The following is a 72089-nucleotide window of genomic DNA, read 5'->3' on the forward strand; positions in this document are numbered from 1 at the left end:
CTCAGATCTGGAATGGTGATCCGTGGTGACCGGGAATAATGTCTCGATTTCGGAGTTATTTAGAGCCTTGAGTTTGAGACGACCAGTGATATATCATGTATCTACGGTTCTAGTGGGAGCCCTTTGAGTATTGACAGCAAGAGGGATTATCTAGAAGATGGATCTCCGCAGAGGTAAGTAATTTTGTTATAGTGGTTGCCGCCAGAGTCTGTGATGCATATGTGGGACAAGTGTGTGTAGCTATCTATGATAGTCTATGGGCATGAGTGAGTGGACATAGTGTGGCGTTAAGATGAGTTGAGAGTATGGGGTGAAGCTACGGGGATCCGTAGTATTCACTAGTCAGAGGATGTTGTGATGTTACGGGGAGCCGTAGTATTCACAAGTCAGAGAGAGGGAGTCGTGGTACTACGGGGAACCGTAGTACCCATTTGACAGTTGGTGTTGTGGTGCTACGGGGAGTCGTAGTACTCACTAGTCAGACGCCGTCGTGTTATTGCGGAGAGCCGTAATACTCACTAGACGGCAAGAGAGTGTGATGTTGGGGTGTTCCCCTATCAGTGTTGATGCAGAAGAGTTTTAGGCCTGAGCAGCCTTAGTATAGAGTTTTGGAGCCTGGTGGTTGAACCAAGGGCGGAACTAGGGGTCAGAGTTGAGTCGATCGTCGGTTGGATTGTATTTTTCGTATGAGGAAAAGAGAATTTCGTGACTTGTGAGTCACTGGGCCGGGATTGTGGTCACGGGGAAGAAGCTAGTGAGATATTTTGGATCACGTTATAGGTGATCTTTGGGGGTTTAGCTGTGGAGTCAAAAGTTGAACTGGTGCTCAGTATCGAAGTGGGATATGAGAAATGAGCTAGAGTTTGTCATGGTGATATCTGAGGACACTTCAGAGCGAGCGGACGATTCAGACGCTCGAGGACATGCTTCGGGCATGTGTATTAAATTCGGAGGGAGTTGGGACACATATTTACTCTTGGCTGAGTTTTCTATACAACATCCATCATTCGAGCATTGGTATGCCCCCTTTTGAGCTGTTGTATAGGAGGAGGTGTCGGACCCCCCCCCCCATTTGCCGTGGAGAGGTAGCGCATGGACACGAGAGTCCTTGCGAGCAGATCCAGAACATGTGCGATACATGGAGTAGTGGCAAGGTTGACAAGTGGATTTCCTTGGGTAAGGAAAGAGAAAGGTATGTAACCCCGAGAGGGAGTGTTGGTTCACGGAAGTGAAAGCAGTAGTGAGAATGGATGATTTGGAGTATGGTGGTTGAACACTGTGTCTGTGCCAGTGGTATGGAAGCACATCCGGGTTGGGTGTCTGTTGAGGTTGCGGAAGAATCTCCAGTGGTTTAAAACCAGAGGAGTTCGGAAGGAGATACAAGGATAGAGCCTTGGATCTAAGTATGGTTGTGATCTGGAGGTTATGTTTATAGTGGTAATTCATCTTGGGGATGTCTGATGATATCGTCAGTGTGTCGGGTTTTTCCAAACCGAGGATGTAGAGCAGGCTCAGCATGTGTATGCGATTTCGATGGAGAGCTCATGGGAGTTGCTCAAGGGCTGCAGGGTGTGTCATCCTGTCAGCACGGAAGGAAAAGAGTTAGATTCCGAAAGGAAGCGGGATAAGTCCCAGCAGTCGGCATCGGGTCAGGATCCGGTGGTTCAGGGTGATATCTAGCTTGGTAAGGGCTTAATGATTGTTGTGATTTGGAGTGATGAAAGTATCATCGGGTGATCATTTGGCTAATAAGGGTTGTAATCAGAGAAAGAAGCCGATGGTCGGCTTGATTCGATTGCCGCGACTCTGTGAGAAGGAGACAGACCTTATAGGGGTTTGGTAACAATGTTTGAAGGAACCTGGTCTGGTTAATGCTAGGAGGTGCACTGCGAGAGTAGTTCTGGAGTTGTGTGCCGCAGGCTTCGAGGACGAAGCCTAATTTAAGTGGGGGAGAATTGTAACATCCCGAGTTCAGGAGTGCAAGTTCAGGGTTCAAAGTGTAAATATGAAAGAGCAACTCGGCGAGTCCATGGGAGGACTCGGCGAGTAGGGTCGCGATTCTGGTCGCGTGTTAAGTGGCCTACTCGGCGAGTCAGCGGCTGGACTCGACGAGTTGGTGCTGTGTGGAGAAAACCCTAATTTCGGAGGATGAGCCCTATATAAAGGACATTATACCCTCTCCCCAGCCTCTTTACCCTCTCTTGAAGTCCAGAAAACCCTAGGGAGCGTTTTTGAGTGGTTTGAGAGCATTTGAACCTTGGAGAAGAGATTTTGGAAGAGATCTTGGAGAGTTAAGAGGCTTGGAGCAAGGGGCTTTGCTAGGATTCGTATTTCTCTTCTGTTGGAGTTTCCTTTTGAGGTATTATTTCGTTGCTTGGTCTTTTATTCTTCATTTTGAAGTTTTTGGAAAAGATAGCATGTGGTGTTTTGAGTTGGAGGTTAGATTTGAGGTTGCTACCTCAGATCTGGAATGGTGATCCGTGGTGACCGGGAATAATGTCTCGATTTCGGAGTTATTTAGAGCCTTGAGTTTGAGACGACCAGTGATATATCATGTATCTACGGTTCTAGTGGGAGCCCTTTGAGTATTGACAGCAAGAGGGATTATCTAGAAGATGGATCTCCGCAGAGGTAAGTAATTTTGTTATAGTGGTTGCCGCCAGAGTCTGTGATGCATATGTGGGACAAGTGTGTGTAGCTATCTATGATAGTCTATGGGCATGAGTGAGTGGACATAGTGTGGCGTTAAGATGAGTTGAGAGTATGGGGTGAAGCTACGGGGAGCCGTAGTATTCACTAGTAAGAGGATGTTGTGATGTTACGGGGAGCCGTTGTATTCACAAGTCAGAAAGAGGGAGTCGTGGTACTACGGGGAACCGTAGTACCCACATGACAGTTGGTGTTGTGGTGCTACGGGGAGTCGTAGTACTCACTAGTCAGAGGCCGTCGTGCTATTGCGGGGAGCCGTAATACTCACTAGACGGCAAGAGAGTGTGATGTTGGGGTGTTCCCCTATCAGTGTTGATGCAGAAGAGTTTTAGGCCTGAGCAGCCTTAGTTTAGAGTTTTGGAGCCTGGTGGTTGAACCAAGGGCGGAACTAGGGGTCAGAGTTGAGTCGATCGTCGGTTGGATTGTATTTTTCGTATGAGGAAAAGAGAATTTCGTGACTTGTGAGTCACTGGGCTGGGATTGTGGTCATGGGGAGGAAGCTAGTGAGATATTTTGGATCACGTTATAGGTGATCTTTGGGGGTTTAGTTGTGGAGTCAAAAGCGGAACTGGTGCTCAGTATCGAAGTGGGATATAAGAAATGAGCTAGAGTTTGTCATGGTGATATCTGAGGACACTTCAGAGCGAGCGGACGATTCAGACGCTCGAGGACATGCTTCGGGCATGTGTATTAAATTCGGAGGGAGTTGGGACACATATTTATTCTTGGCTGAGTTTTCTATACAACATCCATCATTCGAGCATTGGTATGCCCCCTTTTGAGTTGTTGTATAGGAGGAGGTGTCGGACCCCCTCCCCCCCATTTGCCGGGGAGAGGTAGCGCATGGACCCGAGAGTCCTTGCGAGCAGATCCAGAACATGTGCGATACATGGAGTAGTGGCAAGGTTGACAAGTGGATTTCCTTGGGTAAGGAAAGAGAAAGGTATGTAACCCCGAGAGGGAGTGTTGGTTCACGGAAGTGAAAGCAGTAGTGAGAATGGATGATTTGGAGTATGGTGGTTGAACACTGTGTCTGTGCCAGTGGTATGGAAGCACATCCGGGTTGGGTGTCTGTTGAGGTTGCGGAAGAATCTCCAGTGGTTTAAAACCAGAGGAGTTCGGAAGGAGATACAAGGATAGAGCCTTGGATGTAAGTATGGTTGTGATCTGGAGGTTGTGTTTATAGTGGTAATTCATCTTGGGGATGTCTGATGATATCGTCAGTGTGTCGGGTTTTTCCAAACCGAGGATGTAGAGCAGGCTCAGCATGTGTATGCGATTTCGATGGAGAGCTCATGGGAGTTGCTCAAGGGCTGCAGGGTGTGTCATCCTGTCAGCACGGAAGGAAAAGAGTTAGATTCCGAAAGGAAGCGGGATAAGTCCCAGCAGTCGGCATCGGGTCAGGATCCGGTGGTTCAGGGTGATATCTAGCTTGGTAAGGGCTTAATGATTGTTGTGATTTGGAGTGATGAAAGTATCATCGGGTGATCATTTGGCTAATAAGGGTTGTAATCAGAGAAAGAAGCCGATGGTCGGCTTGATTCGATTGCCGCGACTCTGTGAGAAGGAGACAGACCTTATAGGGGTTTGGTAACAATGTTTGAAGGAACCTGGTCTGGTTAATGCTAGGAGGTGCACTGCGAGAGTAGTTCTGGAGTTGTGTGCCGCAGGCTTCGAGGACGAAGCCTAATTTAAGTGGGGGAGAATTGTAACATCCCGAGTTCAGGAGTGCAAGTTTAGGGTTCAAAGTGTAAATGTGAAAGAGCAACTCAGCGAGTCCATGGGAGGACTCGGCGAGTAGGGTCGTGATTCTGGTCGCGTGTTAAGTGGCCTACTCGGCGAGTCAGCGGCTGGACTCGACGAGTTGGTGCTGTGTGGAGAAAACCCTAATTTCGGAGGATGAGCCCTATATAAAGGACATTATACCCTCTCCCCAGCCTCTTTACCCTCTCTTGAAGTCCAGAAAACCCTAGGGAGTGTTTTTGAGTGGTTTGAGAGCATTTGAACCTTGGAGAAGAGATTTTGGAAGAGATCTTGGAGAGTTAAGAGGCTTGGAGCAAGGGGCTTTGCTAGGATTCGTATTTCTCTTCTGTTGGAGTTTCCTTTTGAGGTATTATTTCGTTGCTTGGGCTTTTATTCTTCATTTTGAAGTTTTTGGAAAAGATAGCATGTGGTGTTTTGAGTTGGAGGTTAGATTTGAGGTTGCTACCTCAGATCTGGAATGGAGAAGGTCTAGAGTGCATTAAAGTCCCTGTTCTTGTGTGATTGGTGAAGCCATCTTGTCCCAAACCCTAACCCTAAAGTGTTATATGCTTATATCTCTTTGGATTCGCATAAAGTTTGCCACTTTACGTGATGGATGGGTTGTAGAAGGGAAGATCTATGGTTTGGATCATTTGCATGGCCTGGAAAGCTTCTGTATGGATTAAGATCTAAAGGTACTCGGCGAGTCACAAAGGTGTACTCGGCGAGTTGCTTGAAGATGGGCAGGAACCCGACGAGTTGGAAGAACAACTCGGCGAGTTGGTTGAAGATAGCCTTGGACTCGGCAAGTCTGGTCGTGAGGTCCTAACCTTCTTCTGGTTGAGCCGTGAATCGGTGAGTCAAGGGAGGACTCGGTGAGTTGAGTGCGAGGGGACTCAGAGTTGTGGGACTCGGCGAGTCTTGGGGTGACTCGGCGAGTTGAGTCGCAGATTGGGGAAGTTCTGAGCATGGGGACTCGACGAGTCGACGGGTTGACTCGGCGAGTAGGGTCAACCAGGAGGGTTGACTTTGACTAAGGACTTTGACTTTGACCAAGAGTTGACCAGTTGACTTCCAGGAGTATTTTGGTTGTTATTAGTAATTATTGGTTTCGGTGATTCAGTGGTGGAGTTCGTGACGCTGGTCGGAGCAGCGTGGACTGTTCTTCAGTCAGCAGTAGCAGATGAGTCTTCTCACTATACGTTACCTTGAGTGGTAGTTATGTGTGACCAGAGGGTCTTATGTGCTTACATTGAGTATTATGTTATATGTGATATGCTATGCATTATGTCTTTGTGATTTATGTTATGCGAAGTTTATAGACCGGACCGGAGGGTCCAACGATATAGACGGGCCGGAGGGTCCAACGATACAGACCGGACCGTAGGGTCCAACGATACGGAACTGGAGGGTTCCGCTGAGACACACCGACCGGAGGATCGTATTGTAGCCTTGAGTGGCGTATGTGTTGTATGTGGTATTTTGGGGAACTCACTAAGCTTCGTGCTTAAAGTGTTTTGTGTTATGTGTTTCAGGTTTCCTCAGGATCACGGGACGGCATCGGCTCGATTGTACACACCAGAGGAAGCGGTTGTTTTGAAGATCATGGTTTATTAATTGATTGAACAAAAGAGTCATGTATTGTAATTTAAACAAAATTGGATTTTTATGAAAAGTGTTAAGGAGAAAAGTAATTTTAAATGAAAATTTTGTTTTGAAAAATTTCGGCATTACATGTGGATCTGGACATTTCATCTCCTTCACAGCCTCCCGAAGGTATAAAGTTATGAACTTGAAGAACACTTCACTATATCTTATTAGTTCTAAGGTTCTTGTGCATTTTAGTCCCATAATCTTTGTCTAGTTGAGTATGAGCTACTCCAGACCTTATGAGTAGCCTTTTCAGATGCTTTAAAGTGCATGGAGTCATAAAAATGTGATCTTGCTCCTTTCCATTCATCCATGCATGAGTATTAGGGCTTAGAATCTTGTGATTCGTTAGCGGTTTTAGATTTGGACATTTTCTAGTCATCAAAGTCATAGAGTTGGAAACTTTATGATTATGGAGGTTATTTGGGGTTAGATATGATATTTGGATGTAAGGACTTAAGGGAATAAGCACTTAATAAGGATATTGGGATCTGACTGAGTATGTAGGGCGTGCCATAAGAGTACGCACCGCGTACTGGATTGAAGCCCCGTAATTTGGGCAGGAACTCTCTATGCCATGCGTAGAGATGGAGTACGTAGGGCGCACTCAACCTGACTTGGAACTTTGACTTTTGACTTTTGACCATTGACTGTTGACTTTTACCAATTTTGACTTTAGGTCATTCTAGATAAACTGAATAGTAGAATGAGATTGGGTCTCGGTTTATTGTATAGGTGACAAGTAGAGTCAGTATTCAGAGCAACAATCAGTTTAGTTATCTTTTAGACTGTGAGGTGAGTTTCATGGGTCGAAGGCATGATGACCGAATCATTCGTTATGTTATGTACTTTGATGTAGAATCATTCTTTGATTATTTGTTATTTGCACATGTCGACATATTTGGATGGTTGGGTTGAGGTAGGAAGCCAACAAACCCGCATGGTTGGGTTAAGCTACTACTTTGTGCGGGGGACCAATAAACTTAGATGGTTGGGTTGAGACTCTATGTCAATAAACCTAGATGGTTGGGTTGACACTCTATGTCAACAAACCCGGATGGTTGGGTTGAGGCTATGGCCAACAATCCCTATATGCATGCACTGTATTTCCAATGTGTTGGGTATTTTGGGAAACTCACTAAGCTTGGGCTTACAGTTGTGGATTTCTTGTTTCGTGTACTTAAGATGATCGGGGAAAGGCGAAGCCTTGATCGTACACATCCTCTGCAGTTTTATTTCCGTCTGTTTTGGATACTCTGATTTTTTGGGGTATTGGCATTTGACACTTATGTTTGTGACTTGGGTTTTATGAAAACAATGATTTTATTTAAATGAAATTTGAAAAATTTTATCGTGGTTTTTGGGATGTTACATCAAGGACTTGAGTTGTAATTGTTCAATAGTTGAACAATAGAAGGATTACAGATCCTGCCTAGGGGGAATGAAATTTAAGAGCCTCCTAAGGTTCTAGAATGTCCCATGTGGATAATAAAGAAACTAGATAAAGCTAGATTTGAAATAATATTATTTTATTTCAAATTAGGGTTTCTAGGGTTTTCCTATCAGCTATAAATAAGACCTCTTGGGTTCCTCATTTTCATCTAATCATACACTCATACAAGAATAGCCAAAAAAAATTCTCATATCTCCTTTCTCTTCTCAACTCATCCATTGCTAGGGTTTGGGTACAAACCATTAGAGACATCTTGGTGTTGGCTTTCCAAGCAAATTAAAGAAAGGAATTCTTGATTATTTACAATTATAATCAAAGAGGTATGTAAACCCTAATCCTTGTAATGTCGATTATATTAGGCTTGCCTTAGGGTTTATGATGTTCAATTGTTTATTGCTTTCAATAGAGAAAACTTAGATCCAAAGTAGGTTGCAAGTGAACTTAAGGGTTAAGTTGTTTTAGCCACATGTATGAATTATAACCTATAAAACCTATCACTATCATGGCCACATTCACAATGGTATGCATGACTCTCTTTTTGATGTTTATCAAATGTCGAATCTGCAAAGGAACTATAGGATTCACTGGAATTCAATGGCTAAAGATGTTTCTTGTAAGAGGTTTTTAGTCAATAACTCCACGAGTTACAAGATGGTTGATTCCAGACTTGTATTGGAACAATTCCATGAAATGTTAAGGATTCTGGGACAGTTTGTTCAACACAATCTAAAAATGGATGAAGCAATTTTTATGGTTGTTATCATTGACAAACTGCCTCCTTCCTGGAAAGAGTTTAAACATACTCTGAAACATAACAAGGAAGAGTTAACTTTGGTTCAAATTGGAAGTCACTTAAGGATTGAAAAGTCTTTGAGGATTCAAAAACTTGACGACAATCCTAAGGGTAAGAACCAAGTTGGCTCTTCTTCTGTGAATTTGGTGGAAGGTGATGGATCAAAGAATTCCAACAAGTCTGGAGGCAAAAGAAAGTACAAAGGAAATGATGATAAATTTTCCAACTAAAAGGCAAAATTGGTGTTTTGGAACTATAACAAACCTGTTCATTTCAAGAAGGATTTTCGTCTTCGTAAAGTGAAGAAAGATGTTGGTCGAAGTAGGTCTAAGGATCTAGAAAAGCAACAAGGTCACAATTCTGATTTAGTGCAAAATTCTAATTATGTTCAGAATTCTGTTTTTGTAATTTCTGATGCATTTTGTATGAAAGATGATGATGTTGCTTGGTGGGTTAATTTTGGTGCAACAAGTTATGTTTGCAAGGATCTTTGTTGTTTTTAAAAAATGTCAACTAATTGAAGATGGATATGTTATGAAGATGGGAAACATTGCAACTAAACCAATCAAAAGATTAGGATGTGTTCTACTTAATTTTACTTCTAGAAAAATTGTATGTTTAGACATTGTGTTTTATGTACCACATATTCGAAAGAATCTCTTATCTGAAATTGTTTTAAATAAGTGTGGCTACAAACAAGCTTTGCAAGCCTAACCATACCATTACATATATAACCAAATCCAAAAAAGTACCATGAAATGTTAAGTATATCTTGTCAAGACATGGTTATTTTTTGGATTTGGTTATATATGTAATGGTATGGTTAGTCTTAATTTATATTATCCTTCTTATGATAATTCAGTTTGCATGACATCAACTAGTATTAGCAATAACTTAAATAAATCAGTTTTATGGCATGCTAGACTAGGACATGTCCATTTTAAAAGATTAAAAGATATGTCTAAAATTAGTTTAATACTTGATTTTAACATGAATAATGAAAGGTGTAAAACTTGCATGTTAACAAAAATCACTAGACAACCTTTTAAGGATGTTAATAGAGAAAGCAAGGTGTTGGAACTCATACATAGTGATTTATGTGACTTTCATCCAACACCTTCCGTAGGAAACGAAAAAGTATGTCATTATTTTATTGACGATGCATCTAGATATTGTTATGACTAATTGTTATATTCAAAAGTTGAAGCTCTTGATAAATTCAAAATTTATAAACAAGTAGAGTTACATAAAAATGAATTAATAAATGTATTGCAAAATGAAAGAGGAGGTGAGTATTATGATCTAATTTGTTTCGATTCTACTGGAATAATACATCAACCCACGGCTCCTTATACACCATAGAAAAATGGTGTGGGTGAAAGGCAGAATATGACTTTAAAGGAAACAGTTAATTCCATGTTGTCCTATTTTGGTTTGAGCGAAGGATTTTGGGGTGAGGCTATGTTAACTGCCTACTATATACTGAATAGAACTCCAAATAAAAGGAGTAAGAATACTCATTATAAGCTTTGGTATAAAAAGGTGCCAAATTTGAGTTATCTCAAAGTTTGGGGTTCTAGGGTTGTTGTAAGGCTCACTGAACCCAAAAGAAAAAACTTGGGTGAGAAAGGTATCAGTTGTATTTTCATTGGGTATGTTGAGTGTTCCAAATCACATAGACTCTATGTTATACAATCTAACAGCAATGTGTTTGTGAACACTGTTATAGAGTCAAAATATGTTATCTTTGATGAAGAGAGATTTACATCTATACCTAGACCAAGGGACATGATTCAAAAATCTTCCAACAAGAACTCAACTCAAGCTAAATATGTATCTGGTGGTACAGATACTGTACCTTGACCATCTGAACCAAGGAAAAGTACTAGAGCTAGAAAAGTTAAGTCTTTTGGGTCTGATTTTCAACTTTATTTGGTTGAAGGAACAAGAGATGAAATTGTGTCTCAACATAAATATTGTTATATTGTTGAGGAGGATCCAGAGACTTTTGGTGAAGTTATCGCTTCTACGGATGTTCATTCTGGAAAGAAGCAATTCATGATGAGATTGATTCTATCATGCATAACAATACTTGGGTATTGGCTTATTCGCCTCCTATATGCAAAGCATTAGGATGTAAATGGATCCTCAAAATAAAGATGAAGTGGATGACACCATAGATAAGTACAAAGCAATATTGGTTATCCAATGCTTTAGGCAAAAAGAAGGTATTGACTTATTTCATACTTATGCTCCTATTACTGGGATTTCCATTATGAGATTATTGTTAGATCTTGAAGCTACAAATAATCTTGTGATTCACCAAATGGATATGAGAACTGCATTTTTGAATGGTAAATTAGATGAGGAGATTTACACGAAACAACCTGTAGGGTTTGTGATGCCTGGAAATGAAAACAATGTGTGCAAGTTGAAGAAACCATTGTATGGTCTAAAACAAGCACCAAAACAATGGCATCAAAAGCATGATCATGTGGTCTTATTTAATGGATTTGCATTAAACCAAGCTGGAAAGTGTGTATATAGCAAATTTGATACTTCTGGTAAAGGAGTTAAAATTTTCCTATATGCAGATGATAGGTTGATTTTTGGTATTGATCAAGATGAAGTTAATAAAACCAAGAAATTTCTATAATCTAATTTTGATATGAAAGACCTGGGAGGCTGAGGTGATTCTTGGTATAAGGATCAAACAAGGAAACATTGGAGTTTTACTTTCTCAATCTCATTACATTAAGAGGATATTGAAAAAGTTTAACTTTGAAAATTATTCTCATGCTAGTACTCCTATAGATCCTAATCTTAAGCTTCTGCCTAATAAGGGATCTCTCAGTGTCTCAACTTGAATACATAAGATCTATTGGATGTCTTATGTACGCTATGATTAGCACTAGACCAGATATATCATATGTTGTAGGAAAGCTTAGTAGGTATACTAGCAATCCAAGTTCACATCATTGGCAAGCTTTAAATCGAGTATTCAAGTACTTGAAAGGAACCATGGATTATGGTTTGACATACAATGGGTTTCCTTCTGTTTTAGAAGGTTATTCAGATGACAGTTGGATTACCAATTTAGAGGACCACTCATCTACAAGTGGTTGGGTATTCCTTTTTGAAAGAGATGCCATTTCTTGGGCATCCAAGAAACAAAGTTGTAATACAAACTCAACCATGAAGTCTGAATTTTTAGCATTGGTTGTTGTTGGTAAGGAAGTTGAGCGGCTAAGGGATTTGATTTATGAAATTTAATTATGGCCCAAACCGATATCTACCATTTCTATCAGGTGTGATAGTGTTGCAACCTTGGCTAAGGCTTATAGTCAAGTATATAATGGGAAATCTAGACATTTAGGTGTTAGACATAGCATGATTCATTAACTCATCATGAATGGTGTGATATTTTTTGAGCTTGTAAGACCTCGGTTGAATTTAGTCGATCATCTAACTAAAAGGTTATCTAGAGATCTTGTGTACAAGGCGGCTATGGGGATGATTTTAAAGTCCACCTGGAATCTTTCATATTAAGATACCCAATTCCCATATAATGTAGTATTAGATGTTGCATTCAATGTAGAAAGCTTGATATTGGAAGATTTGAACACATTATTAACATCATCCGAAGGTATATGTTCAGTACTACAAGTAAAGGAGATTCAAAATATATTTCTTAATAGTTCTTTTGAAAAATTGCATTTGCAGGTGGAAGAATAAAAGAAATACCTATATAAGCATGAAGTTTAACCGCTTCAATAAATTTGGGACTTAGCTTTGATATGTTTATTGAAGGATAGTACACCCGCTAGTAGAATATAATGTCAAGTTAGAACATATGAGTATGTAAATGGTTGTGTGTATTATCTTCATGTATTCACTATAAATAGAAAGGGTTCAACCCTTAGTGACACCCAAATATTCGATATTTGGAATGAGTAATATACTAATGTGAAATTCAATCGTCACGATATTTCATTTATGCATCAGTTTGTTGTTGTTATAATTTTACTTTAAGTTTATCAATATTACACTTAGATGGAGGAGGTTTGTTGATGATTTGTATCACTAATATTATTTAAGTGTAATGGGATTTATTTGTTGACTAACGCAATCTTGATGAATATTAAACAAGTAAGGGTGGTGCAAAGTGCACACTTGTTTGAGTTTATTCAAGATTCAAAGTACACTGTTTTTTAGTGCAGAAGCCTATGAACTGACAGGGTCTAGGGGCAGCGCCCTTGGTACAAGGTCCAAGGGGTGGCAACCTCTAGTGGGGTCCAAAGGGCAGAGCCCCTGGATTGGGTCAAATTTGAGAAAATAAAGTTGATTGACCTTTATTTAAAACCCGAATTTAGTGGCAGTTTCATGATAGTTTTTTAAGGTTGTGAATAAATCATATTTCATCATTCTTTGTTCTGCTCTCATAACTTAGTTTTATCCATATGTAAAACCCGAAAAATAGACCTAATTGACCATTATGTAAAGTATACCTAATTGACCCTTATGTAAAACCCGAAAATAGACCTGATTAACCCTATATGCCCATTTTTTTTGCCATTTTTATGGTACACAAAATAAATCATACCTCATCATTCTTTGTTCTTCTCTCATAACTGAGTTTTATCCAATTAAATATTTCAAGATTACCATCAAAATACTTTGATCTGAACATGTAATTCATGACTCTCAATTTTCTAAGTATTCTAAACCCCCCGATTTTCTAACATTTTGGTCCCTAGTTGTTAACATTAATATATTCTTTTAGTATAACTTTCAAAATTTTGATATAACTCATTTATATGGTTTCCAAAAATTACACACTTTGTTCCTGAAATAACATGTTAAGCTTTTTCTGATAAGTAGATGTAAAATGACAAGTGTACCTCACTTGTCTTATCATATTTCATATTTTAGTTTTTATTTATATTATTTTTTTGAGTAAGTTGGCGACCGCTAACGCCCCCACCACAAAACAAAACAATAAAATAAAAAGAAAATCTTAAACTCGCCCTCACTCCACTAACCATCATCTATTGTCACCACTACTCCTTCGACATACACCAACCCCCACCATCACTTTTATTTATATTTCAGTTTTCATCACGACTATCATCAATCACCACCATCACCATCATCATTGTCACCGATCATCACCACAACTAATACTATAACACCACCAAATTGAAATCTTTAAGCAAAAACTAAAACCAAATTATATCCTAACTCAAATATGGTGACTTTTAGCATCTTTTCCATCTCATTGATCAACTCAACCACACAACATCATTTACAAATTGGACCCTAGAAGCCACATTTGAAGAAAGTTATTCACGCATTCTCATCACCACTCAACATATATTTTTTCATGAACGGAACCGGTACATACTATAACAAATGGTACACACTATAACAAATGACACCCAACTCAAAAAAGGAATGAAACGATCGAAATAAATTTGAACAAGATCTTAAATGTAAAATAATTACCAATACCCAACTAAAATAACTTTTCTTGTAACCGAATAAAAACATATGGCCACGGTAAATCAAAAAATCGCAGGAAAAACAACCCAAAATAAGAAAATGGTAGGGAAGGAGTAGCATTTGGCCTGAGTTACAAGATAGTAGAGACAAAAAGGGTGGCGATAGCGATGTGTCGATGCTGGTGAGGCGAATTGTACCTTGGGTGGTGGTGGTCGTGGCGGTTGCAACGATGATAGAGAAGGTAACCTGTGGTGGCAGAGGTGGGACTTCCGGTGACGAGGGAGTAACATTGGGTTATCAACAAGGTTCTAAAAAGTTCGTCATGGCGTGCCACGACTCCAAGGCTTGCACCTGCCGCCAATCTTTGTCAAAACGCCGCCTTAACTCATATATGTGTATAAAAATGAATAATAATTGAAAATACATATAAAAATATTAATTATATGGAAAATTGTCGCCTTAAGTCACGTCTTACAAACGTTGTGACTCGTCAAGGCTCGGAAAAGCTTGAGGCTTGACATTACCGCCAAGTCACGCCTTACGTTATTTAGAACCTTGGTTATCAATGAGATTCCGACAAGTTGAAGGGAGGGAAGAGATGTGGCTAATAAGAAAGCGACATCCCTCAAAGCTTTTAGGGCTTCCTTAATTTAATTTACAGAAATAATACCTAGAATTTATTAATATGTTAAAATATCAAAAAATAATAAATATTGGTATAATGGTATTTTTACATACGTATAACACATGGAAAACCTCATGGACCATGCATATAACTTTTGAAAACCATACATGGAACATGCATATAAATTTTTGAAACAAATTCAAATGCAGGACTAAAACGGCAAATGGTATAAACCACAATGACCAAAACTGTAAATTACTTAACCAAGAAAACTAAAAGTAAGTCATAAAAACCGACACCGAACATCCTTCGTAAAATGACTAAAAAAAATAAAAAAATAAAAAAATAAAAAAATAAAAAATAAAAAACACAACAACAACAACAATCCAGAACATATTTTTTCATATTTGTCGTGTTGTTACCTAGATATTGGATAATATTTCTAAGCTTATCCAAAAATTAGTGGTTTTTTAACACAACCTAAAATTGGATGGTTAAACAAAAAAAAACGATAAAATATAGTGTTTTTTATAGCTTGTAAGAAGCTCACAATATTTTCTACCAATACCAGACGTGTTGTTACATATATATTGGATAATATTTCTAAGCTTGCAAACACGACTATTCTACCTTTGAGAAAATATACAAACGATTTCCATGGTGGATAGCTTATTTTATATTTCTTAATGCTTATGCAGAAGAGAGAAGAGGAAGGTTTGCCAAAAAGTTTCTGATAGTCAAATAAAGGAAGTTGGTGGAAATCTCATTTGTATTTGACTTGGTGACATGCAATTTTATACTTTGTACAAACACATTCATTCTCATACTTGTACCAATTTAGTTATACCTTGTTGTGTCAACTAGCTTCTTGAATCTTGATGCCAATAAGCAACACCATCAACTGCAAAACTCACACCATGATCAGAAAGCTCTTTGCATCATGATCATGTCCATAAATCACAAATCCAATATGAATATAAGTAGGAAGAAGAAACTACCTGTGATATCATGTAAAGTTAAAGAAAAGATAGTCAAAGATGATCCTCATCATGTTCACCATGTTTGGCAATGAACATTCAATCCATTCCAGCTTTATTACAAACCCATAAAAGAGTATAGAAAACAAAGAACTAAGAACCCATGTGATGTTGTGAGATCAATCAGACAATGACTAAATTAAGTATACATCAAAAGAAAAACAGAAGACAAATCCAATGTTCAAATTGAGTAAATATGTATGTACAACAGGAAGATCACAATAAATTAACATCGGTTTATATAAGAGCAATGAAAAACCAACACCAAAGTTATCAAGTACAACATCAATGACAAATGCATACATACCACTTCTTAATCACCACCACCACCGGAGCTTGAAGAACAACCATGATCAATTGATGTATCAGTCATGGTGACTGATCTCTTTTTTCTGTCTTCTTCGTACTCAGGATCATCTGTAGGCAACTCATACCTACAAACAGGACAAGTATTCCTCGAACCCAACCATGGCACTATACAGTCTCCATGATACATATGTCCACACCCTAGTTGCTTAGCGATCTTGTCTTCGTTATTGAACACTCTGTCTTTACAAATCGCGCAGATTTCCATGTTAGTTGAATTCACATCGACTGTTTGTAGGCTCTCGATCGCTAATTTGCCGGCAGGCGGCGCGCCTCTCCTCCCACCGCTATCACTCTCTGCGAGATTTTGCAATAAAGCTTCGTATCCAGCTGCGTCGACGTAGTCTCCAGGATTGCCTATGTAACCATCGTCATCTCCGGGGACTTGTAGCCTGAATTCGATAGACTGGTCCTCGAGTCCCATTAGGATCTCTGCCCAATCCAGAATCCGGTTACGACGGTTTGCAGCTCGGCTCGCGAAGTCGCGGAGGCGAAGACGGAGCACGTCACGCCTTTCTCTTCTGACGAAATCCTCATCCGTCTCGTCCTCTTCTTGGTTCCGATTCTCGGTCTCTTCTTCTTCTTCTTCTTCTTCTTGCTCATCGTCGTCGTCGTCGTCTTCATCGTCATAGTAAAATCGAGCCCTATCTTCGTCTACTTGAGGATCCTCCTCTTCTTCGACCTCGTTGACGTCAAGGATACGGTTATCCCATCCATCGAGCTCGATACGGAGATAATCGTTGTCGCCAACGGGATGATCTGCAGGAGGAGGAGGAGGAGGCTCGTCGTCCTCACGCGCCGACTGAGCAATTAACCTGAGCACCTGTAGGAACTCGTTTCCGAAAGCAGGAGTATCTTCATCGCTGACTTGTCGAGCGTGAGAAGGAACTGAGATCGACTCGACAAATCCGTTCTTACACTCGAAACAGATGATATCGGGATCATCGGGTCGGGTTTCGACGGGGACTCGTTTATCGCACTGGTAACACCAGTATTGTGTTGGATCGGGATTATCGGAGCCAGAGTGTGGCGGAGACGACGGTGGTGGCGGCGGCGCAGATGACGGCTGCAACGGTGGTTGGTTTTCGGCCATTACCACCGTGGGAAGTGTGGTGAGATAAGAAAAAGAAATTGGTGGGGGCATTTGGTTTGGTTTTGTATGGTGAGTGGATCCAGATTAACATGAGCCGTCGGATGGTATTTGAGATTGCGACTCATCGGGCGTAATCCAACACTCGATTTAATTCCACTAAACAGGTACAAGACAAGACTACATTTGGTTTTAGCTTTTTTTTTTAATTGATTTTATTTTATTTTATTTTTTAATTATAACATCTATATATTTTTTCATTTTTTTATTTTTATTCCTATTATATTTTGAATATAGTGTTAATTTATTAATATCAATGAAGTTGTTAATTATAATGTTGTTTATTTATTATATTATTGTTTTTCTAAAGTATAAAAAAGAAAATTATTGCATTGTTTTGTCTAAATGAAGTGTCAAATTAGAAAAATGTCAATATTATAATAATTATGGAAATGTCAATATTGTAATTATATTTAATACATCAAGTTCACTCAAATAGGACTTGCAAATATCTGCAAATTTTGAAAAAACATGTGTATATGTATTTTTTTTCCGAGAGAAGATGACATACAGACTTTTTAAATCTGTGATATTCTAAAAAAGTAAAGAAAAAACAGTTTGTAGAAAAAAAAAATCCTAAAGAGCTTTTAGAAAAAACAAACAATATATGAATTGTGCTACTTTTGAAATGCTTCGTTCGGTTATTGAACTTGATATACCTTTGGGATTTTTATAACTTATTTTTTCTTTTAAGGTTTGGCTTTTTGAGGTGGATGATCGTTTTAGTCTAATGACCTTGAAAGTTGATATCAGAAATGCTCACTAGACCATCTCAATCTTAACATATTTATTTTGACATGTATTTAGAAAGAAGATGAAAATAAGATGATGCATGAATATTTAGAAGACCACAAATTTTGTATGGGACTCTTTTTACTTGACTTGTGTTTTGATTGAGATTGTTTTAGCCTCGTAATACTTAAACATACACAATTAACTATTTTAAATATGAATTATGGGACCTTGATCCGCATGACTTTTTATATTCAATATAGCTTTAAAAATGGTAAATTCAATTAGCCCATATAGTGTTTGATATCCATATGTAGCTCTTTCATCTTTGCCCATATATGGATGAGATCTATCACAAGACTTAAGGTGGGTACCAAGGTGTATGTTTCTTTTCTAAGGACATCGTCTTTGTGTTAGAGGCTAGGATTGTAGGATAGGTAGATTCTATAAGAATGAAATCATAAAACAAGGACGTAATTGTAAGAACATATCAAAGTAAATAAGATTTTATTTACATTAGAGAGTAAAGCACTCGATTACAACTGATATAAGAACTCTCTCTCTCTCTCTCTCTCTCATGAATACAGGGAAGTCGGTTAAACACTAACAAATGAGATCATGACACTTAAGCTAATCATAGCTGTCAAAACAAACTAATACAAACTGTGAAGCCTAAGTACAAAATATACGAACACCAACATACGAAACCTAACATAGCATTTTGCATTTACACATGAAGACTAAAACATACAAATTAGCTACGAAATCCCTTTCGCATAAGTACTCAAACACAATATCTTCCATTCTGCGAGACCCATTGGATGCTATGTTGGATAACTATAACTAGAAGTCGTTGTTGGAAGAAAATAGGCTTATGACCAACATATTTAAAACAAATTATCTATGGTGTAAATACATTGAGAACAAAATGCAGAAGTGGTATAATTGTGTACAGGTGAGCATGTCTTGGGCTTAAAGGAGAGTTTCATGTACTTAAGTCTATGATCGATACAAATCCATACTGAAGGGGATGATGAAGATGTTATCTAGCGTATAAAAATGGGATTTTTAAAGTAGAGAGCAACTACATGAGCTTTGTGTAACAAGAAGATCCTATGGAAACTTAAGGAACATTTATATAGCACGGGTGTAAGGGCTCCTATGTTGTATTTGTATGAATGTCGGTCAATTAAAAATAAGCACATTATGAAGGAGGATGTGGAAATAATGATGTTGATGGACATATTGTAGAACTTTGTTGATCATGGAGCTAAGTACAACAATAAAAAAAATTACTGAGTGGTGTTGATCATTAAGAAACCGAAGAACGAAATATTACGATGGTGCAGACTTGTCCATAAAAAATAACCAAGAATTTGTAATTAGGAGGGTGTATGGAATCATTATCAAATGTGTATGGAGGAGAAGATGCGAGAGAAAAGAAGTGGAAAAATAGCATATAGTTACACTTGAAGGAGTTGGCTTTTATCGATGACACGACATCATATATGATGGTGTGTAGACTTAGAACAAGGTCCTTGCCCATTCGGTAGTATATGAGTAATCTACGTACTAAATTCTTTTTCCAATGTTTTATGTTTGTCGCTTAGTTTTACTTTTATCATCTTACTTTGTTAGCTCTTTTTTTTCGAAAAATATTGCTAATATCTTCTTTCTGTTTCCACTACATGTGTATGCATACAACATTCACATGTTTACCCTTGTGTCTTATTTACTTTTGATGTTTATGTCCCTAAATGTTTTATTTTCTATCTAGCTACACTACTTCTGTTATTTTGATATGCACAAGACCATTGAGAGCGAGCTAGTGTCGTTTCTTTATATTTCTTTCGTCTTTATTTTTTTCTCTTCTTGTATCGAAGGTCATCGTACAAAAGCAACCTAGAGTGTCTATGTCATACCTATCCCATTTTTAGGCTATGCGGTATACACTATACATTGAGGGCGTGGTGGTGATGTGACACCTCATCAAGGTGTGCACACCACCCCTCAGATGGCTTGGTGGTGATGGTGATGTGGCGGTCAATTGGCATGGAGGGGCTTTAACCACACAATTTTCTTCCTTTTTCTTTGCTCCCTTTCAATTGTGGAGAGGTTATGCTGATGCAGCCACAACACATCGGCATGCATATACCGTTCAACGTGGGGCTCGAGTTTTGTTATTTTTTATGTAGTCATTTTAGAATAAAATAATAAGTGAGAGTCTAAAAATATAAAACTGATTTATATAGGCAAACTCCAAAATTCCCTTTTTGGAGACAAAAGGAAGCTGGCAGCTTAAGATAAAAACGAAGTAAATGTCTAATTATACACAATCTAATTATAGGGAAGGAAACAGAAAATCCTGAAATGGGAGGGTTTCTCGAATTTCCTTTGATATAATACGGAGAAAACGAAACTACAGCTACATGTAACAAAGTCGTATATTCCAAAACCACCCTTCTATCAAATACTCAAAACTTAATAACCAAATAAACGTCTGTAAACCAAAAATAAACCTATTTCCTTTTTCTTTTTAGTCAATTAATCTGATAAAAATAAGAATCACCAACTCCTTCCTCCTTCACTCTTCCGAATAAACAACTCTTCAAGACTCTTTATTTGAGTTGTTGTAATATATTAAAAAAAACAAACCACTACCTCCACGGTGGTTGCTGGTGTTTGTTCACCGGAAAAAAATCCCATCTCCCATCAGGCTCACGCCTTTTCCCTCCAACAATAGACAACCCAGTGTTCAGATCAAAGTTATTCAGTGTTGGACCTGGCGGTGCACCACCAGACCCACCACCTGCCGCCATGTTCACCATGAAAGGCAAAGGCGGCGAAGAGCCGCCCATAATTTGCGGTCCCACTGGGGCCCCTCTTGAATCAACCATATACTGGACGGGCCCACCGGACCCACCAGGCGACCCGTAGAAAAACATTGCGGGCCCTGGTGGAAAACCGTTATAAAAAAGCTGATTGTTGTAATGTGTTTTCGCTATATTGAAATCGACTGTTGGTTTCATAAACCTTCCGGAAGGTTGCGGAAGATTCTGGAAATCTTTGTTTTTCACCTCAACTTTCGTACCAAAAATGGAAATAACAGATTCTTGTGGCTGATGTGTCAAATTCAAATCGATGTTTCTAGAAGGTTGTTTTGACGATGAAGAAGAAGAAACAGACGGACTTTGCCACCAATCCGAACGTGCCACATCAGCAGCTTCATCACCGATAGTGTTGAGATCCAACTGCGGTCTTTCCGGTCTCGTGGGCCCCGCCTCCACAGACGATTCCTCCCCAGAAGGAACATTGTCATTGAGATCGATATCGAGACAATCCGAACGTTGTTGTTTTGAGGAGTTGTTGTGGGGCCCGGATTTTTCACTTTCCGGGACCCGTCTAAATGCACTGGTGGAAGCGGAGCCTTTCCACCCTAGAGTACCCTCGAACTGCAAGGGCGTAATTGGTAATTCCGAAGCTGCGGTTGCTCTGGAAGCAGAAACAACGGACACTGTCGATGAGATCGAGACCGGATTCATATCGTCAACTTCTTCGGAACAAACTTCTTGATTCAGATCGAACCCACCACTGATTCCCTTTCCGGTGTTGAATTCCGATTCCTGAGCCACTTCGGAAACTTGAGACATGGTGATGTCAGGTTTGGAAACAAGGGTTTGGGTTTCGGATTCTTTCGTGGGCTCTTTTGAGCGTGTGACGGGTGGAGTTTCTTCCGGAACTGTGGATTCCGGAGTTTTTGGACCCTCGGAAGTACTACAACTTCGTTCCCTGGAATCATCAACTTCTCTTTCTACTTCATTAGCAACTTGTCTAGCAACCTCTAACGGATCTATGATTCCATAATCTAATTCCAAATCTGATGTCTTCTTGTTCATTGATAATTCAAATAAATGTGAACCATTTTCTTCATTCTCAGCTTCCCTCTCACTTTCTGAATTCGAACACGTTTTTGGGCTTTCAACTTGGTTTGGAGTCTTTAATGACATTGTACTTTGGAAATCCACCATGTCTTCATCCTTATCACCTATTACATCCATCTTTCTAGAAGAATTGTCCACGTCAGCACTTGAAGCTATTTGTTCTAACGGACTCTCTGTTTTTGAATTCACGGTTTCAGACTTTACCAAAAGATTTGTATCGCCAGGTGTCAACTCCTGATTCGTGGGTACTTTGTCCATTGTTGTGGCCTCCTCATTATTTACTATCAATGGCATTGTTTCAAGATTTTCAACATCATTGTCCTGATTTAGCTTCCATTTATCACACAACACTTTAGCTTTTTCACAAATCAAAGAATTACCATGATTAACAAGATTCTGCATGGTTTTGCCTATTCCAGAATCCAATGACTTCTGGTTATCTATCTGCAGCTTCTCAAGTGCTCTCAAGAACTCAACCATTGATTCTTCAAAAAGAATGTTATTAGCATCATTTTTGAGCCATTTATCAATGAAAGATAATCCGTTTAAATCAATAAAAAGATTAAGGCAGTTGTGATCCTCTGTGGCTGCGATAGTGCGTGCTACAGTAGACCACTGTCGGGTTGCTTCATCAAGATTGTTGACTATAAAGTCTTGATCTTTCTGCATTGCTGTGATGAGGTCATTGACTCTTTCAGGAGATGTGAGTCCATTTTTTAGCTCGATTGAGGTAAAGAAGTCTTCTAGTGCCATGATGTAAAAATTACCCTTTCATTGTTCAGAAACCATAAAAAATTTACCCTGTACACTGCAAATATTACAATGTAAAATTAGCAAACGAATGATACTATTTACCATATCACCATATGTAAATGTAATGTATCATGAAGAGTGATTTCTAACTTTCTAATTACTTAGGTCTTTCCAAAAAATCAAAAATTAGAAACAAGAGATACATTGTCTACACAAATTGCAAGTTATAAAGGAAAACCACCATAACCAAGCATGATCTTTAATAGACCTAGATTATAAGTTATAACAAAACACAAAATTACCATATCAACTGATGTTCTTGGAAATCATGCTCAGATTGAATCGCAACTAAATCCACCAAATGTAGTTCAAATAAACCCATGAATACAAAGCACCACAAACCAAAAACAATCAATGATATTATCTTATATCAAAAAAGTTAGCAAGTAAAGACAATCGAAAAAAGGTTCAATAATAACGAACATGTTTGAAAGCATATAAACCCCTAAATAGAAGATTTCAATCTCCGAATTAGGCATTTTGGCGTGTATGAACAGATTATTAACACATATATAGATTCACGTAAACTTTTTTCGAAAAACAGTAATTAATCAAAATTTCCTCTAACGATAAAACCCAAATTTTAAAAACTATAGCAATCAACAAATAATTACACAGAACTGAACGGATTACCTGTTTTGGAATTGAGACCAGGAGAAGCTAGAAACTTTAGAGGGCGATAGCTAGAATAAAACTAAAAAAGCTTCAAAACTTCGTGTCTGTCGCTGGAATACCATGGCGATGATTCTCTCTCCAAAATCTCCTCTTACTCTAGACTATAAAGGGTTAAATTTGAATACTGAAATACCCCTTACAGCATCTGTTCGTCAAATTCTCTCTCTTTCACGAAACCCTAACTTTCTGTGGGTACAGGTGCGGTGGTGTGTTGCCTTTTTCCGGACCAGAGAGAGATGGTGCAAACGTTGCTTTCGTGCAGTGCAGTTGTTTTCTTTCGTTTTCTTAATGAAACAAGTTACAAAAAGAACCCTATATTTTTCGATTTGTACAAACTTAGACCCTTAGTATTTTCCCCATGCAAACCAAACCCAAATTGTGTCCCCTTCAACATGGTTGGGTTCAAAACAAGCAATTGAATAAATGAATTCATTTAGTTGATTTCTATAGTAGGAAAATTATATACTAAGGCACCTAGTTGCACATTTACGACAATCAATCGTCAAATTCGGTTATTGGTTTCTAGTAAAAAAATCGAGCATATTAACATAATAAACTGTATAGATCATATTTAATATTAGATAATTATGTTTTTTATAAGGACATTGTTTCGTCAAAACCATTACCTCATGTTTTTTCTTTTTCATTAATTGTTTTCTCCACATTCTACAAAAGTGTTAGATTGCACCAAACCATTTTATTGGTTTGAATAGTCTGATTGATTTGGTATGTGTAATGTTAAATTGATTTTATTGTTTTTACCAATATGTTATGTTTAAACTGATTAAATCAAATCGTTCATGCAAACGTTGGTAGAATAAAGTATCATGAATTTTAGTTAATCATTTATTACAATGTATTTATTAGGTCATAAGAAACAATGAACCAGTAATCGGTTTGATTTATGATATTATAAACACATTTACTGATATAACCAATACATGATATTCTAAAACTAACCAAATTAAATTGCACATGTATCTAATTCTAATTAGACTCATGATGGTGAGCCTATGATTTTATTTGACGCGCTAGCTGAAGACTAATTTTTAGCTTATACGCTAGCTTATTAATAAGATATCTCAAATAGCTTATCAAAGCAAATTTTCCTTATAAATTACTTTATAAACTATTTTTGTGACATTGTCAAATATTAAACGGCAATAAACTCACAAAATAAGTTAGTTTATGTACCCTAAACACAACCTTAATTACTAATATTTGTTTAAATGCAATGGATATCTTGATAATATTCAAATCCAAAGAATTATCATGGAGATGCTAAAATAATGTTTATCATGATACTGTTAAAGTGGTGCATTTTAATATACAAATTTAAATTACATGTTCAATCTTCAAGGGATACAACTACAAATTCAATCTAAAATTAACAAATTGGATAGTTTGTCTAAAACGTATCAATTGCTTACAAAACGCCAAGAAAGAGTGGATTATTATTTTACCAATATATATTATTAAATAAGGATAAATAAAAGAATTGTCAAATCAACTCAATCCAGCCAGATCCAACCGAAGGATATTAAACTCAAATCCAACCTCCTAATTTATAACATAGGCTTGGCACCTTATTGAAAGAAACATGTCCTTGATGCATATATATTTCCTTTTCTAGAGTACTCCTAGTATCAATGTGACACTGACCTTTCGTTAAGAACATGTCAATGGGCTTCCATCGGCATGCATTCGTTTTTAGGCCATGCACATTAGATCGTACATATATGGGTACCAATGTCATAAATAAAAGTAAGTACCTCAACCACTTGTTTTTATTGATCATAAACTCTTAGTACACTACATATAAAAACATATTTATAGCAATTATTCATTGACGTCTAGGAAAATATGTGATTATAATAAGTTATATATACTTAGATATGTGATAATGGTTGTCTAATGATATCTAAAAGATGTAAAAGAGCTACAAACATTATTGTATTTTCAAATATTCTCACTTATATATTTGAACAAAAAGATTTATTAGTTATATATAAATCTATACTTATATAACCGTACTAGGTTATAACCCGTGTAAACCACAGTAGGTTTGTATGTTTAAAATATATTTAAAATTATTATATAGACAAAAAAAAAATTATTAAATGTCAATAAAAAATACAACATATTATCGACCGTAAGTAATCTTGAATAAAAATATAATCACAATACATGTATTTGATATTTAGTTTAAATGGATGATCAGCTAAAGAATGCAATTACGATAATATATCCTTTATTTATTAGGATACATTAAAAACTTGAGAGATTTAATATAAATTTGAATTGTTAGACACCATATAATTCGAAATTGTTATTAGGATAAGATTTTTTATTTTCAAAATTTGAGTTGATATTGTTTGGTTACCAAAATAAACAGGATATCTTAGAATAATATCAGGTGTCAAAGAAACATGCTAGAAAAATAACATGTGACATTTTTACGTTTCATTTATTAGTTGAGGTATAAATATATAAGTTATTTTCATTTAGTTTTTATTGATTTATTTAACACGTAGCAATCTAAAAAATTAAAGACCGTTATATCAATATCTAATCTAATCTAAAGTGGTAATATATGTGTGATTTTACAATTTGGTTATATTATGTGGGGGAAAGCAACTTGGATTTACTGATCACAAACACCATAAAAATACTTTGATTATTTTAAATAACATATTGTAAAGTGTGCTTACAAAAATGTTCATGTGTGCAAACCACTAACAATCCATAGTACCAACATCAACATAAGAAGATTGCCCAAGGATTACATGATGAAGGACGTGTTAAAGGGGAAGGTCAGGAGATACATTTTGTCTTAGGTTTATTGGGTTTAAATATCACATATAAACACAATATAATAACAATAAACTAAAGGAGTTTGGTGTCTATCCATTAGATTAATAGTTGTCTTTTATTATCTTTGTATTTATCTTTATTAGTCTGGTTGTTATCTTCTGATTAAATACAGAGACTTTGATTGTATTCCTATTTAAGCTCGTTCTTGATTAATGAAATATCAAGAACCTATTCCATAAGGTTCTTTATGGTATCAGAGTGTGTCTAATAGATCCGTCTCATCTATCATCGATGCCAGTGTTATCATAACCGGAGGAGATTCGTCGCAACCAAAGAATGATGGGAACGCCATATGTGGAAGATGTATCTATGATACTGGAAAGACGTTAAGCAATTCTAATGAAAATGAGAGATTCTATGAGTTTTTGATGGACCTTGACACCGTTTTCTCGACCATAAAACACAAATATTAGCATCGAAACCTACCCCCACTCTAGGAACCGCTTATCACCTTGTAGCAGAAGATGAACAACAAATAGCCATATCCGCCACAAGAAAACCAACACAGGAGGCGGCTGCTTTTCAAAGCTTCACGAACCGACGTGAATGGTCAGACGACTCTTCATCACAAAACAATAGAGGAGCCACTAAGGATATAAAGTGTGGCAGTAGAGATGAAGTGTAGCAATGCATTTTTTATGGTAAACTTGGACACAATAAGGAGGGTTGTTTCAAATGTATTAGTTACCCAGAATTGTAGACAGGGAAATGGAAGAAAGATAAGGGGGATCCAAGGTTTCTTTGGTTAATATTAAGCCAATTCAAATGCATGTCATGACCAACGAACAATATCAAGGTCTCCTCAAACACTTCATGAAGGACACAAGTAATTCAAAAGATGTTTCCAATCCCAATGTAAACATGGTTGGTAAGAAAGTTCCTAATAGGTCTTGGATTATTGATACAGGTGTTACGAACCATATGACAAGTGATCAAACCTTCCCTGACAAGAAAGTATAATGTAATCATGAGTTATCGCCATACCTAATGGCAAATTCATTCCTGGTGAAGGGAAGGGATCATGTGATTTACCAAATGGGATAAAAGTTGGGAATGTGTTATACATTCCAAGTTTTAAGTGCAACCTTCTTTCGTAGTTGTATAAATGGAGAATTAAATCATGCAGTAACCTTTTATCCTGGATTTTGTCTTGTACATGGCTTACACAAGAAGAACTTGATTAGAGTGGGTGAGTGCAAAGGTCGTCTTTATTGAATGCAATTGGTGATAGATGAAAAAAAAAAGCTTTGATGACTGCGTTGGAGATTAAATTTGGTATAAGAGATTTGGGCATGCTTCTGAATCAAAATTACGTCAAGTTGAGTTTTTAGAAAAAAAAAATTTGCAAGTGAAGTGATAGGGTTTTCGATTCATGTGTAAAGTTTAAACATACAAGACTCCTTTTTCTTAATAGTTTTATTAAAACGACTTCATGTTTCAATTTAATACATTGTGATATATGGGGAAACTATCGTACACCTTCACTCACACGGGTACACTATTTTTAACCGTTGTTGACGATTTTAGTAGAGAAGTATGGGTAGTCTTGCTTAAACACAAACATGAAGCCAACCATCACATGGTTACTTTGTGCAATATTATTGAAACACAATTTGGAAGAAATGTTAAGAGGATAATGAGTGAAAACGGAAGGGAATTCACATCTGGTTTCATAAATGATTTCTATTCTTGTAAATGAGTTATACTTGAAACCTCTTTCTCTCACACCCCACAACATGATGGGGTAGTAAAATGAAAACCTATGGCATAAAAAAATCCCAAGGGTCACCCATTTGAAATGATCTCACCCGGACACACTTAACTACAGAGTTTTTATGTGATCTGCTGCCCTCACAACTTTAAAACATGTTGTGATAGGAAAGGTATGTCGACCCCTTATAAGGAATGTTTAGTACACCTACCCAACCGAGTGGGATCATGTGCAACCCACCTTCACTAAGTTGGGTGGTTCCAATATGGACAATATTATGATGCGTTCCATGGGGGATGTTACCAACAGTATCAGAGTTAGGGCATGGTTCGATGTGTTTGACAAAGACGTCGAAGCCTATAATGGGAAGGTGAGGGTGGGTAGCTACCTACACCTAATCCAACATTGGCTGGGAAGGTGAACTAAAAATTCCTTATAATGGGTGTGGATACCTTCCATGTCACAACACGTTTTAAAGTTGTTAAGGTAACAGATCCCATAAGAACTTTGTAGTTAACCGTGCCCGAGGGAGAGTGGTATCGGGAAGGGTGACCCCTAGGAAGTTTTTGTGTCAGAGCCCAAAGCAGACAATATTGTAATACGTGTCATAGGGGGTGTTACAAACAACAAAAGAACTGAAGAGTCTCTCTTTGGATCAAGTTTCTTCACTGTCATCTGACTTCTTATAATTTCTGGGATGTTTTATGAAAATGTATTGCTAGGTTATTTTTGGTTAATCTGTGTTCCGGAATATGTGATTCTGAATTTGATTGACATGAAATTTTGAAATCTTTCTCTACCATCTCATTGAAGATCACCAGATGAGGTACATCTTTCATACACGATTTCGTTTCATACCCATCTTAAAGCAATTTTTGTGCTTATTCCCATACTTTTTCTTCATGTGTTTATAGATGCAGAGTAGATTTGGGAGTTCCACCAATTTCTCTTCCTCTTGCTCTCATGACAAATACACCGCACAATGAAGAACACCTTCTTGATCGACATAATTTTCTCAATCATCTCTTTGTGTGATGATATGGGTGTGAAAGTTTTAGGTTTTTTTACTTCTACGATCTGGGTGTAATTAAATGTTAGTTTTTATTGTTTGTTTTCAATGAACTTAAAGAGAGAGAGAGAGAGAGAGAGAGAGAGAGAGAGAAAATGTGTATTATGATGTTCAAGGAATCGGTCTAACTTCCCTTGGAGAAGGCAACTCCACTACAATCGTTTATTTCATGCAGGCGTTGGGAGCTTTCTTGATATAACGTTAGAATAATTTGATTTAAGTCGATTGAGATGAAATGTTACGATTTGTTAACTTTAATATTTTTATTTATTTGTTTCAGGAGTTTTGAGGTATTTTATATGAATTAGGTACTAGAATGTAGTGACGTGGAGCTAACCTAGACGGTGATACTAACAATTTTGTTGAAACTAAACAGTTGTAGGAGTATGATGGATTCAAGTCATCTTTACAGGTAATTACTACAATTATAGTATTTGAGTAGATAAATTAGCGACAGGCCAACATAATCATGACATAGCAGGTTGTTAATGTTGTGGATGTTCATATTAGTAATGTACTTTCTTTTATTTGTTTCTTATGGCATCATACTTATATTCTTCCTATTATAACATCGTACTTTTAAAAACTCTATCAAAATATAACAATATCATCCAAACACAAAAATTTTATCTACTATATTTTGGTGAAAAAATTACAAGTGTGATGTTCTATTAAAAAAAATATTAAACGCAGAATGTTATATTTAGTTATTTCAAATTACAGTGTCTTAATAAAGAAAATATTATAATTACAATGTTGTTGTTGAAAAACTTATATGTAGGATGCTATACCACACAAAATAAATTAAAGTAAGTTGTTATTTCTTACATATATATATATATATATATATATATATATATATATATATATATATATATATATATATATTCTTTTTTGGTGTACTAATTTTATCCATTTCAATTTTGCAGCATAATCAACCTTTCCAACATAATTAGTCTGGGTCTCGGACAGCTGATGAGATCAACAAATCAATATCGGATAAGAAATTGTATTTATTTCCATTTCTTCCCATCATAACATCATGCATTTATTTTTTATCATTAGAAAAATATTATACTTCAAAAGATCTACTCATTTATGAAACTGCACTTTGAAAAATATATATAATACTAAAAATTGGTTTGAAGGCCCCGAGAGGGCGGTCCAGACGTGCCGAGGCCCCGACGAGCGGTCTAGATAGGCTGAAGGCCCCGAGAGGGCGGTCCAGACGTGCCGAGGCTCGGAGAGTGGGCCAGATAGACTGAAGGCCCGGTGCGGGCGGTCCAGTCATACTGTAGACTCAGAGAGTGGACCAAGTGGACTAAAGGCCTGGTGCGGGCGGACCAGGTGGACTGAAGGCCCGGTGCGGGCGGACCAGTCACACTGTAGACTCGAGATGCATGGTTGTTCTGTGTTTGTTATATGATATGTTTATGGTTGTATGAGGTTGGTATTTTGGGGGTAACTCATTAAGCCTTCGAGCTTACGTTTATCAATTATTGTTTCAGGTACAACGGATGTCCGCAGGAAGGCGAAGGCGTGACCGTACACTTCCTCGATTTATGATTATGATTTCTGGGAACTCTGATGCTTAAACTATTTTGAGAACACTTTGTAATAATTAATGGTATTTTGGATATTTAAAATTTTTTTAAATTGGCTTATTTTTTATGGATGTTACAAATTTATTGATTATACTTAATTTATTGATTTCAGTCGGTTCATAACTTCACATTCACGTTAGTTAATGAATCACTTAATTGATTTCAAACAATGAATTCATGGCCATTAGACTATTTCGCATCCACAACATAATTACAAATAATATATGAATCACTTAATTGATTTTACTTTTATTTTTGGAAATTTGTTATCGTTTCAAAATTAGTGTGTTACAATCTGATTTGAGGTTTTAGTTGTTGGAATGTTACAATTTGAGTTGAAGTATTAGTGTGTTACAAACTAAGTTAATTGTTCTTGGAATTATGTTTTCAAAATGGGTACACCGTACCAAATATTATGGTATACCATACCGGGAAGTATCGGATGTACCGAAATGAACCTACCCCCGACCGTACCCGATACATCCTCCCTAGCGAACCGCGTTCCCGATCCTCGTTCCCATACCGAAGGGTACCGCGAACTATGTGACTATGGACATTGTTATGGTTAGGTAGCTTTTTAAGTAGAATGTTATAACATGAGGGAATAAAAATAGGTTGCTATAATAAACAAATAAATAAAAATAAGTTGGTATTTATTGTTAGCTATAATGCAATGCTATAATTAGAGGTAGATTTTTCAAAGTACAATCTTATACCAAGAAAAAGATGGAGAGTACAAGGATCTAACAAAAACAAATGAAAATAGGATGCTATGATACACAAATAAGTGAAAATGAGGTTTGTATTTCTTATGTTTGTGCATGTCAGTTCAGACTGGGAAAGTGTGAAATATGAAAACAGATGTGATGTACACAACATTGAAATGTAAGTTGTCGATATACTTGCACTTAAAATCAATGCTTTTGTATACAATTGGTTGAATCCTGGTCTTTTCCGTTCGCGACAAAGCACGTAAATTCTTTTAGTTTGTCTTTATAATAATTGTATATTCAAGATTACTAGCAAAAAGTTTTGATGAAATTTATTTTATACGATGAGGTATGTATAAAAAGGTAAAACGCTTATAATATACTTTTGTTTAGTGTCTAATATGTTATCAAAATATCCGTTCATTAAATTGAAAAATTCACTGTTGTGACATAAATCTTATTAGTTGCGACCAAGGTATAAAAACACTTTGTGCTTTTTTGTCCTTTTTTGGAGGGTTAAACAATTAAAATGACTAACATTCTTTTCGCGCAATCTTCTACCATCATTTTCCTGAAATATGACTTTTTATATTTTTTTTTTCTTTGTTATTTTTATTAAAAAAAATTATGTGTTCAAATTCGTTTCCACAAAAGGGTCATAGAAAGACACCTAAAAGTATGGACCGATAAAAAGGTGTGCATTTTATAAGGAATCAAAAGGCAAAAAAGGAGTCAAAGAAAGTAACACTTTTAGGGGTTAGATTTTAGTGTTTTTAAAATAACTCTTGAGATTGCATAGTAATAAATTGAGTAATTACACGAATGGTCCATGTAGTTTAAGATAAACTTTAATTTTATTTTTTAACCCGAACATTACATATGCTTTGATTTGGTTTTAGTTTTGATACGGTCAAATTATATAACCATTTTAACCTTAATATTAATAATATTAAGTTAATAAGAAAATTGTTTATGAAACATATTGGCCCCACCAATTTTAGCATTTTTCTCAATACACTCGTATGTCAGTCTAATATAATGTTCTTTTTTCGTCGTTACGACCACACTCTATAATCTTTACCCTTCTCCACCGTCTACAACATCCACTTGCTAGAAAACTTGCACACATAAAAAAAAAATTCATCGAAGTATATGTACTCACCCCTCAGCCTCCTCCCAGTCCCCCATCTCCTTTCTATTCTCTGAAAAAATCATCGCTTTGTCATGTCCACCTCTTCTTCATCTTACCTGCAACCCATCAAATATTTATCTTATCAACAATTCATGAACAATAAAACAATAAACATCTGATTAAAAGAAAACCATACACAATTGATGAATAAGGAAACCAAAAATCAATGAACTATCTTAGATAGTTCCCACAATCATAACCCCAAAAAAATAGTAATAATAATAATAATAGTAACATAAACCGGAAATTTGATGAAACTGAAAATCAAAGTTTTGCACAATCTAAGATAGTTCTTACAAATTACACCCACATCGATGTTTAAACCTAGAAAAAAAAACTCCACATGTTTCTCGATTTTGTGCACTTGCTGAAACTAAAATTGATTTTGAATTGCACAAAAATCAGAAAAACACATACCTCCTCATTCGTCAAAAACCTAATACAACACACCCCCCCCCCCCCCCTCCTCAAAACTATTGTGTGGGAGAGGAATATGATGTCGCAAGGAAAACTAAAATTCGTCAACAGATATCGACCCAGAGGAAATTCATTGATGCTTAAATTGATACCCCCATACACACACATACTTCTAGGGTTTGTATACGTTAATGAATTGTTGTAGCATAGATGAAGAAGATATTTGTTAGAGATGGAGTGGTGGCATAGATGAGCCATATTTATTTTTCGAAACCTATAAATAATAAATAAAAACTATAATTTATGAAAAAAAATAGATATATAAGGACATTATAGTCATTTTAAGTTTGGTAGATACTAAAAAAAAGGTTACAAAACCAATTCATAAGGATCATTCGGAGTTTAAAAAAAAAATTAGTTACGAAGCAATTAAGCATACAAGTATTTCAAACCACATGACAAGTTTATTTTAATAAATTTTACAATATATGTTCCGTCATATTAAAAAAAATAATATCATAACTTTAAGTTTCATCATTTCATAAAATTTAAGATATGCTACCTAAAACAAACTAGAAAAATATAGTTTTTTGAAGTTTATAAATAATTCATGTTTTAGTTACGATTAAAATTTAAGGACTATAATATTAGAATAAAAATATAGCCTTTTCAATACACTTTGCACAAATCTTGATATATTTAAACTTTCAATTCGAAAAATATAAGCTAAATTGACTCCATTTAAGATATATGAATCGAAATTATAATTACTACTAACATGTAACATGTTGCATGTGATCACCAGCCTAGCTGGTTGTGATGCATCCTGGGTTATAGGCCTTAGTGGATGAGGTCAAGAGTTCTACTCTTGGCTGAGCACACATTTTGGGGATTTTCCCTGGATTGGCGTTGGTTCGATTCTTCGTTCCCTTTGGTGGTGAGTGGTGCCCCTCTGGTGGCCCGCCAGATATTCCTGATCCATCGGGTCGAATTACCCTCAAAAAAAAAAAAAAAAACAACATGTAACATGTTGATGCGAAAATATTTAGAAATAAGATCTGAAGTAAACACCAAAGTAGTGACTACTATTATCAATTTATCATAAGAAGTAAAGCTTAAACGAGTCGCTAATAATCTGTACTTTTATAATAAATAACCCATAAAACATTTCATTTATTAGACATAACTTACACACTTCACAAGCCCAAAGTCAAATGACAACACGCCAAATACCATCAAACATTTAACTCGATGATGGTACAATCTTAAAAATTCCATATGTTCAAATTCTTTCTTCTCAAAAGACAATTTTACCCTTCTTTAAGATGATGTTCTCCATTGCAACTCCACTTGAAGCTTACCATTCCTCGAATCAATTAAGTTGTACTTTCCATTGATTCTCTTGTTGCTCACCACATCCCCAAGTTGTATATCCACATAACCCAATGTTTCCTAAATAATATGTACACATTATGTCAAATCACATAAAAAAAATCATCCTTTTAGGTGAAATTATAAGATTGATTCTTTCTTTATATACCTTGGGATGAATTAAACCCATCCTTGAAGAAGTACTCACGACTTCAAAATGCATCCTGTCGTTTGTTGGTGGCTCTTCTAAAGTAAATGAAAACTCCTCATCCCATCTCGGATCACGGTTTTTCTTCACAGGCTACATATCATATAAAACAAACTCTTCATCCCAAGTCATGGTAAAATGACGAATTTACCCTTGTTATAGAAAGGAAAATTACCTTCGTTCTTTTTTCTTCTCCTCTAAAAAGCATACGAACAGATGGATTGGTATGATGTTTGCCTTCAAGATCTTCGGCTTGATGGATTATAACAACAAGCAAACCTCCACCTTCTGGGGTTCCTTCTGGAGCCTTCTCGATCACTTCTCCATCTTTACTTTCAGCCGGGATTTGATCGTCTGTGAAAGGCTTATACACCAATTCAATCATGATTTGACCTCGAGATTTTTCGTTTTGTGTGTCGTTTGGGTCCATGTTTTTTAGAAGCTCAAGAGTCATAACTTTTGGTTCTTCCGGTGTTATTTCTTTTAGTGGTATGACATTCATCCCCATCTTGTCATGTTTCCCCACCTACATCATCCAGTTTTTGTTTGACCATAAAAGTCAAAATTATATATATAGTCAAGATTATAACATTCAAAAATCAAAATACCTGTTCCCAGTCATATACGATGATCTCAAGAGCTTGTGATTCCGGATCTTTCACAACTAAATGGAACTCCTCATTCCATTCCGGATTAAGGTTTTTGTGTTTGACAACGGTTTTCTTGGAGGGAAGCTTATCTTCGGTGAGCTTCAATTTTACATAAGGGTCCGAAGCACCCAAAATATCCTTCTTTTTCAGTTTCATCGCCCTCAAAACCTTTACATTCAGCATTCCAACTGGCCTCTTCATCGCTCTGACAATTTCATACATCAAATCAACAAAAAACAATTCGAATCGATCATATATATCAGATAATACGATTGGTTAATTGATTGATACTTACTTTGCAGGATCGAGTACTGGTACGACGAGTGTTTTAGGCCACAAATACATGTTTGCGACCTGGGTTTTGATAAGTTCCTGAACGAATCTGTACAAGCCAGGGATGGACATCAAATCGGCTCCGAGAAGTTTTAGTCCGAAATCAACGTGAGGCTGAAATTCGAAGAAAATTAGATATGAATCGCTAAATATAGGAAATATACTTTGATTCCATTGAGTTTTGAGGTGATAAATCATGAAACGATGAGAAATTATTGTTTTTGTGTTGCAGAAAAATGTGATAGCCGTATATACGTACACATACGATTCTAAGTTCTAACTGAAATTAACGCCTTTAATAACAATGAGTCATGAACGAATGGATATAACTACTAGGGTTTAGGATTTAGGTAAGGTTACCTTCTCCATGAGAGAAACGAGAATTTGACAGAAGCAAGGGAAGCTCGGAACTAATGGCTTTAAGGTGATACGAGGTGAAGCGAATACTTGCAAGTCCACCACCTGAGAAACGAAAAAAGCTCATATAATTTGAACATAAAAAGGGTATTTATGTCTTTTTCTTACTATTTTGAATAGAATAAAACTATTACAATTTTTTATCTATATACAGTATAATAATAATCATGGATACCTGAATAGTGGGTCTCAACCCGAAGGCCTTAACAGCAACATGAATGTTGGGATTAGCAGCCCATTTAAATGATGGTTCCATTATTAACTCCTTGTCATCCGTAGAATAAACTTTCATTCCTGTAAAAACAGACAACGTAACCATAAAATATTAAAATAAATAAATCAATTTTTACGTGTTAAATAAAAATAAAAATTCAAAACTCTGAATGTTTCCTACTATTAACAACCTTGAAATGTGGGTGGTAGGTTGCCTAATGTAAGTGTATCAAATTCGACTGCGTCTATTTTGTACTTTGGAATCTGCTCTTTTATGATCGGTTCTGCTATAGTCTTCACAGTCTTGCAAATCGCCTACAAGAAAAAATAAATAAATATGTATTTTGTTATTCATAGATAAATTTGTAGACCATTTATGCATGCTATTGATTAAAATTATAGACAAATCCACCACCTTGTCTAGATATGGCCACATTAGCTCGATAAACTTGTTGAGCCAATCAACCTGTATACGATAAAAGAGTGAATGTAAATAACCACATAACAATTTGCATTGACTTTTGGAAGTCAAACAAGTTACTTTTGGACGTTAGATATGAAAGAATAATCTGATAAATAAGTTATTTATCAGATTATTCTTTCAACGATTCAAGTTATTTATCAGCTGTCAGATAAATAACTTGGATGTTAGATTTTGAACCGGGAATGCAATATTAGATTCATATATCATAATAAAGAGAGGAATACATACCCGGTCATGGTCAGGATTTTTGACCCACATTGGTATTTCCGGAAGCATCTGTTCGAGGGACTTTGTATCTCGTTCAACTAACGGTCGTACTTTTGGTGTCTTGATATTCAAAGTAACAAAAACACACAATAAGTAATTAATTGACTTGATATATATATATATATTTAATCTAGAGTTCGATTTCATTTTCACCAAAACAATTTGAAAAAAAAAAAAAACTTTTCTCGCGCTTCATACATCCAAAAGGTTTACTATCACTGTTTTTTTTTTCAAACTGAATGAAATACTTTTTATGTTGAATCTACTTTGGTATTGGTAAATCACTAAATCTTTCAACTTTTGTTAAATTTCAGTAAAAAAAATGAACCATTTTGGACTCCAAACATGTTTTTTTACCTAGTTTGCAATGTGTAATCCCAAATTTATTTATTCTTTTACTTTTGATATAATATAAAGCTAGTGCCGAAACAAAACTAATTTAATAGTACAAAATATAATTTTTCAAACATTGTAGTCATGTAAATCTAAATTAAAAAGTTAGTTTGTTTCTTTTAATTATCAATAATATTTTTGTGATTCTACCTTTTTCTTAGTCTATGTAACAAAATATTATTATTTATTGATTAAATAGGTGTGAGACCTATGTTTACACATGTTTATTAAAAATAAAAGTTTAGTATAAAGTTGGAATGATAGAATCAATTGGATGCTTGATATTAGTTATTTAAGCTTTAATTCTAATATTAGGAGATTTGAAATGGAAAGGAAATAAACTATTATTAAACATTTATTTTGAAATTTAATAGATTTTAAATTTAAGAAAATAAAAATCACAAGAAAATGACAAGTAGAAAAAAAAAATTAAAAATCCTAAAATTGATATGTTTCAAATTCAATTATAACATTACATTTGACAATAATAATAATTTTTTTTATGTTAGATTTCATTTGTTTAACTTTTTGAAATTTCAAGAAGTGTCCAAAATAAATCAAGTCTCCAATTTCAAGAAAGCGTTTTTTATGATACTTTAGTCAAAAGTTAAATGTCCGTACAAGTGACATATATATATATATATATATATATATATATATATATATATATATATATATATATATATATATATATATATATATATATATATATATATATATATATATATATATATATATATGCTATACAAAAATACAATTTATCTACTATAGTGATGTGGTCATTTTTATAATTATCTTTTTTCTTTTTATCAATTGATGATTTTTCCTAATTTATGTGAATGGCACAAAACTTATAGGTTTAAAAGATATTCCTATCTGTTGGTACTAAAATTGACTCGACCTTTTGGTAGAAATTGAGAAAAGAATGGATAAAAAGGACATTTCAATCCTTATTTCAGAATTAATTTAGAAATTAGATCAAAAATCCTATAACTGCAAAACCAAATACACATAAAACCCAAACTGAAACGTATTAGTTGACTTTGGAGAATCGACAATTACCATGAAAAGAATCATATAAATTACAGAAAGAAAGATCGAAGAAGATGAAGATAATACGATTATACGAACCTCAACATGAGTTGGTTGGTAGTAAATGAACAAGTAGTACCCAATCACAAGCCCAGTTGGAACTCCAATTCCAAAACCAAATGCCCCCATAATTGTGCTAACGACACCCATCTTCACTCCCAAATTCTGCCCCAAATCCCCTTTGCTAATCTAGTCTAATCACAACTGATTCTTCACAACACTTACCGAAGATTCTCGGTAAATAAGTTGTGACAGCTTACTGAAGAATGAAGATGAATCTGAGAGGCGAAGAGGAAGAACTAACAAACACAGGTCTCGTGTTAATTGGAATTCTGTCAGAAAAACACATAAATTATACAGAAAACTGTTTCTATTCGAGTTGGAAGAGGGAGAATGGATGGTTTTTTTGGATCCATTACCTAACGGATTTGGTGGGATTTAATGTGTGTGTCGGCAACAGTTTCTGTGCTCCCGTTTTGAATGAAGAGCAGTGTGTGTTCTGAGGTGATTGTGCGTGTGAGAGAGTCGTCGGATTGGTCACCATAAATATCTTCTTGATTCCCATTAAAACGGACACCATTAAAGCTAAGCTTTTTGTATTGTTTCGCATAGTGAATTTGCTATTTTTTAGTATTTTATATTATGTAAAGGGTCATATATTTCCCTTAAAATATATGTTTTATTTTTTATAAAATAAAAAAAGCACAAAGTCCCTTCAATAATGATTTTACATGTAGATTTGAGATTTGAGAATATCCACTTGAAAGTTTTTACTGATATTGATTAAATTATTAGTTAATTAGTTTATAACCCGTAGAAACCATGATTATAAATTAATTTAATTTTCATAGCAAAAAAATGCATAATTATTAATGAATTATTTTAAATAAATAATTTTAAATAATATGTTAATTAATAAATATACCAAATTTTAAAGTTAATTATAACTTCAAATTTAACATATAATTAAAAAAGTAAATGTTTCTATCAAAATTCTAAATTCTATTATTTAAAACTCTAACCTCATTAATTGTGATAGTGATTTGCATGATATATCTCTTTGACATCAGGGGCGGACCTAGTAGGTGTCCCGGTGTGGCACCGACAACACCTACTTTTTCTGTCCGCAGTGGAAAAAATTTCGATTTTTCGATTTTTTTTACCTTATTTTTCTACATCGGCAACACCTATTTCAAACTCGGCAACACCTACTGTGTATTCCTGCGTCCGCCCCTGTTTGACACATGACATAATATTAATGTGGAGTTGTATTAGAGTGACACATGACAAAATGATATTAAAACTATTCTTTTATTAATATAGAGATTTTGCTAACCTGACCAAACAAACGGAAATTCAAGGGCTAATCGTAAATATACCAAACTAGTTATTCTCCATGTTGCGTCGGATAACTCGTTTACAATTAATAAAACGAAAACTATAAAAAAAGTTATGTAAGCAACCAAAAACATAACTTTAATGCACATGATAACTATTTGCAATTTGTATATAAAATATGATTTACAAATGTCAACAATCCACATATGACACGGTGACGATTATACCATATCAAGTAGACCACAAAATTGTCAAAATAAAATTCGTTCCAAACAATTATATACGGAGGAGGCATTCGGAAATAAGGTTTAAAAATGTATCTTAAGGAAATTAATAAAAACGAAAACTACAAAAATAAATTATGTTAAGGAACATAACTTTAAAATATAGTAAGGGACCAAAACTACAAATTAAACAATAGTAATAATTTAACTTTAAAATTATGAATGATGAAAACTGTTAAATTAAAATTTATGTAGGATAAAAAGTGTAAATATGAGAATCTTTTATGACCAGAGGCAAAGTCACTATTTACAGAGAGATGTTTATTTTATATCTTAGTATTATATTTTTGTAAAAGCTGTAACATGATCTGGATTTAGCCTTTTTGGTCTGATAACATAAAAATTAAATGAACAGTGCCCTTGTGGGGGGGGGGGGTGTATTGTCATTGTTTTTTAATAGATAAAACTTCAAAAATGGTCTTTATGGTTTTAAAAAATATCAAGTTTACTCCCTAATTTCAAAGAACCTCACAGATGGTCCCTGTGGTTTCAAAACTTTTAACATTTGGTCCTTTGAGCTAACTCCGTTAGATTTTAGCTGTTAACTATTATTTGATTATAATATTCGGAGGGTATTTCCGTCATTTTACTAAACAGGGGCCATTTATGATATTTTGTTTTTTTTAAAAGAAATATATTAAACCTAACCCCCCGACCCATTCTCTTCCTACCAGACTTATCTATGTCCCTGTCCTTCATCTTCATCATGTATGATAAGAAATCGAGGGTTTGGTATTTCGATTAACATCCTATGAACCATCCCATTAACATCCTTGACCACATAATCAGTCTTGAAGATATCAATTTTGCAAGCAACGAACTCGAGTGCAGTTTTGAGAAAACAAAGGGCTCCGATGAAATCATGTATGCGTATGTGAATTCAGAACTAAAATCAATTCCCTAGTGGGTGAAAGTCCTCTACAATTGTGTATGTGTGTGTGTGTGTGTTGGCTCTTGTACCTCCTGCGACTACAATGCACCATCTCCTTCGTTCCAATCAGGTTTAATCTGTTCAAGATTTGATTTGCAGGTGTGTTAATTTGATATGCTCATGTTTTGATTGCATTTTTCTGGTGGAAGCACTATGTTAGAAACAATTTTTTGATTTCAGTGTGTTAATATGATTTCTGATCAAGCTCGATTATGATGTTAACAAAGAGTGCGGTTCAATTGATAATTGGCATCAGAATGTAATCATAGGTTGTAGGCGCTTGAGCTTGAACATGAATCGAAATGGAATCAGAGGTTTTGCCATTTCGAAACCAATGGCGACGGAAAGATTTCTGCTGAGGAATGAATCAATGAGCTCCACGAAGCATTTGACCTTTACGATTTGAACAAGAATGGGTTAATTGGTGATGCACGAACGAAACAATAGAGTTGGAGTGGACTTACGAGAAAGAAGGCAGCAGCACGGTGGAGGGTGGTGGTGGTTGTGAATCGGTGGTGATGGCAGGTGGCCGACATCCTCCTGTTGTCGGTTTTTCTTGCTTTTTCCGGTGAAGTCGAAGGCAAAGGGGAATAGAGGGAGGGTGGAGAAGGGTTTCTAGACATCGCACAGTCGGAAAAGGGTGGAAGCAGTGGGGTGTTTGGTGGTGGCAGTGGGTGGTTGACGCCCTATTTTCTCCTTTATTTTTGGACATAGCTCGATGGGTGAGAGGTTGAGGAGGTGTAAGGAAGATGTTTGATGGTTTTAGTGGTGGTTTTTGGTGGTTTAGGGTGGTATAAGATGGTGGAAGTGGTGGGTTATGGTGGTGTTGGGTGGTTTAAAGGATAACACACACACACATAGAGAGAGAGAGATAATATATTTTTTCTTTTTTTTTAAATAAAACAAAACATCATAAATAGTCCCTGGCGGTAAAATGATGGAAATATCCCTGCAATATAATAATAAAAAATGAGTTAACGGTGAAATGCTAACGGAGTGAGCCGGAAGGACCAAATGTTAAAAGTTTTGAAACCACAGGGACCATCTGTGAGGTTTTTTGAAATTAGGGACTAAACTTGATATTTTTGGAAACCACAGGGACCATTTTTGAAGTTTTGTCTTTTTAATATGAAGATTAAGGTAAACCAAAGAACAACTAGCTGAATACAAACCTTGAAATCAAGCGGGTTGCAAGAAGCTTGATGATAACCCTTATATACAATCGTGAATCAAGATTGACGTATAAACATGTCGATTTTGAAGCTTTGGGCACTTTAAACCTTGCACATGTTTCTTCAAGAGATAAACATGAGAATGTGTTTGGTAGGGATTACTTGTTAAGGGAGAAAATATAAAGATAAAAGGGAAACATGAGGCAGTGATGCAGGGCCGCAAAACGAAGCAGATGTGGCGACAAAGGAAAACGATGTTTGCAAATAGGAGCGACTCACCTGCTAATTGAAGTGGTGTGTGAAGGAGGCAAGAAACTACGACATATAAGTTAAAGAAGTGGCTACAAAAGCAAACCTACCTTTGAAGTCTCATGCATAAACCTGAGGCAGGAATGAGGTAGGCAGTGAAGCAAGTGACCAACGGAAGCTCCTTAACGACGTGTATAGGTTTATCATCCAAAAGAAGGTCTCGCATATAGTGAAATCACATAATGATAAAAATCCATTTAACAAAATTATCATCTTTTTAACAATGTATTTAACAAAGTGGTTATTATGAAATGTGAAATACTAAAAATGGTCCCCATATATATTTTTGGTTTCTTTGAAACACAATTTCACAATTAGAATTTGATACTCTTCTTGGCTGAAAACCTTAATTACAAACATTCAGCAAAGCATACGCAGTTAAAATGGTTTCAAATCAAGTGGGTATCCTTAGCCCTTACATTATGGTCTCTGTATACATATAATACATGTTTTCACTAGTACATCGTGATTCAAATAACTAGGTTAGTTGGTACTTGTTTCACGGTTTATCAATCATGTCACATGTAGGGGGTACTAGATGACTTAATATATAACATGATCCTCAATTGACTTTGTTGTATTCATTACAACAACGTGCTTCATAAAAATCAAGTAAAAGCATTCTAAAAATTATATTTTGCGAGTAGATTTCATGCTTCCAAAATATTTGTTGTATGCTTGAAAGAATGTTATGTATTGGCATGACTGTTTCAGAAAATTAATTTGGTTTCATTTTGGGGAGATCGACGACCGAGGCAATTCACCTACTTAGATGTCTTATGTAGAAATAATGAAATATAGAGAACATAATAAGGATTTACATATGGTGTTCATCGACCTGGAGAATGCGTATGATAGTGTTCCTAGAGAGGCTATTTGGATGACCTTGGAAGCAAAAGGGGGTTCATATGAAATATGTTATGGCTATTCTTGATATGTATTTTCGGTCTATAACTTGCGTTTGGACCTCGATAGGAGACTCGTAGTCATTTTCGGTTCGAATCGAGTTACATCAATGTTCCGCTCATAGTCCGTATTTGTAACATATGTTCTAGGTATTACTTAATTAAGTTTTAGGGTTTTGTACGTGGACTCGACGAGTTGGGAGTCCAACTCGTCGAGGAGAGACATCTTGGTGGACACGGGATTTCGACCCTACTCAACGAGTCGGAAGGCCCGACTCGACGAGTAGGTGTTGCAGAGGAAAACCCTAAATTTTAGGGGCTGGTACCCTATTTAAAGGACTTATGGTTCACTGTAGCCTCCCATGTCGTCCTTACAGTCCAGAAAGAAATCCAAGCCGCATATTTGAGCTTCTTTGAGTGTGTATGGACCTTAGAGAGTGAAATTTGTGCCTTTGAAGAAGGAAACTTGGGGATAGAAGAGCTTGAAGGAGGGAGAAAGCTTGGTATCCAACATCTTCGGGTTGTGAGCATTCATTTAGAGGTAAAAAGTTACCACCTTGGTCTCTAATTACTTAGATCTCATTTCCTGGTAGAATGTGGTCACGTTTGGATGCAAAATGAGGTCAAACTCAGATTTGGACTTATCAGAAGGAAATGTTCTAGATCTGGACCTCTCTAGGTCTCCAAGGACATAAAGTCACTCACTTTATCAAGCTTAGCCCCTTTCCATGCATGAGAACCTTGTAGGAATCCTAGTTTTGAAGTTATAGCCTTGGAGGACCTTGCATGCACGTAAAGTTTGCAATTTTACGTGGTATATACACTAGGAGAGTTTGGATTTGGAGTTTGGGACCTTAGATCCCACTGGAAAGGGCTGAACTTGAAGGAGACTGAAGGAACTCGTCGATTCCCTTAGTTGAATCGACGAGTCGAATAAGGTTTACCTGTTTTCAGGTCTTCAAGTGAGTTTTCTGTTGTCATGAGTTTGCGGTTTCATGAGTTTTTGGTTGTCATTAGTTTTCGGTTTCATGAGTTGTCGGTTGTCACGAGTTTTTAGTTTCATGGTTTTTCGGTTCGGTATTCATCAGTTTTCGGAGTGACTCAGCGAGTTACACAAGTAACTCGACAAGTGGAGGAATTACTCAGAAAACTCGACGAGTAGAGGTACACATGGACTGTTGACCAGGGTTGACTTTAAGGGTGTCTACGGGATTTTGATGAGTTGATCACATGATGATTATTGGTGGTTGATTTGGAGCAGCACGTGGGGGATTAGCTAATCTTAGCTTATCAGTTCCACATTCACGAGGGGTGAGTCTTCTCACCATACCAATAGGTCTAAGGCACCAAGGCCAGCCTATTTCATGATAGATGATATACTTGTTGTGTAGAGATATGTGGTATGCTTGTTGTAGAGATATGTGGTATGATAGTTAGATATGTTTGGTAATATACTAGCTATATATGTGATACTTGTAGGGAAAGACCATGGGGGAGCCCATGACACTTGGGTTTAAGACCATATGGGGGAACCCATGGCTTTTCAAGCAAAGAACATCGGAGGAGACCATGACACTTGGATGTAAGCCCATGTGGAGGAGCCCATGGCACTTGGGTGTAAGACCATGTGGGGGAGCCCATGGCATCCTGAAGTAAGACCTTGGGAGGAGCCCAAGACATCCTTATATGTTTGTATGCATGGCTTATGTGGTAGAGATAGCTTTTATAGCTAACATGATATGTGTTATGTGGATTGTGTGTGGGGCATGCTCTGGGGAACTCGCTAAGCATTCGCTTACCGTTTGTGGATTTGTTTCAGGTACATTTGAGCCCAAGGGCAAGGGCAACATTTGATGGCGTGGCGTTCACTCTCTCTCGGGCATTTTACGGGACACTCTGATGATTTGAAATAAATTTGTAATGGTTATGAATTTTGGAAACAACTGTATTTGGAAACCTCATGGTTGTGGAAATATTTTTTGTTAATTAAAAATGAAAATTTTCTTTTGAAAATTGGGTCGTTACATGTTGGTATCAGAGCCTTGGTTTGAGGGATTTAGGCATGCCCTCGGGTGCGTCGGGACTCAAACTAAGGAAATGGTAAAAATTGTTTTCAAAAATATAATGAAATTTAAAACTTTTAAAGAATGGAAAAGAGGAGAGTGCAACGTGTGTGATCGTCCGAGCCAAGTAAGTAGTTTCCCCAATATGTTAGCCATGTAATACTAATACTTGAGTTATGGTAATCGTATGGTTCTTGCTATGTGTATGCTCATAAAATTGTATACGGTCGGGAACTTATAGCCTTAGAATGATTTATTTGGCCTTATTTCCCGTTCCTCATCTGGTTGTGGTCCTAGTGTAGAATCTATTATTCGAAAGTCTATTTGATCTTGTTTTGTATAATTTACATGCATAAAGGCAACCTATTATGATTGATGGGATTGATATGAGTAGAGAAAATCTTAGGATTGCCTAGGATTTGAGATATACGGTAGTCTGTGGGATATGATTTGTTTTGGGACGAATCGGAGTTATCAGTAGAGATTTAGGGAAGGTACAGGTAGGTGTAGAAGGTAGTATTGGGCCCGTACTACTGAAAGCATAGGACCTATAGCCGAACCAATGTTAGATCTAAAAGCTTTGAGGAGGACCGGTGTGGAAAGATCCCCTATTTGGCCATTCTGATCATTATGGTTTACTGTAACGCCCGTAGATTAGGGCTAGTCAATTTAGAGACGATAAGCGTCAAAAATGACTTTTTTATGGAAGATTATTTATAATGATTGATCTTAACTAAGTTGTAGTATATGTTACAAGGATTCCGTACATATAAATAACGTCGAAATCCGAGTTATAACGAAAAAGTTATGACATGTTGAAGTTTCACCACAGAACCGACACAACACAGTGCGACGTAAATAGTGAATTTACGTTAGAGTGATATTTAGCCTTAGTGATCTAAAAAAAAAGTCGTAGAGTTCGTTAAACCGAGAGCGTACATTAAAAGAATGCCCAAATCTGACTTCGTATGAGGAAGTTATGATTTTTCTAAGTTTTAGCTTAGCAGTATGCAGCCCGAAACTCGAATTCAAGATCGATTGATTTCTAGCCGAAGCAATCTAAACGAGAATCGAATATCTCATCATTAGTAGTGCAACGATAAAAAGACAGACGAAAACGGATGTCGGATGAAGAAGTTATGAATTTATAACGGAGTTTTCCTGTCCTGGCCTACTAAAAATAAATAATAAAAATAAATTCAAAATTAGCCGACGGAGTTTAAATGAAAGTTGTAGAGAGTAGTCTCACCTACGCGTGGATATAAAGAACTTCGAAAACGGAGTTCGTATGAGGAAGATATGAATTCTTGAAGTTTATTAAATAATTAAAATATTAAATTTAAATATAAAATCTGATATTATATGAAGGGGGGAGTTACCGGACTTATTCGGGTTACGCATAGCGTACCTAGGATTACGCATAGCGTAATCCAAGGTTCCAACCCCTATAAAAGGGATGCGAGGGAAGCCGAGTTCTTTGCACCTTTCCTCTTCTCTCTCTCCCCTTTTACCTCGTTTTTCGTGCAAGAAATATCCCGAAGCCCCGGTATCATTCCCGAGCCCCGAAGCAAGTCCCGAAGCCCCGAAGATCCTGAGAAGTGCAATTCCCGAGCCGAAGCTCTGCCCGTGAGAAGCCCGGTTTTTGTGAAGATCTCCCGGTTTCACCGAAGAATACTACTTCTACAAGTCGTAACGCTGCTCGATCATCTTCTGATCAAGTGAGTGTATAGTTACTTTCTTCTAACACACAAATACGAAGTATTTTCTATGAAATCCGTGCTATATTTTTATATATTGTTTGTTTATTTGAGATGGTTGGAATGAATGTTTTATATCGGTTGTTAAATGATTTAAACTGTATATGTATTTTATATCTACAAATATGTTGGGTAGAACATGGGTAGATGAAATAGTGGCAACTATGAGACGTAGTGCCTATTAAATAAGCCTTGGTGCCGATGTGACTTCGTGCCTATTGAGTAAGCTTTGGTGACGATGCGACTTCGTGCCTATTTGATAAACCTTGGTGACGATGTGACTTCGTGCATGTTGAGTAAAACCTTGGTGACTATGGAGTTAGCGCCTGATAGCTATGGATTTAGTATCTGATAGATAAACTTTGGCAGCAATGGACTTCGTGCCAATTCCTTAGGTAAATCCTTAGGAATGAATGAATGAAGGATAATTGGTTCTTAGGGTAAACCCTTAATAAATAAAGGAGATATGGGGATGGGTATGTGGGTTGACTGTTTGATGATTGAATAATAAATGTATTATTGTGGGTTGAAAACCCTATATGCTCACCAGGCTCCCAAACCTGACCCACTCATTTTTCTTTGTATTACAGGTAATGACACAAGGGTATAAGTTGGTGGACTTGACGAGAGATTTTGGATTATATATCAGTAGTTATAAATAACTGTTGTAAGGTCTATTTTATATTGTTTATGCTTTTTTCTGTATTCGAACATGACATCCCGAGATTTTGTTATATAATGAAAATACTTTTCTTTAAGAAATGCTTTGATAAAACTTTATCATATTTTTTTTGGGAACAAATTCCGCAACAATTTTCTTTAAACGATTACTCTGATTTTAAAAACAAAGCATAAACAAATCGGTCTTTCCTAGCCATGAAGTTGGGGATGTCACATTTACGGCACATGATCGGGATCTGAATCTGGGGCTAAGTCAGGTGACACTACCGAGGTCATCGACGAGAGGCTGCCTGAGCTTATTGCAGTAGAGGTTACCAGGGGCATCCTTGACGTTATGCCAGTTATCTTTGGGACGGTGAAGGGGAGTATGATGGAGATTATGGAGGAGAGGCTCAGGGTATTTAGAGCCGAGATTGTTGTAGGCTAGGTTGGGGCCCGAGCTCCCTCATTATGGGAGTTCAAGGCGTGCGGAGTGCTAGAGTTTTTCGGGGTCAGGGACCCTATTGTCATCCGAAACTGGGTGGCGGATATCGAGAACGCCCAGTGCACGAGTTCTTGCTCCGATGCGGCAAAAATGGGTTTTGCTTCTTATATGCTGAGAGATAGAGCTCGAGACTGGTGTGGAGAGGTTACTAGCTAGGTGGGAGAAGCCGGTGTGGTTGAGATGTCATGGGTCGAGTTTGTTCGGCGATTTGATGTGGATTTTGCACCAGCCATTGAGGTGTAGAGGATGGTCAGGGAGTTCCAGGAGCTCCAACAGACTACCGAGACTATGGCGGAGATCACCGCCATATTCCGGGAACGAGCATTGTTAATCCCACAATACGCTACCGATGAGGACATGAGGAGGACACGGTATCATTCCATGTTGAGGGATGATATCCGGGAGTTTGTGAGCTTCACAGGGGTGCAAAACCCTGAATGAGATGGTGGAGAAGGTCCGTGAGCGGGAGATGGAGTTGGACTTCCGCACCAAGTGGAAGCTGAGCAGGCACAGACAGCAGTAGGTCAGGCTAAAAAGCATAAGACCTCAGATTCATCCGGTAGGGGCCAGCAGGGCCGGGGCATGTGTGCCAAGTGCGGTAAGCCGCACAGTGGAGCTTGTCGGATAACAGGCTCGGGATACTACGCATGTGGTCAGCAGGGCCACTTGAGCAGGGATTGCCTCAGGAAGGGCTTAATTTGTTTTCATTGCAACCAGATTGGCCATAAGCGGGCCGATTATCCTAGGTTGTAGGGAGGGGGAGGAGCAGTGGCGGTGCCTGTGCCCGCCACGATGAGGATTACTGATGGCCGCCCTGCTAAGGCGGATGCTCCAGCGGTGAAGAGCCGCGCAGTTAAGTCGACTTCCGAGGAGGCTCGGGCAGCACCAAACATTGTGGCTGGTACGTGTTTATTCTTCTCTGCTCTATAATTAATTGCATTGATTATGTGTAATTTGTGCGTATGTATAGGGACCTTCTTGGTCAATGGTATATCTGCTCACGTTTTTTTCGACTCAGGAGCTACCCGATCGTTTGTGTCTCTTTTGCTAAGCAAGAAGTTTTGTTCGACTCAGGAGCTCACATCTGGCTTGCCATCGAGCCCATAGTACGGGTCTCCCTTAGCCCGTAACTGGAATGCTCCCGGGTTTGTTGGTTACCGCATGAAGCAGTCCCACCTCAACCCATCCCACATAACATATCAACATATAACATAACCACTAAGCAAGCTGATAAACATATAACACAGGTAGTCCTACAGGACTACCTAACTGGCATAACCACTGAGCATGCAACATTAACTTCATACTCAACATACTAACACTACTAGGATAACATATTCAATGGGCCGACCTTGGTGCCTTAGACCCTTTAGTATAGTGAGGATAACTCACATCGCGAATGCCGACTCGGTAAATAAACTCCAACTCTCGGATCACTGCCACAAACTCCACCACCTATTATCATAGTATAACCATACTCGTAAGTTCCCAACTCTTCAAGGTACCCCATAAGTCAACTAGTCAACCCCTGGTCCAAGTCAAAGCCAACAGTCAAGGTCAACATTCCATGTTGACCCTTACTCGTCGAGTACCCTCGGCTACTCGCCGAGTTCCTCGAGATACTCGTTCACTCGCCGAGTCTCCGGAGTGACTCGTCGAGTTCCTAAGGTTCGCGATCGAACCCTAGGGCCACTCGTCGAGTTTCCTTCTTGCAACTCAACAGGTTCACACGCATTCATCAATTTGGGGAAACATTAACCGACTCACTAAGTTGTTCATCCAACTCGTTGGGTCTACGATACTCTTCATCGGACTCGCCGAGTTGTTCATCCAACTCGTTGAGTTCAATGCCTATCTTCATATGACTCGCCGAGTCCCTTCAACCCTTTAACCATGCAGACACTTTTTAAGCCATGCCAAGGCCCCAAATTGCTGATCCAACCTCCTTAGGCATGCTTATCATGTAAAGTTACAAACTTTATGTGCATGCAAGGCTTTAAGACCATAAAATGGCATAACTAAGCTTGCAATGAAATCACATCCTTGGGGTAAGGCTCATACTAGACAAGGTTGGTGGCTTTATGAATCTAGAAGCCAAGGGGAGTCCAGATCTGAAGTTACAACTTCATATCTTGGCTTAAAAACACAAAAACCCTTTCCTAAACTCATGCACAAAAGGGTTTAGGAGAAAATGAGCCAAGGGAAAAACGATCTAATACCTTCAAGAGAGCCCTTTCTGATGCAGAACATGAAACCCTCAAACTCTTGCTTCAACTAGCTTGCTTCCCAAGTAATTCCTTCACCAAAAACTCCCCTCCAAGCTTAAACCTCCAAAGAATACACACACACACACACACACGAGTTAGGGCCTTTCTGGACTCTCAATGGACTGTAAAGAGGCCAAAGGAGGCTTGTTCTTCTTTAAATATGGTGCAAAACCCCGAGATTTAGGGTTTCATATGCCAAATCCTACTCGTTGAGTCCCTTCTTGGACTCGGCGAGTAGGTCACTAAAACACGTGGACCAACCCGCTGCTACTCGACGAGTAGGGCAACCAACTCGTCGAGTAGACCCAAAGACTAAAAAGATTCAACATAATTCAATACCTGAGAATCGGAGTGTTACAGTTAATCTCTTCTAATGCTTGTTGACAATCAAGATTGGATTAGCCGAGGATCATGAATCCAAATGGTGAATCGACCATGCGAAGTTACAATGAGATTTAGCTCAAGTAACACTTGAAAATTACGACCACCATATAACTTTCTATGACTATATTCTTCTCTTGACAAGCAGGTAAGCCATACATGCTTATGTCAACAATAATATACCACAAGGCTTAATTTCCATGAGAAGCATAAGCTTCACATTATTATTATTATAATATGTGATTTTGTTCTATTACTTATTAAGTTAATACTTTTAACTTTGTAAAATTGTCCTATCAAACTCTTTCGGTAAATCCACTTCAAACACAAGAAAGAGGTGAGGGTGGCGAGAAATAAATGTCACTTAAAAGCCAAACTCATTAGGAATTGAAGAGACATACCTTAAACCTTCCTTATAACAATAAAATGGATGAACCTAGTCGTGGTAAGACTAACAATGCAAATTTAAGAAACAGATGCGGACGTAATGTTTGTAGTTTAATGTGATATATATAAATACGATTTTACAATATATATATATATATATATATATATATATTCACACACACATTTGGGTTTATATATCTTTTAATTTTATTGACTAAAAGTCAACAATTAAATTATAAGTCCTAATCTTGTCTTTTAATTAATATTATAATTAAATCAACTTTAATTTATCTTTTAGTATAAATCCTAGTTTGGATGTGTTTAAAATAGAAAGGAATGAGCAACCAAAATAAGGAACACATTTAGAAAATTCTGGAACTTCAAGTTCCACGGCGTGAGGAAGGAATAGCCACATCGTGGCACACCAAAAACCGTGTGGCTTATTAAATAATTATTTTAGGTTCTTAGCAGCGAACCGCGACGTGGCCAACAAAATACCACAACATGGTGATGAAAGTAGTCACGATCCAATTTCATCATCGACCGAATCCACGACGCCGTGGAGGGCCAACCACGACGTGGCGAAGAGGCATAACAACCAAAACATCGTTTTTTTTCAAGCATAACCAAATTTGATTTTTATCAAGGAAAATTATAGACTTTTAAAATGATTTAAAATAGAAACCCCAAACATACACACCCTAACATACGAACAAGACAAACTCTAAGTGCAATAGAATTGAGTTAACCTACGCTCTAATACCACTGATGGGTTTCACGCCTTGTCATATACCAAAAACAAGGGCATCAAAAATAACAAATAAATCTGAGCTATTGCACTTGAAACAAATGGATCTAACTCAACTAATCTATGCAACTCATTATGACATAATAGATAAAGTCGTACTTTTGATTTCTTGGTAGGTTTCTTCTTTTGACGAGCCAATTGAATGGACTAAAAGAACCCAACAGAGAGTTCCTCTTTTGAAATCGCACCCAAGAAGCAAAATGTAACGCCTGTAGATCCGGGCTAGTCAATTTAGAGACGATAAGCATCAAAAATGAATTTTTGATGGAAGATTATTTAGAAGGATTAATATTAACCAAGTTTTAGCATATGTCACAAGGTTTCCGTGCATATAAAGAACGCCAAAATCCGAGTTATAACGAAGAAGTTATGACCTGTCGAAGTTTCGCGACAGAACCGGCACGACCCAACGCGACGTAAATAGTGAATTTAAGGTAGATAGATATCTATCCTTAGTGATCTAAACGAGAGTCGAAGATGTCTTCGATAGTAGTCCAACGATAAAAAGACAGACGAAAACGGAGTTCAGATGAAGGAGTTATGAATTTCGAACGGAGTTTTCCAGTCCCGGCCTACTAAAGATAATATATAAGTAATATATTTATATCATGGTTGTAAAAATCGGTCTAGGCGGCTGATTATTCGGCGCCTAGGCGCTTGGCCGCCTCCAACCGCCTACGAATAGGGGTTAGAGGGTAAAAAATCGGCTTTGATCAATATCGGTCAAAACCTGTCCAAATCGGATCCAAAATTAGACCCAAAATTGGGCTCAAAGGAGACAGGTGGCCCATAGCATAGTTGAATATGGATTTCAATAAGCCTTCGACCCTTTTTATAGAAATATTTTCCCTTGATATTTTATCCCACCAACAATGTGGGATACTCATTTGAAAAAAAACATAGGAACACACAAAGATAAATTTATTTGTTTCATTTTCTTTTTATTTGGTTTGATCAACAACACCAAAACAAAATCAACAATTCATTCTTCCTTCTTCTTCTATTTTTTGTTTGGTATGTTCAGAGAGTGTTTGGGATTCTCGGTATAAAACTCGATTAGGTTAGTTCTTCAATCTCAACTCCGATTGGAAGATGATAGTTAACGAAGGTTAGTTATTCAATGTCATTTCTTTCCAGCTTGCTCAAGTCTTCAATCATCGCTTCCACACCCATAGCTTGTAGGTGTGATCTAGAGAGACGCATCGGTCTACAACTCAGGTGATACTCGAAGACAACTCGATCGGGCAATACTTGAAGAGATATTCAAGTAGACACAATCATACCCAACTTTACGACACCGACTCAATCTTCAGGATTCCGACACATCTTCGTCCCCAAAACAGATAGTCGAGGTGAAAACAGATATACGATCAGATTACATGGCATCGGACGTAGAGCACTCATAAAATCGATGCAATCAACTCGTTTGTTCTCATCACATTTTCTTTAATTGAATAATGTAATTCGTGTTAAAAACTTGTTTGATTATCATGATTTTTTCTATCGATCTTATATTCTAAATCTTGATTGATTTACTCTTAGTTGATTGAAGTTAGGATTAGATTCGGTTCACAATAATTGCTCTGAAAATCAATGATATATATTGATTTCTTGTTTATGGATGGAATCGGTGTCGATAACTTTGATGATTGTTATTGATCAATACTCATGGAATACAATTGTTGGAGTTGATATATTTCGATATGAAAAGAATGATTTGGTGGATTGAATGAACTTAGTTGTGTAATAAGTTAACTAAAATGCCAAGTGTTTGTATAAATGCTTAAAAGAAACTTTTGTATCATATAGCACAACACCTCATGAGGGTCTTCTCAATGTTATATTTATTAATGTAAATTATGTATTACATATTTATTATTTGTTAACTTGTTTACTTATATTATTAGGCTTAATTTTATATTTATTAAAATTTTAATAATATTTTTAATAATTAATGGTCTCCGATTAATCTCCCGATTAATCCCCGTCTAACCAATTAATCCCTTAACTCCAGTCCACCGATTAGCCTACGTCGAGCGATTTCTACAACTTTGATTTATATTAAAAATAAAGTCAAAATTAGACAATGGAGTCTAAATGAGAGTTATAGATCATAATCTCAGCTACACATCGATATAAAGAACGTCGAAAACGGAGTTCGTATGCGAAAGTTATGAATTTCTGAAGTTCGGGGCGCGAAACCCCAAAACTGTCAGATACCACGACATGGCAAGCAGTGCCACGACGTGGCAAGTCTTCTGACACCTCCGGGAGTCCCCCAAATGCAACTTGCGATGACGCATGCAGTGAAGACCAAGCCCACGACATGTAAAAAGGTGTCACGATGTGGCAAGGGCCAGTTTTGCCCTATAAATAGATTTGAAGGGCCAACCGAGTTTGGTTGCTCATTCTCTCATCTCTCACCTATATTGCATCGATTTACATGCAAAGAAGTACCCCTGAAGCCTCGGTATCATTCCCGAGACTCGAAGCAAGTCCCGAAGTCCAAAGATCCTGAGAAGAAAAGAGTTTCCGAACCGAAGCTTTGCCCGCGAGAAACCCGGTGTGTGAAGTGATCCCGGTTTCACCGAAGGATGTCTACTTGAAGAGCCGTAGTGTTGTCCGATCATCTTCTGATCAAGTGAGTGTTTGGTCACTTTCTTCTAACACATAAATATTAAGTATTTGCTATGAAATACGTGGTATGTGTTTATATATTGTTGTTTATTTGAGATGTTGGTGGAATACATGAACTATATAGGTTTTAATGAGTTAAACTGTATATGTATTTTGTAACTACAAATATGTTGGGTAGGACATGGGTAGATGAGATCCGTGAGTATGGATAAGATCAAGAGATTAGTTTAGATCAGTGAGTAGGAATCAGATCAAGAGGCTAGTTTTAGATCCGTGAGTACGGATTAGACCAAGAGGTTAGTTTTAGATCCGAGAGTATGGATCAAGTAAAGAGATAAACTTGCTATTAGTCCAGGAGTATGGGTTAAGACTAAGTTAATTGTCCCTAGTCCGGGAGTATGGATTGGGCACATTTATAGATCCGGGAGTATGGATCAGATATGGATTAAGATTAAGTTAATTGTCCCTAGTCCGGGAGTATGGATTGGGCACAGTTATAGATCCGGGAGTATGGATCAGATATGGATTAAGACTAAGTTAATTGTCCCTAGTCCGGGAGTATGGATTGGACACAGTTATAGATCCGAGAGTATGGATCAAATCAGGATTAGGGTATAGTTAATTGTCCCTATTCCGGGAGTATGGAATGGGTACAATTATTGATCGGGGAGTATGGATCAGATCAGGAGGTTAGTTTTAGATCCATGAGTATGGATCAGGTAGTTTTAGATCCGTGAGTATGGATCAGGTGAAAAGGTAGTTTTAGATCCATTAGTTTTAGATCCGTGAGTATGGATCGGGTGAAAAGGTTAGTTTTAGATCCGTGAGTAGGGATCAGGTAAAGAGGAAAATTTTAGATACGAGAGTTTAGATCGTGTTGTTGTGAGGATCGCGGGGGTGGGATAAGAGTTGCCTTTATATGGTGAAAATGTACAAGTATGAATGTTCTATATTTATAAATATATGATATAACATTGTGGGATGAAAACCCTATATGCTCACCAGGCTCCCAAGCCTGACCCACTCAGTTTTCTTTGTATCACAGGTATCGATACGAAGACATATTTCACAGAGAGATTTAAAGGAGATATAAATCATTAGTGTAATTAAATGTAAGTTTTGTTTATGCTTATATGTCTGTATCGGAACATGACATCCCGAGGTTTTATTATTAAATGAAAATACATTCTCTTTGAGAAATCTTTTGATAAGTTATTATCATATCTTGTTTTGGGAACAAATTCCGCAACCGTTTTCTTTAAAAGATTACTCTGATTTTAAAAACAAAGCATAAACAAATCAGTCTTTTCTGGCCGTGAAATTGGGGATGTCACACAAAACGCTAACAGATCCAACAATCCTCGAACTCCAAAAGAAAACAGATCCAAGAAACTTGAATCTATGTCTTGCCACGTCGTGGCAATCCCATGACCATGTCATGGGAACTAGGTTTATGTGATTCAAGGGTTTTGAGAAGGTTTCAGATTTTGGTGATTGAAAGGTATTTTTCTCTTATATCAAAACCGGATTTGGAGCCCCATTTATATAGGGTGATGATTTGAAACCCTAAAGATAATTATCAAATATAATAATAATAATTTATAGAAGTAAAACCCTCCTATAATATTCCACATTCCATTATTTTCTAATTAATTAATTAACAAAACAAGTCCCTCATATAAATATCTTTTTAGTTCTGCTTTATTTTGTTCTTCTATGTAACGCAAAAGGACATTGTTATATATAGTAATATTATAGGGCTTGTTATGGCTATGAGCACTAATCTTCATCAGAAACATCATTTATATTGATGGATTTAAGTTCCGGTAGATGTAAACCATGAACCCTATTTATGGAGCTTTAAGAATTGGATATAACAAATGATTAATTACTTGATTCCTATGAGTTTATGGTGGTGTTGATGCAATTACCAAAAAATAGGAGATCAAACTCATCATATGTTAAGATATAGGGTTTAAGGAATCAAACATTCCAAAGTTTGTAATTATGGATTATGGTTTCAACAATATTCATAAGTAAGATTATACTCAATGAGTCTATTTTTATTCATTTGAAAATGATCATAATCATTTAACAAGGAAAACTCCATGAATCCAAGGTGATTCATTAGATTATGGTTAGATTTGTGTATTATAGGAACCATTGAATGGAAATAGATAATTACATAGTTGTGATGAGGGACTTACACCCACTTGGAATGGATTACAAGCATGAATTATGTATTATAACTAGTTTGTATAACATTAGACGGAATTAGTATTACTACTTTAGTCATCATGGACATTTGAGCAAAAAGAGTCCATAACCCCCTTTAGATGGAGTTTAGGCACCATATGGCCTTTAATATTGTTTTAATGGACTTAGTGAGTTAAGTTAGAGGAATGATGAAGTCCTTAATAAATGCTAGACATTTTATTAGTTTGTAATAGTTGGTTCAAGTGGATATACAAAAAACCTACAACAACTATGCAAAGTGAAATAGATTAAAGGAGAAGTTGCACATTTGAGTTGTGTGTAGGGAGCACGCAGGTCATGTGTTTATCTATCCCCTTCATGTCACCTCTTTGTAACTTTTATGTTTGAGGTCATATTCGCTTCTCATCACCTTCATTAGTCCTTATATGATGAATATAAGTTAGAAAATGGGTTATTTGACCTAGAATATGGTGTGACATTGTGAGGGTATTTTGGTATTTTAGTAACCCATGTTTAAAATCAATAGGTTGTGATTGAAGAACATCAAGCTTAGAAGAAGTTGTTGCATTACTAACCTTTTGAGGTGAGTTTATCGGGAACACAAGCCCCTAATACTTACTTTCATGATTGACTCTTGTATGCATTTATAAAACTCTTTTATGATATATATTGTTTTGAGAAAATCTATTACATAGATTTCGAAAAGGTTTTTGGATCATTGTTATGCACATACATTTAGGATAGGAGTTTGTGGGTTTCTCTCATTATATCTTTGTGAGATTTGACAATTAGGTGTCTACGTAGCTTTGTGTGAATAGTTTTCTACATAATGCTCGCGTTGCACAAATATGGTTAGCTACCCATTGCGTGGCCTAGTGTGATTGTTCATTGGTTCCTAGTTTGTAAAATAAGTAAAATATGATTGTATACACATGAGCTCGATTGTTTAACAATCTATTTTGGCGGGTTTGGACTTTATGAGATTGACAAGGGTTGGGAATAGATGCATGCATTGCACATTATTTCGTACTTTATGTCTTATTTACTCTTTTCAGAGTTTCGATATGATTTGTCAATCATTGATAACTAATGTTTAACATTTGATTATATTTGGAGCTATGGGTTATAAAAACTCTTTTATTTTTTAGTCGGATCATTAAAACTTAGTGTTGGAAAAACCAGTTTAAGTGGCCCATTAATTGCTTAGCGGTCATCATCTGCCTATAAATAATGTTAATTGGTCTTATTAAGCAGGATATGTCAAAATCGGGATAGGCAGTCATTTGTGGGCCTATGTGGCCGATTAATTGGTCTAGGCGATCAAAATTAGCCAAAACGCCAAATGGTCAAAATTATCAAAATAAGTCAAAAAAATCTTTAAAAAATCAAAATTAAAGAATGAAAATACACAAATGGTAAGTAAATGTTAATTTCAGCTTTTCACATCTCTTTTTCTCTCATCATGTCGACACCTACATTTCTCTATCTCTCATCAGTTGATACCGACTTTCATGTTGACCCCGGTTTCTGTGTGTTTGATCATTAATCATACTTTTCTATTTGTTTTAACTTTTACTTATCCATATAATCTTTGATGTATATATGAATATAAGATGAATCAAACTTTTCTAGTGATATTTATTTATTTTTAATTAAATTCTTTAATAATTTAGGGTTTCTGATTAATCCCTATCTAAACTGATTGATTCATTAACCCCAATCGACCGACCAGATATTGTGTAACGTTTTTTACAACCTTGTTAAAACCTTAATATGATTTGAGATGATTTTCCTTTGATTTTGGAGGTTTGATCTAAGTAACATTGATATCTTTTATTCTAAATGAATCAACATCAGGTATTTTCATTAGGCATTTCATTGCCTAATTTGTTTTGACTTGTGCTTAGATCGAAGATCTTAGATATAAGAATAAAAGATCACATGAATATTTTGAATGCCACGATTTGTGCGATTATCTTGAACTATGTTATGATATTGTATTGTTACATTCTCGTTAGTTTTGAACTTCTAAATTTGTTTTGAACTATAAGACTGTTTTTCCGTAATTAAAACTTTGAACTTGTTTAATTAAAAAATTAAATGATTTTAAATTGTATTTTAAATTACCATGATGATAATGTTTTCATATATATATATATATATATATATATATATATATATATATATATATATATATATATATACAGAGAGAGAGAGAGAGAGAGAGAGTTAGGTTCAAATGTTTTCACTATCTATTGTGTGCATGTATTATTGATTCTGGACCAATCATTTTAGTTATTTTAAGAAACTAATTAATGCATATTAAATGCTGAAGATGTAATTAATACTCATTATATCTTCAACATGTAATATGCATTAATTACTTTCTTAAAATAACTAAAATGATTGGTCCAGAATCAATCATACAGGCACACAATAGATAGTGAAAACAAAATAACCTAACCCTATATATATATATATATATATATATATATATATATATATATATATATATATATATATATATATATATATATATACACACACACACTTAGAATTTTACATATATAATGGGTCTGTTCGGCACCGAACGTTTGAGAGCTTCTAACGTTTGACAAAATACTTCACTTTGAACAGAAAGTCTTGTTTGGCATTACAAGTTTTTAGCGTTTAGTTTAAAAAAAATCACTACAAATCCAAATGCTACTTCATGTAACGTTTAACAAAATGCTACTAACTACAAGTTACCCGCTACTTTTGCCGAACATGACCAATAGCAACTTACTAACAAATCTATACACATAAACTAGTATTAGAATAATTAAACTATGGAGCATTTCCTCCATATAACACAACCTTTTGAAGCTTGTATGGCCTACCGGCTTTCACATCTACATATATAATATAAAAATTGAACGTCAAACCTAAACACATAACATAGCAATCAATGGATTATCATCTCGTCTATAAGTTGAACTTATCATTTACACATCCCACCTTAATTGTCATCTTTTATTGAACACTCAATTAAGGTAATCTACATTCATTGCACCACATATTTATTTTCCTCATACTTATACAAAACGTTGTACTATTGCTCATCATAGATTCCATATTTTCCGTTCATATTCAAGACCACAAGCATAATCAAAAACTTAGGTTCTATATTAATGACATTTTATGAACAAAACAAATAGTTCTTTAGCTAATTTTTTTTTTTCTGATTTTGTCTGTATATAAGCTCCTAGTTGGATGTTGTATAGCTACTTGCTAGGTGAGATTTTATGTTTTTATATAAATGTTTTGCCAGTTCCAAAAAAAAATTATGATACTTTTTAGAACCATGATATTTTATTAAAAAAAAAGCAGATAGTCATGTTGCCTGTTTATGATATTAATCCTAAAAAAAAGACACACGCCTTTAAAGAAATATCCAACTCATGTCTTCTACAGAAAACAATTAAAATCATAAAAATATAAAGTGAACAAGGGGAAAGGGGAATGTGGTGAAATGACATTCACGCTCCTCATGGGGTTGGTAGATGCTGTGTAACAACAAATACAAATGAATGGATAGTTTAGTAATAGTAACAAACAACCTTTGACGTTTTTTTTTCTTTTTTATAAGTAGGCAACCTTTTTTTGTTACACTTTGAAGATAATCTTGTATATTTATTTATTTATCCATTTGTTTATTTCCTCACCCTTTATCGTTCAAACTTCAAACTGATTATCATCTTCACCAATCTAATCACAATTAGGAAACAACATTTAAAACTTCTATAAATATATAACCATAACCAAACTACCTTTTCCATAAAAATAAATTCCAAATAACCTACTATTTTTGTCTTTCACATATCAAATATAAACATTTCAAAGGGACCCACATATACATGGAGTGAAATAGGAGTTTAAAGAAAAGCTACTTTTATGTTGACCCAACAAACTAGACTCTCCATAATTGAATTTGAAAGGGTCCTTCACTTTCGTCGTATTCAATGATTCCATATATTTTGTTTCATGGAATTTGTTATCCAGTGTACAAGTACAACATCACATAGTACAAGTGAAACTCATATCACACAAATTCTGTCAAATTATAATGTACAAAATATATATATATATATATATATATATATATATATATATATATATATATATATATATATATATATATATATATTTCTGTCAAATTATACAAATATAAAAAAAGAAAACAAATTAGGGTTAGAAAAGATGATCAGAGCTTAATAGTCTCAAACTTCTCACCCATGGCCCCACCTTTCTGTTTCTGGAACTGTATGTACCTTAAGGTACAAGTAAAGAAAGCATCAGAGTTTTGATCAGGTGTTGCTGTGTCACTTTGCATTTCGGTTTTGATAAGCTCTATTAGCCCTTGGATCGCAGCACTTGTTATCTGTGGATTCCCTTTCTCAAAATAATACAAATACCTGTATAACATTTATATAAAATATTAGGTAAAAATTTTATAATATAAAGAAATGAAAGCAGGTTGCTATTAAAAGTGAGATTAATTACTTGTTGAGTATTTCAACAAAGAGAGTCACGGGCCCACTGCTACCACGTGCAACACTTGCCATTTGTTGTGCAGCATTTGCAATCCTTAACGCACGTTTAAGGCAAAGAAGAACCCTGGAATTGGAATTGGAAGGGAATAATCAAGATTGTGTCAATTCCGAAAAAAGAAGAACGGAACGGAATGGAATGGAATACCTTTCTCCATCCTTGATTCCATCCTGGTCATCCACCCAAAACAGATGCGAACATGCATAGACAGCTCTGCACTGATCCGGCTTTTTCAAAAGTTTAGCGGAATACTATACATGTAAAAATATATATATATATATATATATATATATATATATATATATATATATATATATTTAGTTAGTGAAAATGGGATAAATATGATTGTTGTTTGAATTGTGTTTGTTATTTGTTGTTACCCCTGTGGCTTTATGTGTCAAGGTGTCCCTGTTTTCCACACCAAAGACATGTGTCCTTTGAAGGGTTCCAATTATGAGATGAATTGCAGTTACTTGAGCTTTGGAATCCTGTCAACATGCAAATAAATAATGAGTCATGTGTTTGTAAATAATAAAAAAAACTCTATTAAAATCACTTTGTTTATAAGAGATTGAGCAAGTACTGCAATTTCTTCCTCATATAAAACAAATGCTTGGGTGAAAAACTCATATGCAACTGGTTCCAAATCACAGTCATTAGCAGCCTGAATAGAAAAAAAAAATTAAATAAAATATTTTATGTAAGTGATGTCAAGGTTGAGGGTAGATTTGTCAAATGATCTCAACAGGTAAGAAGTTTACCTCTGCACACTGTAAGTACAATCTCAATGCCAGTTCAGGTGCTGGAACATATGAAAGTGCTTCAATTGTCTGAAAATGTACAAGGCTTAATGCTATGAACCCCAAGGGTAAATTCGTAAATGTCCTATCTATTCTTTCCATATAAAATTTTCTGAAAATCACCTGATTTAGGAGCTGGAAAATTTTCTTAGGTGTTGCTGGATCCTCTTCTCCAGCTACATCTCCATCTTGATTGTGTAATCGATGAACCAACTGCAAATTAAAAAATAAAAATAAAAATAATTAATACGATTAATTAAAAATATTTAGATTATTTACAAGAAAAATAAAAACTCTGCATACCCTTAAAGCTGAAAAAACAAGAGGAGGAATTGTGAAAGGAAGACGCTTTGGACCTCCAGCCATGATATGCTTTCTCACAGTTAAAATAATCTAAAGCACAAGGGTATAATAGTAAATTAGTCAACAAAAAAAGACTTGACCAAAAGTCAAAACAAAACATTGGTACCTTCAACATCTCCTCTGGATCATCATTATACAACACATGTATAACTCGAGAAACAGAATTTTGTTCCTCATTAAAATCCTCTTCATCAAGCTAAAAATAACAATAAAAACAAAAGAATTATACAAAGTAATGAAAAAAAAACTCAAATAAGTCAAAAACAGTTTATAATATCCACCTCATCTTCTGGATCACCCTCCAAATCTTTAATAAGGCCTTTGATTAATTCAAAAAGAACATCAACCTGCAACAAAACAAATACAACAAACATTCACAAATTATGAAGGAAAAACAATATTGGGAAATAAGTAAAATATTAACCTTGTCAGCAGAAGACACGTAAGCATGGTTTGTCATTATACTTTGGATAATAACCATAGCCATGATTTTATTAGTTTCATTATCAAGGTGATCCATAACTCGAGGATAATTAGATAATGTTAAAGAAGTAACAATATCACTGTATTTTTCCAATGGTGCACTCAAAAGTGCAACAACTTGTTTTGTAGCTCTACTATCTTCAAGCTTTGGTTTGTTGGAAAGTTTCTTCACACATGATCCCTATTCAACAAACACCAACATAATTGATTAATTCTACTTTCAAAAATCCACAGAAGAAATGTAAATAAAATAATATATATTGAACAAGAATTAACATAACATACCAGTACTTGATCCACATAATCAAGTCGATCAGGATGAACACGAAGAGTGAATGTGAGAAGAGAAACATATAAAGTAATGGCTCCAACAATTGGCATATCACCCTGAGTTTCAATAACCTGTGAAATATGTTTATACTTCAGCATATTTATATATAGATAAATAAACAAAAGTTACAATTTTTTGACACCCATTTATCTAAAATGTGTCATAAGTGGCAAGATTCACAAGTACCTTTCCAATAGCACTGCTTAATTTTGAAAAAGCTTCTACTTGGAGAAACTCTGGTAACACCTGAAAAAGTAATCACTTTCACAAAATGCAAAAACATGACAAAATGAAAAAATTTCCTATGAAAAGTTAACTCACTTCTGGACTAGAAGCAGCATAACTTGATAATCTTTCCATAAGTTGGGATAACACTGTCTTGATGTCAACTGTAGGCTGAAATTTCAACACATTATTTTATTACATAGTTAAAACTTTAAAAAAATTCAAAAGATTTTTTTTATAATTGAAGAATTCTTAACCAACATTACACACCTGAAGTTGAGGGCAAGCTCCTAAAAGGGTTTCAAGAGTCTGTAAGTGATACTCATCTGGAAAGACCTGAATCAAGCAGTCCATAAGATAATATTGTGCCAGCTCATCCTTACAGTTCACAACCTATCATACAAAAAAAAATAGATAAGTGTACCCTAATTCTATAATCTATATACTTATAAAGTTATAAAAAAAATGGAAATATTGGAATAAACCTGCTCCAAGACTCTAGGAAGAACAGTTTCTTTGTACAAATCAAGGTCAATACCTTCTATCTGACTAAGGACATGAAGATTTTTCCCAACCTGAAATTTCAATTTTCAAAAATGTGTTTAAATAACAATCAATCAACATGAAACTATTTACTCTTTAACCATATGAATGAATGTGTTCCATGGTGTTTGTTGATATTACAAGATCACGCAGCTCATTCCTCTCCTTTTCCATTTTGTCTCTCACCCTTGTGGGTCCCTGCAGACCAGAAATCCCAAATGAAGGCCTCAACTCAGGATCACCAAAATCAATGTAGTAGTAGTAGTAGTAGTAGTACAAGCACTATTAATCCTGCATTGTGAAAAATCATGCTCTCATGAGTCATGATTCATTACAATATTTGTGTCATGCAAGTATGACATGCATAATGCATGTCACATGTCACAATTCACAACATAAAAGTAAAACAATAAAGATACAGACCCACAAACCTGAACTTCCATCCGAACCCAAAGCTTGTTCATTTCTGAAAAGTTTTGTAGCACAAATTCAACAGCATCCATCACAGTATCACCATCTCTACAAAACAAGAAACAATATCAAAATTGTTGAATAAAACAAATTACTTCAACTAGTATCAGTATTATTATTACCCTTCATATTCAGAGCCAATGTCTGGGAGCTTATCTCTACTGATTTGTGCAAGGTAACTTCTAAGGAAGAGTCCACGTATAGGATGCTGGACCCCACGACACATTTCAACAAGGTCTTTAAGAACATCTTTAGCAGGAGCTTCTTTTGATTTTATGTAGACTGATCCTACTGTACATAGGAGATACCTGTAAATCAGAGAGATGAATTAGTGTAAGCAATAAGAATGTAGGATTTATATAACTTATAGTTGTATTGTCACTTACAGTCTAGGTAAAATGTTTCCAGCATGTTGGACAAGTTCATACAGGTCCACTACTGAACAGCCATGTCTCTCTTCTTCCTTAAAGAACACTTCCAACTTTCTCAACTCATCGAATGCTCTCATATCTGAATATGTTAAGTGTTAACCAAACAAGATACTGAAGTTCTTTAAACAAGCAAACATAGTGATTAAAAGATTTGGAAATGGTTATTGGACTCCAATTTGATACAGACTCCTTCTCAACAGGGAGATATAGTTCTAATAGATAGTGTGTACAATTAGGTGTAACTTGTTTCTTTTATATTTGATATGGATATGGATTTTCTTACAAAACTAACACCACAATTATGTTATAGAGTTTGATATGGCAATGTGATACTTCTCCATGATCGATGCAATTCATATCAATCATCAAGTTTAGAGTTAGTCTAACGATCCCAAAAGTCAAACTATACCTCCAATTCTTGGAACAGGAGCATAACTCATCATAAAAAGGTTGTTTTGCTACAAAATTAAATAAGACTCAATGAAAGATGAATAGAAGATTACAGAGCTCGTAGTATTTATGAGGAGATAATCGCGAAGTCCGAAGCTCGGACAACAACTGTGCCGAGTATTTTAGGGCTTCTCTGAGATTGTTAGAATCCTGATGTGAATTTTATCAAGAAACAACACATATTAGAGAGAAATCGCAACTGCCGAATTGATTGCTATCGAAATCCAAAATCAAATCAAATAGGAAGTAAAGAAAGTTGAAATTAATCATATATATTACCAAGGCGCGATGCATGTAGTAAGCGTTGTGTTGAATTCCAGCGACCCCTTCTGCTAGCCATTTGTCTTCGTCTTCCATAGCGTCTGATAGCATCATGTTTTCTTCTCCTCTGTAAGACACTAATTCTCTCCCAAGACAGGGGTATATGACAGTTCATCACCATAAATCATTCATTCGCAGTAATTATATATTTGGGTTTCTCCCCTTTTTCTTTACTACCTACCGTTGAGATTGAGATGACGTCATATTTGTTATTAGGGAGGTGTTGTTTGTGTTTATTGGGTGCTAATATGCTATGTTCATGTAAAATGATTGTTATATAAAATATTAAAATACAGGAATAAACACAAAAATATCACAAATAGTGGTTTTGTTAGTTTATCTAACAAATTGATTAAGGCCCTCTTTGATATACTGACCGAGTCAGGTCATACGTTTTTTTGTTGACTCAGTAAGTTAATGTTGTTTGTTACGGATTTTGGATGTCCGACTCGGTAAGCTAGGTCTGAGTGGAAAAGATGAGGACGATCCGCTAACTGAGAAAGGAAGAGGGCGTTTCCAAAAGTGCCCTTGCCTTACCGTTCCTGTTTCAGCGCCCCTATCCCAGTTTTCTGTCCCCCACCGATCGACGCCCTCCTCTTCCTTCCGCCGATTACCAAAATTAGTGGTGTCTAGATCCCCCCCCCAATCAACTTCCAAGTAAAACTTCTCTTCTCCTTCTCCTTCTCTTTTTCCCCGTCTGATTCGAAATCAACCATCTGAAGTACTACAATTGTTTTTTTATAAATCATTTTTTTTTTCAAAATTTGATTATCTTCTTTTCAATTTACTTGTTATAAAATCTAATTTGAGTGTTGCTACATGATTGTTTGTTGTTAGTTTGATCTTTTGCTAAAAATCATATTATGCTCTGATATGTTGGTGTTTGTTTAATCTTATGTTAAATATCAAATTACCATTGTTGTTAATGAGTTAAGAAGTCATAAATCAAAATTTAAAACTTTGGTAATGAGTTAAAAAATCATAAATCATAATTGCTTTCTTGCTTTCTTTTGTTGATATGTGTTATGAAATCATATGTACACTTGCTGAAAATCGACTTTATTTGCTGAAATTAGATGTTAATACGTGTTGAAAATCAAATTTCTTTGTTAAAAATGCATATACTTGCTGAAACATGAAAAATATTGTTCAATTTGCTGAAATTGCTTGTTATTGTTGCTAGAAATCACATTTTCAACTGAAATTAGATCTATATAGAGTAAAAGGATAAAATGGTTATTTTTATTAGTCAGCACATTCAGCTAGATGTACAATCAAACAACATGGTTTCTTACTTAGGAAGAATTTATTACCCATACAGACCTTTTTCCAATCAACAACTATCAGACGGGGCCTAATTCTTTTTTAGCGTTGGAAGAAAATAATTGGTTAAACTTTGGAATTTACGTCGAGTGATGAAATATATAGTTGGGTTGCTATGTGAGGTGTAGTTACTTCTTTTTACCCCACGAGTGTATTTACATACCATTCTTCATTGAATGTTTTGAAGCTTTTGGTACAGTTGTTATTAAGACTCGGATTTGGGGTAGGAGTTTTGTCGAGTATAGCTCCAAATATTAATTAGACGCCTTTCTGTTAGGATAATCCGTCACAAAAATCTTGGAGAATTTGATGTTATAATATGTCGTGATCCCAAAAATCTTGGGGAAGTTGATGCTATAATATGTCGTGCGGAGATAAACGAGTACATAATTTAATGAATCACCCAACAGCTGTGAATAGCCTCTCACTCTCTCTTTTCTTTATTGATCCTAATAATCTCTTTCCAGAGACTTGAAGCTTACGGTTTATGGAAAGTACTTGTCTAGATACATCTGAGCTAACACGATCTAAGCGATTATTGACCCCCACAGTAGGTAATATAACCACTCTTTCATTGAATCGTGCAATGCAGGGAAATGTCCTCGGCTTGATTTGATCTTCAGTTATGTTGTGTGGTTTCATTATGGGGGCAAACGACATGTAATTATTTGCATAATTTATGTGGATCCTTATTCTCTTACCCTCAAAAAGTGGTAATAAGTGAATCAATCCAAATTTTAGTTCGAATATTTCTATGGTTAGGTATTTTATGCAAATGAGTATTTAGGTGACATTTTGGGTTGCCTATCGTTGAAGGCTTCTTTCTATGGCCATGGTAATTGAGGTGGTAGAAGATCCGATAATCTATTTTAGGTTGATAGGATCAGGTTGTAACACCCCAATTTCTGGTATGATATTTAAATATTTATTTTTCAAGTTTTCAAGAGGAACTCGACGAGTCAGTAGCCAGACTCGTCGAGTGGAGTCGGGATTTTGAGCACGTTTAAGTTGGCTACTCGGCGAGTCCATATCTTGGACTCGACGAGTCCGCCAGTCTGGATGAAACCCTAATTTCAAGGGTTTACACCCTATTTAAACAACTTTTTGGACCTCAAGTCAGCCCCATCACCCCTCAGAGCATCCTTCTCGAAACCCTAGAACTCTCTTAGCTTTTTGTGTGTTTTGGTGTGATTCTTTGAAGATCTTGTGAGAAGAAGGAAGGTAGATCAAGAGGAGAAGAAGGAGATCCAAGATCTTTGTGGTATTTCAGAGTATAGTGAGGTATAACTCGCCCCTTTTCTGTTTCTATGCATTAATCCCCCTTTGGAATCCATTAAAGTTATTCTTGAGCCATTTCTTGGCTTGGTATTAGCATAGGGGACTCTTTGAGATGAATAGCCTTCGGATCTAACTAGGGTTGAGTTCTAGAAGCTTAGATCTAGTACCTTTATGGAGCCATTTTGCATGAAAGCTCTAACTATACTCTTATAGTATGTTTTGAGCCTTAAAACCTTCATTTGATGTTATTTACATGTAAAGTTGGAAACTTTACGTGTTACTCAAGCCTCAAGAACCCAGATCTATGAATGGAATGGAATAAAGTGGTTTCAATGCCCTGACTCGACGAGTCCAAGGCAATCTTCATGCCTCAAGAACAGACTCGGCGAGTTAATCATACAACTCGGCGAGTCACAGATACAGTGTTCATCTGATAAAGGAGAACTCGACGAGTTGTTCATACAACTCGGTGAGTCGGATGCAGATTGTCTGAGTGTTAGTATCAAAGAGGCACTCGTCGAGTTTATGCCAAAACTCGACGAGTAGTAGTGAGTGGAAGCAAGAAAGTGAGAGTAAGGACTCGACGAGTTGGTGACCCAACTCGACGAGTCAGGTCAACTGAATGTTGACTTTGACCGATAGGTTGACTTTGACCAGGGGTAAGATAGTCATTTTACCCTCAGTATTAATATCAGTGTTTGATTGATGGTACTTATGAAAATTGTAGCCGGGGTGAAACCGGAGCCGCAGCAGACAGATTCCGGAGCAATTCTTTCAGCAGCTAGGCTACAAGGTGAGTTTTCCTTCCAGTAGGAACGGGTCTAAGGCCACAATGTCAGCCCGTTTAGCTAGCAGTAGTTTCTGGATTTCGGTCTAGTATAGTAGTTAGTATGTTTGGTGCCTTCGTGGCTCAGACAGTATCTATGTGTTATGTGTTCCGGGCTACGGCCCGATGCAGTATACAGTTATGGGTTCATGCTAGTCGATATGTTTATGCTATGCTATGTTATGCTCAGTTAGCTTCCGGACTTCGGTCCGATGCAGAGGGCAAGACCCTGGTTAGTTTCGGACTTTGGTCCGATGCAGGGGACAAGGTCCCAGTTAGTTCCGGACTTTGGTCCGATCCAGTTTCCGGACTTCGGTACGATGCAAAGGGCAAGGCCCTGGGTAGTTCCGAACTTCGGTCCGACGCAGTTTCCGGACTTCGGTCCGATGCAGTGAGCAAGGCCCAGTATGTGTTATATGTTATTGTATGGTATGTGGTAGATTGGGGGAGCTCACTAAGCTTTGTGCTTACAGTTTCAGTTTTGGTTTCAGGTACTTCCGCAAAGTAAAGGGAAGAGCTCGGGATGATGGCATTGCACACACCACAGCTTCAGTCTTATTCCCGGGAGTTTGTTTTGATTCATAGTTTGATTTAGCACAATTGTTCATGACATTTTGTTATGGGATGTGATATTTGACATATGGTTTTATGATGTGACGATCAATATATGATTTTTATTATTATTAAAACAAAAAAAGTTTGGGTCGTATTTTTGGACGTTACAAGTTGGTATCAGAGCCTTGGTTTGAGGGATTCAGGCACACTCTCGGGTGTGACTGGACTCAAACTAAGGAAATGGTAAAAAGATTTTCAAAAGTATTTTTAAAAAGATTTTGAAAAGAAAGACCTAAAAAAAATAGTTTTGAGAAAAGGGAAAGGGTGTGGTGCATGCGATCAGCCGAGCTCAAGTAAGTACTCCCAAATTACCCATCCAAGTTTATGTTATGAGTTATTAGTTTCAGTTTCAGTAGAACAACATGCTAGAATAAGACTAAGGATCTAGGAGGATGCCTTATGTGCCTGCTATATGTGTTTCAGCCTTATGAGAATTGCATGCTAGTTGAGTAGACAGCTTTAGGATAGCCTGTTTAGGTTATGCTTGATATTATGAGCTTAGCAGGGTATGCTAGTACAATTCCTTGTTATGAGGATAGAATTGCTTGAGTAGTTTTCCTGTGTCTGAATGCTGCTTGCTTTGTGCTTTGTGGGGCTCTGAGTGATGGGAGTTAGCCATTAGGTGAATACGTCACGTCACATGTGAACAGGGTTGAATAATCTCAGAGTGCTAGATTTGGCCCTATGGCGCAGCTCTGGTATGAGTCTGACCATAGTAGGGACGGACTTTTACTCGAAGGATTACCTGAGCCTCGCCACATGTGATGGTATTCAGGTGATGACTAATTGGCATTACAAGGAGACCTTCGGTAGCTGAGGACTGGATTGGGTAAAGTCAGAGATTTCCCTAGGGCAAGCTTAGGATGGGGGTAGTAGAGATTAGTAGCAGTAGTAGTGACTTGGTGGAGTCAAGGTGATACTTGAGGAAAGTACAGATAGATGTGGAAGGTAGTATGGGCCCATACTACTGAAAGCAGAGGATCCATACTCGAATCAAGGAAAGCTGAGATGAGACCAGGAAACTTGTGGTAGTAGTGATCCCTCGAGATATATCTATGTTTCTGAAGTTTATTATGATGTGTTTTCAGAATGGTGGTACTACGCCCTCGACGAGCAGTCGGCAGTTCAGGTGCCGAAGGGGGATCAGGATCATGCCTGGAGGTCGGGCAGATGGATGAGCAGATTAGGGAGTTTCTCTCTTCAGAGATTACTCGCACCATACTTGAGCAGACTCCTATGATCTTCGGTTCGATCAAGGAGGGCATCTTAGAGTTGATGGACGAGGGATTGAGCACTTTCCGTGCTAATGTAGCGGCCATGATGGGGTCGCGCACACTTACTTTCAAGGAGTTCTGGGCATGTGGAGCTCCAGATTACCATGGGGTGCGAGACCCCATAACGTACCAGATGGTTGGCAGATGTGGCCAACGCATTCCGCACGAGTAGGTGTCCCGAGGAGGACAAGGTCAGATTGGCGTCCTGTCTTCTGAAGGATAGGGCACGAGATTGGTGGGAGGAGGTTGGTCATGCCATCGGGGATGACACAGCTTTGGATGCCATGACCTGGGCAGACTTTTCTACCAGGTTCAGAGCTGAGTTCGCACCGGTTATTGAGGTGCAGCAGTTAGCATGTGAGTTTCAGGACCTCACCCAGACGACAAAGACAGTGGCGGAGATCACCACCAAGTTCAGGGAAAGAGCACTTCTCGTTCCTCAGTACGCAGCTGATGAGGAAATGAAGAAGGCTCGGTATCATGAGATGTTGCGGAGTGATATCCGCCAGTTTGTGAGCCGGTCCAACTGTAAGACGCTGGATGACATGATTGCTAGGGCTCGAGAGAGAGATTGACCTTGAGATGGAGAGGAAGAGGAAGTCGGAGATGGCTCCAGGTTTCAGGGAGTTCGGGCAAAAAGCCCAAGGGTTCAGATCACAAAGATAAGAGTCAGCAGAGCCACGATCGGTGTGGCAAGTGTGGGAGATTGCACGATGGGGCGTGCAAGGCAGGGAGTGCCGGTTGCTACAAGTGCGGCCGGACTGGGCATATGAGCAGAGATTGTACAACCACTACTACCACCGTTGCGGCGTCAGATCTGATTTGCTTCCAGTGCAATCAGAGGGGACATAAAAAGTCCCAGTGTCCGAGTTTAGCTACTGCAGGGAAGGTGTCAGCACCTGCTCCTGCTACTTTGAGGATTTCAGATGGCCGTCAGGGCCGAGTCGAGA

General features: G+C 36.6%; 4 protein-coding genes across 7 annotated transcripts; all 4 read right to left on the reverse strand.

Moving 5' to 3' along the window:
* Nucleotides 1-15676: 15676 nt before the first annotated feature.
* LOC145072764 (E3 ubiquitin-protein ligase CIP8-like) lies at nt 15677-17017 on the reverse strand. Its single transcript, XM_079019240.1, has one exon. It carries the CDS (start codon nt 16969-16971, stop codon nt 15826-15828), a length of 1146 nt encoding a protein of 381 aa, XP_078875366.1. The 5' UTR covers nt 16972-17017; the 3' UTR covers nt 15677-15825.
* Nucleotides 17018-20263: 3246 nt separating this feature from the next.
* Nucleotides 20264-23332, reverse strand: LOC145073318 (uncharacterized). The gene is made up of 2 exons (XM_079019867.1): nt 23148-23332; nt 20264-22509 (listed from the first exon to the last, which is right to left on the reverse strand). The coding sequence occupies exon 2, from the start codon at nt 22452-22454 to the stop codon at nt 20418-20420; it is 2037 nt and encodes a 678-aa protein (XP_078875993.1). The 5' UTR covers nt 22455-22509; nt 23148-23332; the 3' UTR covers nt 20264-20417.
* Nucleotides 23333-33888: 10556 nt separating this feature from the next.
* Nucleotides 33889-38719, reverse strand: LOC145072159 (synaptotagmin-2-like). Its single transcript, XM_079018543.1, has 11 exons — nt 38234-38719; nt 36671-36769; nt 36374-36424; nt 36150-36273; nt 35921-36039; nt 35689-35790; nt 35291-35442; nt 34954-35200; nt 34521-34871; nt 34307-34438; nt 33889-34218 (listed from the first exon to the last, which is right to left on the reverse strand). Exons 1-11 carry the CDS (start codon nt 38342-38344, stop codon nt 34087-34089), a joined length of 1620 nt encoding a protein of 539 aa, XP_078874669.1. The 5' UTR covers nt 38345-38719; the 3' UTR covers nt 33889-34086.
* Nucleotides 38720-60779: 22060 nt separating this feature from the next.
* Nucleotides 60780-65966, reverse strand: LOC145072645 (vacuolar protein sorting-associated protein 35B-like). Of its 4 annotated transcripts, XM_079019107.1 has the most exons (22): nt 65782-65966; nt 65556-65652; nt 65008-65131; nt 64744-64929; nt 64582-64669; nt 64292-64348; nt 64093-64182; nt 63878-64000; nt 63704-63778; nt 63569-63628; nt 63337-63453; nt 62993-63232; nt 62850-62915; nt 62675-62764; nt 62509-62598; nt 62329-62418; nt 62167-62235; nt 61989-62069; nt 61786-61893; nt 61553-61656; nt 61358-61471; nt 60780-61269 (listed from the first exon to the last, which is right to left on the reverse strand). In XM_079019107.1, the coding sequence occupies exons 1-22, from the start codon at nt 65875-65877 to the stop codon at nt 61059-61061; spliced, it is 2376 nt and encodes a 791-aa protein (XP_078875233.1). In that variant the 5' UTR covers nt 65878-65966; the 3' UTR covers nt 60780-61058. The 4 variants fall into 4 exon arrangements, with proteins under 4 accessions (XP_078875233.1, XP_078875234.1, XP_078875235.1 ...); XM_079019108.1 differs by lacking the exons at nt 64744-64929; nt 65008-65131; nt 65556-65652; nt 65782-65966 and having other exon boundaries at nt 64292-64441; XM_079019109.1 differs by lacking the exons at nt 64744-64929; nt 65008-65131; nt 65556-65652; nt 65782-65966 and having other exon boundaries at nt 64292-64441; nt 64574-64669.
* Nucleotides 65967-72089: the final 6123 nt, after the last annotated feature.

Source organism: Lactuca serriola, chromosome 9 (genome assembly GCF_051521515.1).
Source record: "Lactuca serriola cultivar US96UC23 chromosome 9, Lser_US96UC23_V15, whole genome shotgun sequence".
In the NCBI taxonomy this organism is placed as follows: Eukaryota; Viridiplantae; Streptophyta; class Magnoliopsida; order Asterales; family Asteraceae; genus Lactuca; species Lactuca serriola.

Bases quoted from the DNA above. Each gene is read 5' to 3' on its own strand.
- LOC145072764 (XM_079019240.1), bottom strand. From the start codon at position 16,971: ATGGCCGAAAACCAACCACCGTTGCAGCCGTCATCTGCGCCGCCGCCA.
- LOC145072645 (XM_079019107.1), bottom strand. From the start codon at position 65,877: ATGATGCTATCAGACGCTATGGAAGACGAAGACAAATGGCTAGCAGAA. The intron at 65,653-65,781 runs GTAATATATATG...AATTCACATCAG, and splicing joins ACTACATGCATCGCGCCTTG to GATTCTAACAATCTCAGAGA. The intron at 63,779-63,877 runs GTGTGTAATGTT...TTGAAATTTCAG, and splicing joins GAGCTTGCCCTCAACTTCAG to CCTACAGTTGACATCAAGAC.
- LOC145072159 (XM_079018543.1), bottom strand. From the start codon at position 38,344: ATGGGTGTCGTTAGCACAATTATGGGGGCATTTGGTTTTGGAATTGGA. The intron at 35,791-35,920 runs GTATCCATGATT...TTCGTTTCTCAG, and splicing joins GGTTGAGACCCACTATTCAG to GTGGTGGACTTGCAAGTATT. The intron at 35,201-35,290 runs GTAAGTATCAAT...TGAAATTGTCAG, and splicing joins CCAGTACTCGATCCTGCAAA to AGCGATGAAGAGGCCAGTTG.
- LOC145073318 (XM_079019867.1), bottom strand. From the start codon at position 22,454: ATGGCACTAGAAGACTTCTTTACCTCAATCGAGCTAAAAAATGGACTC.